Below are 66,317 nucleotides of genomic sequence, written 5' to 3' on the forward strand. Positions count from 1 at the left end.
GTGTAGCACCCTGAAAGGAAAATAACTGATTCCATGAATACAAGATAAGGCTATAAGAAAAAATGAAGGCATTCTCAGGTTCCCATATTTCCCAGACATTACACTGAATTGCCAGAACTGTGTAGGAGCAGACATCACAATGAGTGTGCAACTGGATGGCTTGGATAGCTTAAAATCTATAAATCTCTTCTGTTTTTTTGAAGCCCCCTTTGGAATATAAAAATTCCCAGATCAAGAAATTAAAGTTGTTAGTTACAACAAAGAGTGCTTATATACTTTGTCTTTGCAGGATGGAAATAAAAGAGATTTAACCCTAAGCCCCGTGAAGCCTATGTCTGTTTTTTAGGCCTCTGCTCAAAAATTGCATACCTATAACTGAGTATATTTTTGCAACCACAAGGTCTATTTGAATGCTTTTGGAGTCATAGAAAAGGGAACACTTGTGAGATTCGTTAAGATGACAGTAGTGACTGTGAAGAATAAATGAAGATGAAAAAGGTTTCATGCTTCCCTAAAAAGAAAAACACTTTCAGTATGAATATGACCATTTCTTTGGAGTGATGTTGAATTTGTGAAGATTAAGTTCAAGCGAGGTCTCCAACATAGACATTTTGGAACAGTTTGGCACCACCTGTTCCCAGAGACCCCAAACTGGCAGATCTCAGGTTTCAGTGGTTAAAATATCAGAAGAAAGCATAACTTTGTTTAACAAGGCATAATATCTTTATTGTTATACACATACCTCATCTCCAAAGACGTCGCACAAATCAGTGGGGTAACGCTATCCCTCAGTTCCTTGTTATTTCCTAAAATCCTCAAACAAGTACATCTGCCTATAACATCCCCAAATGGTACATACAGTATGACCAATTAGAAATAAAGTATTTTTTTCCACTGTCAAACATCATCATATGTGCATTACATTACCAATTACAAACAAGTTATATTCATTGTCAAAATACAGGTGTGCAAATTGTTAGAAAAATACCAACTCATACCAGATTCTGGATTGTGCTCTGTAAAAATCCTTACAAATAGTATATAATAATCTATATATAAATGTCTCCAACATGCAATGTTGCATTTCAAAAAAATATCCCATAAACAGTTCTGTTAAACCTTCTAAAATGCCAGTCTTCACCTTTTATATTGTTTATACAATATTTGGAGTAAATTTCAGTAATTAGTTTTCCAGTAGTTTTGTGGACAGTTTGCAAACTGGCTCTGCAGAATTGCCTAAATGTAACGCGCTGCTCCTTTTTTTTAATCAAGCTAACCTTCAAAAACAGAAATGCAGCAAAAAAAAAAAAAAAAAAAAAAAAAAAAAAAAAAAAACATAATTAAGCCCTTTTCATGATGACCAATGTTCACAAACACATCAGTTGTACAATGAATAAATAATGAATCTTGGTAAAGGTGGCAGTAAATGTCCACCATATAAATAACCACTAAAATTTAAAGAAACTCATGCCAGAACTGCAACAAAAACTACAAGCAGCTAGGATGAGGTGACTTAAAAAGCATGATTCAGGTGATGACAATAGATAGAATATCCTTCACACAACAGAGTTAAGACAAGGATGGCACCCCCCCACCCCCCCTCCCACTTCCTCATCTTTTTTGAGGTAAACAGTAGCACTGTTAAAGACTTCTAAAGGCATCTCTCCTTCTCCCTGGAGCGACATTCCCCATGGTCTCAACCTGAATAAACTTCCACTGTCCACAAGATCCAGTCTCATACGCATGCAAGCACTGCTGGGCCTTCTCAAGCAGCTCTGTGGACAGTGGTTTTGCATCTTTGTGGTGTGGTGAAACAGTAAAAGCAAAGAATGGAGTGAAGAAATTCAAGCCAAAGGGTGTTAGGCATGTACAATTAAACAATTTTCCTTCTGATTCCAAAATAACATAAGACATTTATTACTTCACTCTCACAGAGCTACCTGACTTAATATGAATCAAAATAAAATATGAACCAAGTTTCTCATCGCAACGCTTGCCAATTAAAGCCTTCTCTCGAAACAGGCTAATAAAATTATGCAAGTATGAAAAAGTAAAACAGAGAAAGGGATCTTTAGAATATACCCTTTTTGGCAAAATATAAGCTTTTCAAAAAAAAAAAAAAAACATATTGCACTTTCAGTAACATGGATGTGTAATGTCAAATTACAGCGCAGTTGTTAGATATGAGTAAAATTCAAATAAAAAGGGAAAATAGGTTTATTTACTCATTCTGTGAAGAGATTTCTATGATCATTTGACTGCAGGTAACCAACATTCAGAGAACGATAATGAACAAAAAACTACATTAGAACAACAAACAAACAAAAACAATAATGTTAAAATTGTACCATGCACGGGGAGTGTTTCAAAGCAGTGTATCCTGGGTTACAATGGACGGAGCTTGAGAAAGCTGCACTGATTGGGTTAACAGAGTAAGACTGGCTAGTGACCGTGCTAGCACTGACTGCTGGCAACGGTCTTGCCTAGTTTCCTCTTGCAACAGTGGCGTGAAACCCTCAAAAAAACCCCTCCAAACACCCGAGCCCCAAGCCCTCACATGCCCCCTCCCTCCCTGGCCGCTCCAGGGCTGGGCTCACATCTCTTCATCAAAACGTCAGATGGTAAAATAGAAAGGCAGCTGTTTGCTCCCGTCATCTAAAAGTGCATCTCCACACTCCTCCAGCAAGGTCCTTCAGCCCACTGCTATCGCTGCCAAGGCAGTGGAAGTGGGCTACAGAGACCTGTGCTTGGATCAGCACATGTGTGGGTTTCAACAACTTCTTTTTTATTTTTCAGACTGTATGTTTAGTTGCATTTTTAAACCTTTTTTCATTTTTCTTATTTTTTTTTAAATGTCACTAGACACGACATTTCACTTTAGCTTTTAGAGAAGCCAAAGGAGTGCTAATTCACAGGGCTGACCATAAAAGAAGGCCAATGACAGGTTGGTAGTTGTGATGCCTTCCTCCCGATTCTCTTCGGTGTCATGCTGATTCCTAAACACCTCCGGCTACCCCCGTGTCTCACTGGCGCCATTTTCACTTTTCAAGGCCGGTGATGCAACTGTACCAGTTGCCATGGTTTCACTGTAATGTAGAACAGTTTGGATTTAATTGGCCCCTTGTCACATTTCAGATAAAAATTGTACACACCATGGGTAAAAAAAATAATAAATAAATAAACATTAATCTACTGGATTAAAATTTACTTACCTAAGGAACATCATCATCATGTCAGAAAATGGACAAATATAATTGCAAGGCCAATATTCAACAGCATTACCATAGCAACAAGGACTGAGTTGGGACCCTGCCAAACAAACAATAAAAACAAACAACGTGAACAATATATTAAAGATCAGATATAAAACAGTCATGTAACAGAACATCAAATGTTATGTATTGCTAATGAGCTATATATAAAAAAAATCATAAAACATTAAATATAAAAGGCACAAAACGTATTAATGGTATACATATATATATATATATGTGTGTGTGTGTGTGTGTGTGTGTTTGTGTGTGTCACTAGCAGTTGATATTGTATCAACTAGGAGTAGCAGATATTGTATTGTACATTGTTGGAATGCCTGATTGGTCACCTTTTACAATGAGGTACAACTTGTAAGCATTGTGTTTCTGTGAAACAAACAGCACAGCCAATCCTGTGATAGTACCACCAAAAATATAACAAAATCGCCTGTAATATTCTCCTATTTGTTTTCACTCCACAGAAGCACAATCCTCACAAGTATACTTCGTTGTCAAGGTGACTAATCAGGCTTTCCAACAATGTAAAATACAACATTAAGTAGTGTCACTAAAGAGCTTTCTTACTTTTTGTGCTATGTTTTGATACCTTAGCATTGCTTAACACAGTGTCAGTTAAGTCTAACCTAAGAAATTGTTTGGTTTTCAACACTATGTAAAATCAAGAATTGCAATTTTTCCATTTAAATTTCACATGTAAAATTTTCCCTGTGTTCTATCTTTGTATAAAGCTAAGCTAATCTGGTTAGCTAAATAAATCAGCTACTGCTTACTGATCAGTAGCTATCAGCTGCCTATTAGCTTAGCAGACAAGTAACAAAAAGGAAAAACAATAAGTAATAAGGTGCTAGTGAAGCACAATTTTAATGTACCTTGGCACTGATCTCTCAAGCCTTAGGAATTTAATTGGAATAATAAAACACCACCAGAATAGTTTAGGTGGTGAAGAGCGCCAACATTTTACTATAAAATGGTTTAACTACCTTGGGGTATTTTTAAAATCATTCAGTGACTTCTTTTACTTTAGAAAATGAATGCTGTGCCATCCTGGAAGACACCTATCTCATCAGAGCATGCAAGTCATTTTCAGAATAAATGAAAGTAAATGCGACGTGATCCATCTTCTGAGGGGATAGGTGGCAAAATATTTCATAAAGCATAACAGAGCTTCTATACTTCCTTATCATAGGTTAGAGGGTCTCAGGTTTTTGCATTTTCCATACAGACTTAAAGCCAACTTTTTGGTTTTGAGGCTGGTGTGATATAAATTTAGTCATCTGTATCAATTTTTGGAAGTCCGTCTACGGTCTGACCACATTCATTCCAAAGATTTGTAATCACTCAGAGTGTCTGCTTTACATGAACCTGAACTAATATGGAGAAAAGAATGAAGAGCAGAAGGACAACATGGATGCATGTTTTGAGGAGTCACTTTGATAAGAATTGCTATTATTCACACTTCTAAAAATAAATGTAGGCCAACTACATGTCCATTCAGGGAAAAGTTTAAGGCAACAATAACAGAGTTGGACCACACAAACCATGTACCTCCTAGCTAGAAAGGGTTCACTGATACTTACTGTTTCCTCTGTGCTGTCTGCAATCTCCATGCTGGCTTTCTTAGTGTCTGCGAGGCTCTTTGGCTTTAGGGAATCCTGCTTCCTGAGTTTTGGGTCGCTCTTGCTCTCCCGTATGGAGGCTGGCTTAGGGGTGGGGGTAGGAGTGCTCACAGACTTATGTTGCGGGGGCATACGTGCCAAGGCCAGGGCACTAGGCTCTTCGTCCATATCCTCAGGTTCTGGAGGTGGAGGACCCCTCGTAGGGGCCTTGACGTAGTAACTGTGGTACTCACTGTGAAGCTGGCCATTGACTGGAATTGTAGGAGGCTGTGGTGGAGGTGCAGACGCTGGGGCAGCTTGCTGAACTTTAGAGGTTTTGGGTGGAGCCTCTATATACGCATGAGAACTTTTGGGACCATCAGTGACGGAAAACCTTTCTTCTTTACTCAGCTTTCTGCTCGACCGTTCATCCTTGCTGGCCTTGTAACTTGACTTCTCTTCTTTGCTCTTCTTGCGGGACGGTTTTTCATCTTTGCTGGTTTGGCGGGTGATGCTGTTGGGAATCAAACCTGGCTTCTTGCTGGGTTCAGGTGAGGGGGGAGGCGTAGCTGCAGGACTGGCCACGGGAGAGTGGGGAGGAGTGGTGCCTTTGCGGTAAAAATGGGGAGAATCCTTTGGGGACTCCTCTTTCTTTTCAACAGGAATCTCTTTAATCTCTACAGGTTCCTTTAGCTGTTGTCTTATGTAATCCGGTCCTGAGAAGTAAGAGATAGAGATAAGACATGTTAACATTGCAGATAATAATGGGTTTGAAAATGGGTTAATCTCAGAGATGAGTCTGAAGGATTTTAGAGATGTCTCATACTACATTATCCATGTCACTTATTAAGCTACGTTTGCACACAATAATTCAATAATTACCCATCAGAACAATTACATAAATATGAAATTCAGAGGAGACAAGGGTAGCTGACCCCATATCTGTGAAAAGGGCCTCGTTGTGGAATCTTTGGGGCCTCGGTACTCATAAGCTCCACATATTTTTCAGCTGCATGGCATTCCTAATTTGTTGCATAACACGCACAAGCAATAAAACCCACTACAAAGAGACAGAGGGGTATCTAAACATCTGTGGGATTAAGCACATCTACCAAGCTTAATTTCACACCATAGCTCAATAAGAGTTAGGGCTCCATGGGCGGGCCAGAGTAATTTCCCCTCTGTTTGGGGACAGATTCCTGCAAGTGATTCCAGGCATTTTCCAAATGGTTTTGGGACTTAAATGACCCCAAGCCTCACACTCATGTAGGGCTGAAACACTTACTGTCATAAAAATGAAAAAACTATGCCCACTTCACCTTTGCAGCCTTTTTAAATTCGAAGGTGTTTCAGCATGAGAAGCATGTTGACTCAAGATACATCACAATAAGAATTGTGTGGTTATTTTGCAGATATTTGAGCATGTGTAAAGCACTCCTCCTCTTGACAAGCGAGAGATTTATTAGATGTACTCAACCAAGGAATCTTGCCAGGTCAGCTGGAACATACTTAGACTCAGTTACCCAAATGGCCGTGGTGTTTCTTTCATTTGAACATTGATCAACTGGGCTGAGACTACAGCCTTCTAAAGAGGGACATTAAAGTAGGACATGGTACAGCTAATGAGTTAAAACACAAATACTCAAAACAAAGAATAATAAAGAGTTAGATGTGACATTTTGAAAAATATTTACACCGTGTAATGTATGTGCTGACAAGTATCTTTTTTTCCTGAGTTTAGTTGTAATACAACTCTCCTAACATGACTGTTGACTCATTGAGGTTATTAGAATACAAGCTTTTGTTTAAGCTGCAGGTTGCCAGTTCTGCTCATGTTAATCTGCTGCACATTTTCTGCTCCACTGCACTCTTGGCAAAACACACCCTCTCTTTCTCCCCTCTCTCTCTCTCTCTCTCTCTCTCACACACACACAGACATACACACAATCATACACTCATATGAAACACAATGAATCTGTGGATTGGCTGTTTACCACCCAGTCTAACTCTTCCTGACCTTAATATAAGATGAACAGAAGTAAGAAGAGGGAAGCTTCTCTGACTGAAACTTAGGGGTGTGTATCAGTTGTATGTATGTGTGTGTAAACTGAGGAGATGAAGTAAAGCTTGTGCAGTTATTATATTCTTTTGCCTTTGTTGGCTAAGGTTCAGCTTAAGATTCATAAGGAGGCAGTACATATTTATCCACATAAGAAAATAGGAAGTGCATTTGTTTTTTTTATTTTTCCATTTCAGTCTAGTTTTCATGGAGAGCTGACAGCCAAACACCAACCCAAGGCTGTTGCTGCTATATGAATTATGGCAGGTGTTGTCTGCTGCCTTGTCTGATGCACAGACAACAGGTGACATAAAGAGATGTTTTAATTGCTGCAGGCAAACTGTTGATTTAAGAGTTTTGCTTGGATCTATATGTCAAATGAGATAACAGCTTCCAGATGGTGGTAATATGGATTTGTACTGATTGGGTTCCTGGTCTTAATTAACACTCTCCACCAAAGGGGAGCTGATGTGGAGATATCGTTTGGGTTCCAGTGAAGATGTAAGTCAAATGAAGAACATTTAAGCCTCTGGCATGGCTTTTGATATCTGGCAACCATATTAGACATAGGACATGTATAAAAGATGGACATAACCACTGTAAATTTCAGCAGAACCTCAGCAGAAAGCTAAAAATCAGTCATTTAGTTATTTAAATACTTACAAAGGCCTCAACTGTTACTGGTGCTTAAGTGTAACATATTTTATTTTACTGTCAAGCTGATTTGCTCTATGAGTGGCCATTTAGGGAACTGCAGTCATTAGCTTTTTTTGTATTTGCGTAATTTTTCAGCCTCTAAGGTTGTGGCTCAGTGTTGTACTGTCCAGTATACACAGTTGTCTCTTCTGTGGCTTGTGACTGCATCATGTTTAGTTAGTTTTGAGTATCATGAGTCAATTTGTAGCTTTTCAGATTTTATTTTTCAACCTCCTACTCACACTAGCAGATGGAAAGGGGGAGCTGTTATTGTTGGGCCAGATTGCATACACTACTGCTGCATACGCACATCCTCACAGTCACACATGGACATATATACTGTACATTTGGACTCACACATGTAAATGAGCTAATGCCAACTGGCCATAGCTACTGGTTGTGTGCAAGCAATGTTTTCTTGTGCTTGATTGGCAAGTTGCAAAATGCAAAGAAAAACCTTGACTACCTCATGTTTGCATGCACTAATGTGTAATTTATGGGAATATTGCATGCAAACATGAGAAAAAAAACAGAGCTGTGATGTTACTCAGAATTAATGAAAGCCTGGAATACAGGCATGTGCAACACCTTGACTATTTCCTTTTTACGTCACTCTGATGTTGTTTTTTGTTGCACAGTTTGGGATTATTGTTCGGTTACTTTATCCAGTTTCAGTCAAGCTGTTGCAGTCAAATGCTGCCGATGATACTAGAATGGGTTAATCTACAGAAGATTTAATAGTCGACAGCGAGGTAAAAACAAGCCCAAACCATCAGCCCTCCACAATCATGCTTGATAGTTGGTTTAGGGTGTTTCAATCACCCGTGATGCTGTGCATTTTGACCAAACTTGGTTTTCATGTTTTGTCTGTTCAAACAACATTGTTCCAGAAGTCTTGTTCAGAAACAACTTTGCAGACTTAAGCTATGAGCCCATGTACTTTTTACAGCAAAGAAACTTTTTCCTGGCAAACCTTCCACACAATATACACTTGTTCAGTCTTTTCCTCTTTGTAATGTCATTAAATTTAACATTTAGCATGCTAACTGAGGCCTGCAGAGTCTGAGATGTTGCTTTTGGGTTTTTTACTGTTACTTTTTCTCTGACGATTGCATCACCTTGGAGTGAATTTGCTGAGATGCCCACTCTTTTGAAGATTGGCTGCTGTCTTAATTGTGAATAATCTTCATTACTGTAATGGACTCTAATGGAAATGCTTGAAAATGGCCTTATAAGCCTTCCAAGATTGATAGGCAGCAAAAATTGCTTTACTAAGATCATTGCTAATGCTTTTCCTCTTAGTCATACTTCAATGCTGCAGATTAGAAAAGTGCCAAAGCATCTGCTTTTATAGAGATGCTCACACTTGCCGATGTTCAATTAATTAAATGCTCTTGATTAAATTAGCTTAAATAGATAATAAATCAGTGTGATGTGTTGTTGTCCATCTTAGGTTGTATTACCTGTTCTTAAGGCCTGATATGGATGAGAGGATTTTTTTTCATGTTCAGATACATAAAACTTAAAGAGGGTGTTCTTTCTTGTCACATGACTATATTATTACATTAGTGTGAGGCTATTTCAACAAGTGGGACAGCTGGAAAATGCGTTTGCAATCTGGAAAAAAGATTAGGTAACCTGCTACTTAAACTAGTTTATATTCTGTATACTTGAAAGTCATAAGAAGTTTCTGCAGACCTTAAACTAAGGCAAAACGACTTAGTGAAAACTTACTCCATACCTGCTGTTATGAATATACAGTAACACCTGCTCATGTCTGCTTTCCAGCCCTGACAGGTCCTAGCTTTTATGATTCCACCTGGTTCAAGTGCACCTTGAATGGGTCAAACAGGGCGGAGCGGGATCCCTGATGACACCACCATCTCTTGTCCCCCCTCCTCCAACTCCCTACACCCTCCGGTCACTGGCTGAAGGAAGGGACAGCTGCTCTGTCAGTGCGGGAGTGAGGTCCTCTCAGTGCATAAGGATTTCAGCTATGCCTCCATTGGACCCCAGTGAGCACACACCGGCACCAAATATAGCCCAATTAACGTCACGCCATAGGCCACGCCTAGCAAGCCCTTACTGTTCCCCCTCCGGGGTGCTGTGTGTGAATCAATCGTAAAGGTCAGGGTCCTGTTCGCTGTGGCCTTCTCTTCCCTTTTGAAGCACACACTCCCAATCTTAGTGATAATCTGCTATGAGTCTGAAATGCTAATTACAAACAACAAGGGGTTTAGACCCCTAGTTGTTACCCTACAGGATTTATTAGAAGCCAAGTGATGGGGAGGATGTCAGGTAGCAAATCAGATTAGTTTGGAAGTCATACAAGTTCCTTTTACTGAAATTTCCTTAGTTGAAACAGCGTTGTTCCACAGCAACTCCAGCAGAGACAAGGTAACAACAGAACAGTGTTTTAACTGTTGTTTAAAAGACACTATGGCTTTTGTTTGAGAGTAACACATAATTTTGTCTGGAAGCTGCAAATAGCAGAAGCTGTTTACGTTCAAACATAGATAACCTGCTAAAAGGGCAGGATACGCATCACACAACTAGAAAGTCAGACTGTGAACCTTTTCACAAACAAGAAATTCATTACCATTAGTCAAATAAGTTTTGCTATTTGCAGGTGTCTTTCTGGCTTTCATATGGACTTGAACGACCAAAGGTTTTAAATGTTTTGGCTCTGACATCGCCCCGAACTACACATTATTATAACACTGGACACTCTCTCATTCATGATGTGACTTATAAGGCAAGGACACTCTCTACACAGACTTGTGGACCTGGAGATCACTCAGCCTGCCAGGCATGACCACCGTTTTCCACAACACAAACAGGCCGCAGGATGTCTCTGGCCCTGGCTAGCCATTTCTATGGCTTAGAGAGAGACATGCTTGAATGGGCCCCATTGTCAATCTATTTGTCACCCACTATTTTGTAGTGGCTTTTGGCAAGGGCCCAAGGTCGCTTGCTCACAGGTCTAAATATATTACACCAGATGGAAGAGGCACGGATAGTAAAGATCTTACACTGTAAATAAAAATAAACAAAAATGGTATGACATTGCTCCTCTAAATATCTAGCCTTTTTAAATATTTGTTAAACCATGCACCAGAAATAGCTGTTGTAAATGTTTTATTTTATTTTTATTTATGAAGCTATAAATTAATTGAATTTACAGTTATAATTTAGAAAAAAAAAGTATTTCCACATCTATAATCAGAATACTGGCTTGTCTTGTTAGAAGCTAAATGTTTGCCTCTGGATTATATAACTTTTCTTTTTTTATTTTTTACTTTATGATTGTCTTTTCTTTTTACAGAAAGAAAATTTCCAAAACTATTTAAAGAATTCTATATATTTTAACATTGCTTTTTTTCTGTGGGATTTTTCTAGTGGCACCACCTCTGACCAAAAATCAGCGCAAGAGTTTTTATTTAAAAATAAATAAATAGAAGGATCCCTACTATTTATGTTGTATTATATGTCTGCCAATGCCTTGTAAAACTCAACTTACCTTGTAAATAGACTAAACAGAGTTGAGTTGACACCGAATGCTGTGAACTGCTGTAAGCTGTGACAGTGTGCCACTTAAACCTTCAGGCAGAGGAAAGATGAGAAACTTTTTTAAAGTGTCTTTCACCTACACTCATATTTCTGTAAGCTATTTGCATACTGCACTGTAGCAGTGAATACCAAACATTTATTAACAATGTACCCCGTGTGGAATCATTTTTCAGCCAAGTATCCCCAATTTACATTTTAGTTCAGGGGCTACAGCCATTTTCATCTCAGATGATGACAGATTAATAACTTATAAAAAAAAAAAAAGAAAACTCCTGATTTCACCCACTGCTTGAATGCAAAGAAGCACAAATGCATTATCAAGCTCTTTTCATTTAATGGACTTTTTTTTTTTTTTTTTGTCAGTGAATCTGAGCATTATCTGTTGAGTTATAAGCTTTAATGGCAATGTTTTCCTATCTCCCAATAGTAAATAATCTAGATGATAACCTGGATCAAACCCAAAATGTAATTACTTGTAAAAAAACAAGCAAACAAAAAAAAAAAGAACAGAAACAGAAGAATGACCGCAGAATAAGCTTTGGTTATGCTCCAACAAATGAATGAGGAAGACCCAGATAGGGAGAAAAGATCAGTTCCTCTTACTACAATAGGACCAAGTTAGGAGTAGACGTCCTTGACAAGATGCTGAGTCATCTCGAGCTGCAACTAGAAGATAGCCTATTGTGGTGTTTTATAATGTTTTGGACATCACTGCAGTGAATGCATGGGTCCTCTACTGGAGCTACATTGATGCAAGAATGACCTGGAGTGCGTTCATTATTGAGCTGTCAACATGCGATACAAAAAAATCTATATCAGCTGACATCCAGCGCTCTGTTTCATTATTACTTTTTTCCTAATTGTTCCACCTCAAATAACTAATAAAAAATATAAATACTTTAAAAAATTATTTAATTTTGCTATATGTTAGCTGATAAGCGAATATTGTAAGCTAGTAAGTATTTGGTATTTTCTATTTGAAATACAAGCCCAAAGTAACCCCACATGCTAACAAATTATTTATTTATTTACTGAAGCTTTGTCTACCTGTAAATGATAGGAAAGATTTAAAGGGAAAGGAAATTGGCCACTGTAAATGCTGCATTGATCATTTTTTAAGGCCGAGTTGGCAAGGTGTCAAAATGACCCCTCTGTTCTATTGTTTCTAAAATTCCTGGATCCAGGCATAGATGTGAATCACCTCCAAAAATCCAATCAGTTGTTCCTTATTCCATTTCGGAGATTTCCTGAAAAATCAAAATTCGTCTGTTTTGCCAACAAAAACATAATTTTCATCTTGGCGAGGTAAAAAATATAACAAGTTTTTATGTGCAAAAATCAAGTATTGGTATCATAAATATGTATTTTACCAAAATCTAATCACAACTGCATTCAAATGAAAGCTTTCTCGTAGCTTAGAATTAGTTATTTATAAATACATAGGTGGCGGCGCTCCCGACTGGAGGCTGCCATGTTGCATCACCATCTTTGAATACAGTAGCCGAAAGGGGACAAACAAGCCAAGACGACCGTGGATGATGCAGCTTGCCAGTTTACATTGAAATGGAGGACTATCCATACTCTTTGCCCCACATGACCGGGAGCAAACGAGAGTGTACATCGGTGGAGCATTGCAGGCTTTCTGCTGGATAAGTAAGTTAATTCACTCTAACAGTGATGTTTATTTTGGCATTATGTTAGAAACAGGGCAGACAGTGTCCGAAATTAACTTTTTGATTCACTGGCCAAGTTGGCAGGTAGATGAAAAAATCCACCGGCCAAACGTATTTTTCACTGGCCAAATTATTAAATTATTTTACACACACATACCTCTACGCACTTTATTTTCTATAATACTATGTTGTGTTGTATCCAAACTTTGTTTAATGTTGCCGTGACTTCCAAACTGAAAGTGGAAGTCATGGCAACATTAAACAAAGGCAACAAGAAAAATGGTTTATTTGATAAAGTGTTAATGTCTGAATTCATTAACTAAAACCTGATCAGACTCCTCCCTCTCTACTCTTCATGCTTTCACACAGTCCGTGAAGTCTGGCCTCCTGCTCCTAACAGTCCTTGTGCCACAGCATTACGGCCTTGGTGGGATCATCCTCCCTGATTTTTGCTTTTTATTTGTTGTTTAAAAAATAAACTTAACAAAATTTGATAATACATTTAAAGCTTATTGATCTGATTCATCACAAATCAGTAATATTGAATATAAATAGCTAATCAATAATCATAAAGGCTTATTTATAATAATAATGAACTTAATAACTGATCAAAACAAAAATAGTAAATATCATTACTATTATATTGATAAGTTAATCATTGACAGCTGTTTGTAGTCTCGCGGAGTCACGTCAAACCCGTTATGTGGCTGTCGTCACCCTTCAGGTTGAAAACAGCTAAGCTAAGCTAACAGGCTGGTTGGGGCTGTAAGCTCTGCTGATTTATCCTCCAGTTCACCGTGCTTTCTTTTGGAAAGCTGGTCGGCTCCTGCTAAAAATCTCCACATATTTACCCTGCTTAATTAGCCTGAGCTAAACGGTAAACAACTGAAACAGTGCAGCGCATTCTTGTGTCACGTGCGAGTGTTTGCGTCAGTGCATGTTTGTGTATGTGCGCGTCGTTCATACATGCAGACAGCAGAGGAACATAAAGAAGAAATCCACCAAAAGGAAGACTGAAAAACGTGACTAATTTGGTACAAACATTTACTCGCCATTTGGCGGATAGCCCTCTGAGATTTACTCGCCAAACGAAAAATTTACTCGCATTCGGCGCCTGGCGAGTGTTAATTTTGGACCCTAGGGCAGGGTAGTCCCACAACTACTTTATCCTCCCATTTAAATCAGATCATTTACTGTTACTTGCTATATAAAATGGCTAATTTGTTAGTTAGCCTACAGTAGAAAAGCTGAGCTGCAACAGTTTTCAGTTGTTGTTACTCTTCACAGAAGTCATACCAGTAGGCAACCGTGCACTTCTTTCAGACATATTTTCCGAGAGCTTTCCCTTGTGTTTTGATTTATTTCAGCTGATTTGTCAATGGGGGTGGCGGTAGTTTTGCTCCTTCTAATCAGACAAAATAGGCCAAAGTAATACCAGTTTCTCATCTTGATTTTATCTCTAGAACCACAAGCATTCTAACGCAAAAGTATCTCTCAGATTATTTCGAATCAGTATGTAGCCCACCTCCCTTGATAAATCAGCTGAAATACATGTTATTAAACACAAAGTAATGTCACAGCACAGGATCTTCCTCTTGCAGCGCCAACATGTCCACTATCCCTGTCATCTCTCCCTCTTCCTCTCCCTCTTTCTCTCCCTTCATCAGATGATATCTGAGTCTGCAAGTCACGAAAAACGATTTCACATGATAACTTTATCTATTAGCAGTAGATTGGTACCAAATACATGGAGGGCATGCTTGTAACTTATTGGCATAAAAAAACAAAAAAAAACATTATATACCTCATCACCTGACGGAAACTCGAACTTCTGAGAAATGTTGACATTTTCATATTTATGATTCTCTGTGGCTTCCATAGTTGTAATAACACTCTTAAACGGTGAGGTTTCAGTAGAGCACTACTCGGTTGCTTGCATTACATTAGAGCACCACTAGATGGGAGTAATTCCTATACACTGGAGCTTTAAGAGCAAAGAATTCAAGCTTCCATCTAGAATACAGTGGTCTGATTTGAGCAGGCTCTGCTTTGTCCAAGCACAAACACTGTCCTCCATTGTGGTGTTACAAATCATCTGCAGTATCACTGCTTTTCGAACATGGTGCAAAACAACAAATCTGTGCACATTTGTGCACCCAGACAAAGCCTAACCCAAGCGCAGTCAGTGCATCCATCATTATTCATCCATAGGATCTAACTTTCCACTTGTTGCCCAATACATGGTTTGTATTGTTTGCCTGCAGATTCAAATGACATCCTGGGAGCAGGACTAGAATGGGACTAAAGTTTAGCTTGGAAGTTTCATGTCCATGCTGAGTCCACTCAGTGAGGGGGAATTTCTGAATACCAGGGCAGGTGAAACACCACAGAGCTGGGCATTAATTGCGCAAGTGTAAAAATTCCCATTCATCAGTCTTAGCAGGGACTGTAACTTCATCTCTGGGTCTGTCCTGTCTAAAATGACTTAAAACCATACCTGCTTGCATAGCTCGGCAAATGCTCAGACAAATTTAGCTATAGGAAAAGTATTGTATTTCACCAAAGAAGATTGAGGTCTTTCACCCCTCTCAGTGCACCTGCAGTCAAAGTGTTTCCAGTTCAGAGAGGAAAGCGTTATGAGACACTAATGTTAACACACTAATGTTTTACTACCAGGAGTATTATTTGCAGAATACACCCATGCTGTGTGTGAAAGCTTGCTCTCAAAGGTTACCTGGTTGGTAGAAGTTGGGGGAGAGCTCCCTGGCAACCGCCCTGGCAATTTCAGAGTCATGTATAGCAGAGATGGCCGCCTGGTCTGCAGCCTCGCTTTTTGTCCTGGCATGGGCTGTTCTGGAGACACAAAAACAGGAACAACAGCACTAAATAAATACCAGTGAGAACAGAATTATAACTAAAGATTGCTCTGCAAACAGGCATTAACCACACAGATACATTTACAAACATGTTTTACACCTCCTAAAAAAGAAAAGAACATTTACCACTTACCATTTACAACCCAGACCATTTACCACTTTCAGATTTGACACAATGGCTTCCTCTTTTCATCTTTTCTCGCCTCCTTTTCCATGTCTGCTCTTCTCTACCCTTATTATTGAGCTGGATCACTCATCCTATCCCTCTTGGATAATGTAACACCTCCCCTTGTGTTTCTATCTCAAATCCAAATCCCGATTTTTTCATCTGTAGCACAGCCACATTCAAGCAAGTCCTTAATCCAGTCTGAAGCACGTACTGCTGGACCACCAGTTATGCTGCCTAACAGGTACACTCATATAAACAAACATTGGCTTTGAATGAAGTAAACAGCAACAGAAAAACCTACTCTGACTGAGAAAGCATTAAGCCAATAAATAAATTGAGAAATAAATAAATATATATGTAAAAAAAAATTTTTAAGCACACAATTGAAACAGTAGATTTAAAGCATATATGCTTATCACACTTGTCTTTAAAATAAAGCACAAGTTACACCAGGTCCAAAGCATCATTAATCTTGTATCCACACCTTCTGTACAACAGCAATGCTCAAAAACCAAAAGGCAGAAAAAAGTACTATATTCTGGGATCAATGTGAGCTTAGCATTAGTGCTGAAAGGTATTATGGGAGCGTGCTATGATGAGAGACGGAGAAGCCAGGAGTAACCTGCTTAACAAACCCTTTGAAAACTCCACTCAGAGATATTCTACTCATATACACAGGCTTGAAAACGTGCAAATGCCCCAATACTCAAGCCTGACCCTCAGGAGAATCAAATAACATAAAAATATCAGTTCAAACTGGATTACTCGTGTATGTATGAATGGATAGTGAGAGTGAATGCTCAAACAACAAGAGAGTGCAGCAAGGAATGAAAGGATCCAGATGCAAAGTTCACATATTACTGTAAGTATTGACAGCTGTGCCTGCTGCCCTACTTAACCCGGCTCATAGTCTTCCTCTGTCTCTTTCTTTTACCATCCCTTCTCTCTTTCAATCAACGCCCCTGTTTTTATTCCCATCTTCCTTCTTCTGGCTATTGAGGCATGCACTCATTCGCCTGCATCCTCACTCCTGCCCCCACTCTGTGTCTTTCTGTCAGAATGACCCCAACAGACATAAGTCTCTATTTCAGAATACTTCTCTGTCCTTGGACTCTGGGCTGTCCTGTTTTTGACGAGCAGGACAGCAAGATATTAAAATTCATGAGGAGCCACAACGGACCCAGAAATAAGTATCCGCATTACTCACAGACAAAGGACACACTGAGGCTGCACAACTTCTGGAAACTACTGACCAGCAGCAGATAACGTAACAACAAAGTACGACACATCATGCTTCTGGATGAGTAATAGGATTTTTAATGATGTGGCTCGTAGCTGGTGCTGTTTAGCTTCATGATCAGGCAAACAGGTAAAAAATTGCTTTAAAGCATTCCAGTTACATCACACCACTGACATGCATGCCGTAACGTCCGCTTTGCAATACATGCTGCCAGAGGGACATATAGGCTTCTATTTCTGAAATGTGTGAAATATGCTGCCAAGTAAAAGGAAGCATGGCTGTACAGCGTGCCCATGGCACAGCCTAAGGATCATAGCTAAGTGAAGTCACGGGCAGACAGAAGAAGTGATTCAGAGTGTTCCCAGACAGGATGTCTGGTGGTGGGAGGTGACAGGCAGAAAGTGATGGGAGTAGAGGTGTGATAGAGCACTGGTACAAGAGGAGAGTGAAATAGAAGGTGAGAAAAAAATGGGAAGGGAAAACAAGGATACTTGGTTTTGTTCCTGGCTTGATTTACATATAAACTTCCACTCCTTACTGCTTGGGAAGAAATATACGCCTCTCTGTGATGTGTTAAAAAGTATTGCAGAAGAACATGGATGCTATAAAATTTAAAACAATAAATTGAAAGATGACAAAATGCATCAAATGGTAGATACTGTAATTCTCTATGGCTTTGATTTTACCAATTTATAAACCTAAAAATTTTAATGGTGGATTTGGATTGCTGTATTGTACAAAATGTTTTTTCACTCCTGGTTACATTCACTCAATAATACAACAATTATTTTCTAAAATATTCTTGTCAATTACTGGTAAGATTTAGGTCATAATATTACTTTGTTAGGATTACATAACAAAGTTGATTTAAAATGCAGACTTTTCAAAGCCAACATTACCTTAATGGATGCCATTTTGTTGGATTCCTTAATTCCTCAACATTTATGCTTTGTCACTTCCTGGTTGGCTTCTGAAATACCATCACTTAGCTACGATTAGAAAATTAAACTAATTGTTTAGGGTTATAAGCATCAGAGTTAGGACTAGAATAAAATATTTTTTCCTATTCCAGTTGAACTATCACCAGGATGGATGCTATTTTTACACTACACAATTACTACTACAATTGAACGTAATTCAAGGTTTATGCCTCTATGAGCAATCATCCTGTAGGGTTATTTTTTGTCTCCTTTATTAAAATGTATGTTTCGTAGTTCATTTGACAAAAAATCATGAAAACAAGCCTGTATGAGGTCAAATTATTACATGGCATCACAGTCTTCAAAGCAAAAATGTGGGTTATTGCAAAATACAAGCTCACTGTTGACCTTTAAAAAAGTTTCAGGTTCTATAACGTGTCAAACAGGCAGCAGCCTCACTACTTGAAGCCAGTCTGCTTCTGAATATAAAGCAACACCTGTTCATGTCAAGCTTTGGACTCTGCAAGCACTGGTCTGGGGATGGGTCCAAAGAAATCAAGGTATTTGAACCTGCTAGCATGAATGCAAAATAACACTCACACGTCCAATCTGGATACCGATTAGACAGATGGAAAACTTTGAAGCAACTCCCTGAACTGAGACTCCATTTGAGAGGATATGGATGCAGGCAGTGTGCAATCCACTGTTTATTACAGTGACAAATGAATCGTGTGAGGAGTGTTGAGTCAGTTGGGCAGTGAGTATTGACAGATGCTCTTTCTCTCTGAGGAATGTATGTTTCTGTGTGTTTGAGATGCAGGATGTTTTTGAGAAAAAGGAGAGAAAGGTAAAGATACTGGGAAAAGATGTAAAAGAGAAATAGAGAACGGCAGGATTTAGAGAGGGAATGAGATTAAAACAGTGAGACATACTGTCCTCTGAAGACTCTCGGACATTTAGAACCGCTGAGGCACGCATCTCAGCCTCTCTAATTTTACTGTAGAGTTAAATTTCAAACCACAGTTCCCATGCGGCAGGGTGCATCCTGCTTTAAAGTTTGTCATACCTTGGTCTCCTGTTGAACACAGTAAGTGTATATCTTTATTACATGTGTGTGATTTTGTGATCTGTGCGCACTAATCCTTGAGAGTAAGCTTCAGTCCATCACTCCCCAGGCTATGGTCTATTTGAGGAATTTCTTTCACATATGCTGACACAGTTCTGAACCTCATTTTGCCTATTGGTTCCCTCCACCCCCCTTTGCTTCTTCCCATATGCTCTCCATCACACTGACCCATTCCTCTTCCCCCTTAGTCTCAGCTTGGTAAATGGAGTGCTGACTGGTACGGTATATAATAAAATAGAAGATGAGTCCTGAACTTGTCTATAGTAGGCATCAGCACAACAATCCCCCTTTAAACGGCATCCCTCTTTTTAACTAGGCTCAGCCACGACAGAACTATTCCTGTGCAGCAACAACTTTATTTTTCAAATGAGCCTCCTGCTCAGAAAGCACAATTGCAATCATGCAAGCACATTAGCCTTAATCAGAAATTGCTGTTCCTCTGTATATCCTGCCAAAACAATCCCCATGTCCAAAGCAGCAGCAGCACATGCGGTCTGCACAAATTAGCACTTAGCTTACCCTATGCATATACTCATGCAAGCCTGCTATTGAATTCCCGGCTGTTGCTAATTCAGGATTACACAAGCATGACTAACACCATTAGTGGTTAGCTAAAAATCGGCTTTGAAAATATTCAGGAATTATTCCTGGGCTGGGGTATGGGCTCACATTGGCAGGGGAGGTAGTGGTGGAGCAAAAAAGCTACACCACACCAGGTTTTAAATGGGTGACAGAGTGACTGTTATTTTGAGATAAGCTAACTTTATGTTAAAGAATGAGCTAGGGTGCTCTGTAATGGCAATGGTGTAAAAGTGACACCTTAAAAATATAAATATATATATATATATTTAATATATTGGGTTCTGAGCTCAATCCCTTTCATTTTCTTTATATCCAGTTTCTCATTTTAATAAAAGTAAAGATAAGCAGACTCAAAAGCTACATAATGTTTTACGTACAGCTAGGTCTTGTTTATTACAATTAACATTTATATTTTTGGAAGAGGAGCCAGCTAATCATTCATGTGAATTGAATGTTTGCTACATCATATTTGGAAAAGATGAGTCCACCTTTTGCTAAGAATAGTAACATTTAAAAGAAATTGTGCAAAATCGACCTCAAGCTCATAAAGCTGATACTATAATTAACTGATAATTGGAGATTTAAAAAAAAAAGAACTCAAAGAATAATTTTTTTCAGTGAGCAGAGTTAAAATATACAGTAGCTCTATTATCAATATATCTGACAGATAACAGGAGAAACAAAATGAAAAGTTGTACTAATCACTGCATCAACAGAATCCTGTGAAAATCACTTCATAAAAGCACATGCTCTATAACTATGTTAAATCTCTTGGAAAATGAGCTTATTTACTTTTTTGGGCTTATCAAGATCTGTGCAGCTCTCCTTAACAGTAAAATGTGACGATAACTATGAGCAGGTAGCCTAAGATATGAAGAAAAGATTTTCACTGGGTTCAAAAGATTCGTCCTATTTTTCATTGCTTTGCTAATGTTTATTAATCCTTGATTGGCCCTTTAGCTCCTCCGTCTTTGGACAACCAGTTTTCTCAGAAATATAGAACATATCAAGACAACCTGAACATGTTATAATATGTTAGGCCAAGGTTGTGTCACCCTTAGAGAAACAATGCTAATGTAAAGCTAATTGGTAGCATTGTCTTGCTGGATGCATGAACTCCCTCATTTGAACTAACCAATGTCCACAGTCAAAGGCTGATGGAAAATGAGTGGCATAAGTACAAATTTCAACCAAAACTAATGACATTCGCCTGAGCACAGATAGCGGAAACATTTCAGTCCTGGTACTGCTAGATCTCAGCGTTGTATTTGACACAGTCGACCATAACATCTCACTAAACCGGCTGAAAAACTGGGTTGGACTTTCTGGTGCTGCAATTAATTGGTTTGAGTCCTATTTAAAAGACAGGGACTACTTTGTGTGTATCGGTAACTGTAAATCTCAGTGAACCAAAATAACCTGTGGAGTTCCCCAAGGCTCCATTCTGGAGCCACTGCTGTTCAACATCTACATGCTGCCACTCGCTCGGATTATGAAAAACAACTAAATATGTTACGACAGTTATGCTGATGACACACAAATCTACATAACCATCTCACCAGGAGACTACAGTCCAATCCAAACTCTGATCAACTGCATCGATCAAATTAAAGATTGGATGAGCCAGAACTTCTTTCAGTTAAATGAAGACAAAACTGAAATAATATTTTTGAAGAAAGATTAAAAGTCAGTACTCATCTTCAAACATCTAAGTTCAAAACTAACAACCAAGCCAGAAATCTGGGAGTAGCCATGGACTCAGACCTAAAGTTTAGCAGTTATATTAAGACAATAGTGAAGTCAGCCTATTATCACTTAAAAAACCTATTGAGGGATAAAGGACAGATGACTCAGCGGGATTTAGAAAAACCTGTCCATGCATTTATCTTTAGTATACTGGACTACTGTAATGCTGTCCTCACAGGTCTCCCTAAAAAGTCCATCAGACAGCTGCAGTTAGTCCAGAACTCTGCTGCTCGAGTCCTCACTAAGACCAGGAAAGTAGACCATATAACTCCAGTCCTCAGGTCTTTACACTGGCTTCCTGTCTGTCAAATAACTGACTTGAAAATCCTGCTGTTAGTTTACAAAGCACTGACTGGTTTAAGACCAAAATACATTCAGGATCTCCTGGTTTGTTATGAACCAACCAGATCCCTCAGGTAATCAGGGTCAAATCTACTTTCTGTTCCCAGAGTCAGAACTAAGCGTGGAGAGGCAGCATTCAGCTTTTATGCTCCTCACAGGTGCTGCCTATTATCAAAACAACTGTTAAATTCCTCACACTGGAACTTCATTACTTGTATTCTATCTATTTTATTTTAGCTTTTTTCATTCTGTTTTTATTTAATTTACTTTTTTTCTTTTAAGAAAGAAAACTTTGTTTTCAATGCAGTTGTTATTGCTTCCTTCACCCCACTGTACTGCTTTTAATGTTTTAGGTAAAGCACTTTGAATTGTCTTGTATATGAAATGTACTATACAAATTCTGCCTTGCCTTGCCCTTGCCTTAATGTTTGATTAGTAAATTTTTTTTTTACATATTCTGTGTTTTCTGTTGCTTAATAGGTGTGGTTTAGGCATGAATACTACCTGATTAGGTGTAGGAAAATATTTTTGGGTTGGACAGATAGATGGGTAGATAGAATAGATATATGTTTTTGTTAAATCAAAGTTTAGGTATCTTCTCATATAACATTTACTTTTTAAAATTTGATCACTTCCAAATTTAAAAAACTAAGACAATAACTCAAGACTTAAAAAAAGCTATTAAAAAACATTGGTTGATATCAGTGGCTAAATCCACTTATACACAATGTATAGGCATATTGTATCACTTGAGACAATAAAGAAAATGGAAATTGATTTCTGCAGTGCCAACATGTGTTCTCCACATAATGCAGCTCTGTTTGTGGCCATATTCATTTGAATAAATATGAGTGGTACTGCACTAATATTATTTTCAATGATATTCCTTCAAATACAGCAGCATAAAAAGCATTGTTATAACTACAAATATATTAAAAACAAAATCACCATCATAACTCAATTTTAAAATGTTTCTACTGTCATATTTACTCATCATTGGCTAGTCAGTCGAAAGAGACTGAAAACCTCGTTCCAAATAAAATTTCCTCTTTTATATTTACTCATTATACAGACACTGAGCTGGCAGGTAGAGACAGATTGAAATCCTGTTCCCAAACCCAGACTTCATTTCTGGGAAGAAGAATGAGTAGAATCAGTTTTGATTAAACAGGAAAAATGCCCAAACTCTGCTGACATTTGTGGCTGTGGATTACAAACAGACCTAATCTCCAACTGGTGTTCTCAGCTCAGGAACTCTGGCCTTCATCCAGAAACACATGTAACTTCTAGGTACCTGATTAAATCAGGATTTTAACGCTTAAATATGAATTAGACATGTTCCTCACCCTGCTGTAAAATTTAAATTTGCACAGCTTTAAAGACATTTAAAATCCTGTTATTTTGAGCATCCGCTCCACTCTTATTGCTAATATGAATCCTTGCATGTGTGTATTAAAAGAGTGACACAGAATCTCTTACTGAAATGATCCCTCGAGTTTTGTGAAGGGCACTGGTAGGGATTCAGACCTCAGCTCTGTGCTCTTTTTGTCAACGCTGCTAATGAAACATGGCCACAGCTGATACAGCTAATGGCACAGAGGGAAAAAGCCATGGTGGCTAAATCATCCACAACAGCAATACAGACTGTGAAGTCTTGAAGCTTGCATTTGATTTACTGCTTACTGAAACAGCAACTAGTATAGCCAAACTAACTGTAAATCAAGCAACTCAGACCTCCTTTAGATCTTTAATGTATTTATAATTATTCAATTAAAAAAAATCTAATAATAAACACCTGACTGTATAGACAAAAAAAAAAAAAAAAAAAAGACAATTTTGAGTATTCAGGCATCTGTTTTTTTACTTCACCTGTGCATCTACACCAGGGGTGGCCAAAGTCGGTCCTCGAGGGCAGCTGTTCTGCAGATTTTCCAATGTTTCCTGCTTCAACACACCTGACTCAAATGAAGTAGATCCAACAGCCTATTAAGTTTTGCACAATAACTCATTAATTTGAGTCAGGTGGTTTTGGAGCAGGGACACATAAAAAACCTGCAGGATTGTGGCCCTTGAAGACCGGAGCTGGGCACCCCCAGATCTATACTTTATTATATTGTACATCAGGAAAGTGAATTGACTACTATTGCATACATGAAATATATCTAATAGCACATTTTATATATGCGATGAAAGAATAATTGACAGTTTCATCTAATATTATAAAGAACATATTAAAAAAGCCATTAAAATTCCTATGATTTTTTAAGACCCCAAACGCATCACTTTAAAATGTCATCATATTGAGAGCAATGTATGTTTTTCTCATCATTCTACTTAAAAGAATATTTGGTTCCTATTGAAGTTGTTGCTGGCTCATTTTCCATTATTACCAATAATGAAATAACATGCTGCCAAGTTGGAGGTAATGTAATTGGCGGTGTTGGTTTGTCTGTCTGCTTGTTAGCAACGAAACTCAAAAATGTTACGGATGGATTTGAGGAAATTTTCAGGAAATGTCAGAAATAGAATAAGGAACAGGGAATTAGATTTTGGGGGTGATCTGGATCCAGGAAATTTTTTAAAGGATTCTTTACTATGGGAAGGTAGAGATAACTTTACCATTAGAGTTTCGACTTAAAAATGCCCACAATAAATAGTTAAAAAAAAAAATTACAAAGGGTTGGTGGAGGTCTGCACTCTCTGAAGGCTTGTAGTTTATTTTATTTTGTAAGTCCAAAGAGAAAATGAGTGTCTCAACCTGGCATTGTTTTACATATGTGCATGCAAACAAATAGGACCCCATGATGCAAATTACATGTGCTGTCTCTAGATAAACATGCAAACACAGACATGCAAAACCTTTTGACCTGCACATTAGAAAAATAAAATCCCTTTCATGCAAACGATTGTGTTAATTCTAATGTACTCAAACACACAACAAATCTGCATGAGAAGTTCAAAGGACAATTACTGAGATGTGCCATAATAAGACCAAATGAGAATCAGAGGATCAGTGTAAATAAGTGTAAGAGGGGCTCTTGCATAATTACATCAAAGCACCAACATAGTGTTCTCTTTTTAGTAAGAGTCAATAAATCTATTGCAAGTCTCCAACACGAAACAGACACAATGTTTGAGACTTAAAGGATGAATAAACAGCATTGAACTAACAGCTCCTCTTCACTTGGCTACTTTATAAAGTAAATCAACAAATGGCTGACAATGAGAAGACAACAGTGAGGTAGTAACCATGGTAACCACCAGAGATGCTTGAGCAAACTGTCCAACCAGGCATCTGGCCTATATCAATGAATTTGCAAATGAAAAGGAAAAAAAAAAAAGAAAAAGAAAAAACACACACACACATACACACACATACACACACACACACACACACACACACACACACACACACACACACACATTAATACACATTACATTCAACTGTTTGGATGAGCATATAGACACACATCATTAACACACAATAAAGATACTTTAAAATTTAAGAGCTGTAAATGCATTTTTACTAAATGATACAGTGAAAAGATTTCTAACTTAGCTATTAAAGCTTAACCGATAAACAAACACACACACACACACACAGCCACTCCATGATGTATCTCATTTAACTACGAGGCTAACATCCGTAGCTGAACCCATGTGAGCAAAGGTCACATTGCCTGGCAACCACTTGAGCTTAAGCAATAGTTTTAATTATGGTCTACGGTCTCTCTCTTCCAATCTTCTGCCACCATTCACCCTACTGTCTGCCCTGCACTCTCTCTGTCTTACACACACATGCTCACACAAAACCATCAATTTCCTTTTCAGCACAAGGCCAAAAACAGCGTTAGCATTAAGTTACATCTGCTCACAACTGAAAAAATTGTGCAAGCTTCACACAATCTGTTTCAAATGGTTATTTAATGGACTGATAAAAGGACACATGGAAAATAATTGTATTAATGACTCAAAAAGTCAATACTAAAAAAAAAAAAGGAAGTAAAATGTTGGTCAAGTTCTTAATGACTGAAATGACAGATGATAATAAGGTCAGACAGGTGGATGCAATATTATTGCAAAGCCATGTTTGCATGTTGTAAACACTCTGTATGCAGTCTTCACAAATAGATGATTCTGTTTTTGAAAAGCAATATCAAACAGCCAATCAGAGAGAGTGAAGAGATTTAGTGGAACTCCTCATCAATATCCAGACAACTGATTTAAGAGTTGCTTCACATAAATAAGAAAGACTGGAAAACCTTCAGCTCTTGGTGAGAAATATTAGGACTAAAACTTATCTTACATACAATTCATTATTGGTGCATTTTAAAGAAACTTTAGTTATCAATTATTGATAATATGCTTGAATATTTGGTTAGAAAATATGCAGATTAACCAGCTTTGCACTGCAGTAGTGAACAGCTTGAATCTGCAGGGCTTTTTTCTGTTAAGACATGAAAAATACTACATATAAGTCCTTATATGTAAATAATTAATTGCTATCTTGAATTTGCATAAACACACTCCATCATTTATTATGTTCAGATCTATGAATAAAGAAATCAGCCCCACCTATATTTCACCCCTTCGCCTGACTGCAGCTGCTCACCCTTGACTCTGCTCAAACACTCTTAACTCCTCAACTTGACTACGTCAGCAAAAGCTAATAATGTGTCGCTAATGTTAGATAAACCTTGTCCCCGACCACCATCTCCGTCAAGCTCCATCTTGGAAGTTGAACAGATCCCTATATTTCCTATATGTGAACCCCCGGCTATCTGAATCTGCTGTGACTCAAACAGATGGATGGATGACATGAGATGTACTGCTACACAATAAATACAATTATTTGCCATCTGAGAGTTGCCAGATGAGCTACACCCATATGCTATTTTTGACATTTTTATATTACTATGATGAGCAACAACTAAGACTAAATGAGTCAGCTGGCAAAACTATTTCAATCTCTGGTGAAATCTAGCTCTAATTTCTCTAAAAAGTGAATAACATGAAATAAAACAAAACACAATATCACACTCTACATGATCTTCCTGACCAAGTGCGGAGGTACTTTAAGCAGAACAAATTATAGTATAACTGTAAAAGATGTACAAACAATTACTTTTATCTGGACTCACCACAACAGCGTATCTCATTGAACATTTGTTTGATTAGACACCAGTATGAAATGACAGCTGAAGAGGTGCAAAGGGTTTTACACCACTGTGTGCCGATACTTGAGATCTTTGCCTAATGTTTTGTTCTGTCACTTGGAAATCCTCAGGAGGACAGCATATACACATGAACACACACAGAGGGGAAATCCTCAGAGATGTTACATGCTTAGTGAACAGAAACACTGTTTATTTCCACACGTCAGTGTGTCTAATTCAATACCTAACCCACTCCACTGAGCTTTACACCTATTAACTCCCATTACATACAGAATTAAGACAGGAAGAATAGTTTTAGATCCATTTGCTCCTTATTAATGAAGATAAGATAAACTGAACGAAGAGCAGACTGTTTAGGAAGTGGAGATGTGAGTAAAATCAGCTGTATAATAAGAGCTTTTGATTTTTTAACATTGGCAGGTGAACCAAAAGATGAGTTGCCATCTCTACAACAGCCACAAACTCCACATGACTCCCTCTTCTGCCTCCTGCCTGCAGCTGACTCATCCCAGTCTTTCTCAAGAAGCCGCAGAAATATGTGCCATTCTCAGAGAGATTACAAGCCACAGATACACAGCTCAGGCATGTAGGTGAAACCCAATGCTATCACCACTGCTGTCGACACACCCCAGAGCTCCACTCACTTTCACACTGCCTTTTACCATAGTCCTTTTCTAGAACAAAGCACTCAGTTTGCATAAAAATCCCTGCCTCGACTTACAGATACTCTATAGGCTTCCTCTTCTGCTGCTAATTTGTGTCTTTGTAGTGCTGGATATGGTACAAACACATTTTCCAAGAGGCTATGCACTGATTTCTGCCAAAAAATATCTTTTCTGCTTTCCTACTGTCTCCCACCAGGGAAGACAAATATGTTTGAAAGGGAAGTAGAGCAAAAAATAGCTTTGAACTCTCACTGAAAATGTTATTTTCTTTAGTGTATTTCAAAACAGCTGGAACTGTCGAAGGCTGCCCTTAAAACCCAATTCAACATAACTCTGATGACATCCTCAGGTTGTCTGGTTTTACACAACTGCTTTTTCCATGTTGAGTGATTTGACAGAGCTTGATAAAAAAAAAACATAATAAATAAATAAATGCTAGGGTTTGGGACAGTGTAAAATAGATAAAAACAAAATATAGGATTATAGGTAAGAATATAACCTACAAAAACGTATCCAATGTTGAGCGAAAGACAATTTATTATTGTATGATAAATATGAGCTCATCTTGAATTTGGCAGCGCTTAAAAAAATGTATGAGGGCAATAAAAAAGCAAGAAAGGTAAAGAGTATTACAAGAAAGAGGAAAATTTTGCAACTAATTCTGTTACTCCAAAACAGGTCATCATGACTGGGAATATAAAGAGCACCTTGGAGAGGCAGGGTCTCTCAGGAGGGACCCTGTCAAAGTACATCAAATGAGACTTGATTCTGTCGTGGAAATCACTGCATGGGCTCAGAAACACTTCCAGAAATCATTGTCCGTAAACATAGTTTTTGCGCCATTTATAAATGCAAGTCAAAGCTCTATTAAGGCTCTAATTAAGCTATATTGCAAAGAAGAAGCCATTTGTGGGCATTATCCAAAAATGCCACCATCTTTTGTGGGCTAAAGCGATTTAAATAGATTTAAGCGTATGGAAAACCGTTCTCTGGTCAGACAAATCAAAATGTGCAATTCTTCGTCAGTGCTGAAAAGAATATGCAGTATTTAGAGCAGCATATGTAGCCATCCAGATGACATCTTTCTCAAAAAACACCTTGCTTATTTCAGCAAGACAGTGCTTGGAAACATACAGCTTCTACTCCAACAAAATGACTTTGTAGTGGAAGAGTGCTGAACTGGCAATCCCGACCTTTCACCAACTAAAAAAAAAAGAGGAAAGAAAGAAAAAGACCAGGCATGGTGAGCCACTAATCTTATATCAGACAAAAATGGGACAACATTTCTCTCTCAAAGGTCAAATCTGTTTTTATGCTCATTTCACATTTTGCAAAGTGTCCCAATTTTTTTTCTTTTTGAACTGTTGTTTTATAAATATCAGGATATATATATCAATTAGTACAGAACTCAATAAAATCACTTCTTTCATTACCACAGTGTCACCGGTTGACGCATGTCAGACTGCTGACGATGACTTCATATAATGGTAATGTGGTGAAGTGCAGTATAAGATCACATTACATGGTGTAATTTGATTGCAGTGTAGGTCATTTGAAAGCTGCTCACCTAACTCATCATACATGTGCCGTTGCATCAGCAGCTTTATTTATAGAGCTTTCGTATGTACGATCTGGCAATGACTCTGGTCATTAATTGTAACAATATACAGTATGAAGCACACGTGGGCAGTTATTTGATGTGTGCTTGTGAGCAGTAACATCTGATTCTGCTGGTAAAATATTTTAAATGTCACATTGCCATTGGAGAAGCACTCTTGATTCATTTTGCTGGCAGTCATTCCCACTTATGGTAACTGTACTTTGTGCCTCATTGATGCTGTATATTTTTTTAATTCATAAGGAGACAAACTCATGCTTTTGGAGAATGTGGCTGCCACATTTTTTATAGCAGAAGAGATATTAGATCATGAAGACCAAAAACAGAAAAAAAGCTTAAATGCTTCTGAAGAAGTCACTGCTGATAAAGAACTTTTTTTTATATAAATGATTCTCGAGTGGTGAGTGACTGAGGTTGTGCCACACGGCAGGTGATAAACACCAATGGAAATGAACACATCACATGTAACACACACACTTTTTATATTCCCAGGATCTCCCATTCTCTTTGAATCATTTGCTCCTGTTTAAAACATGCTTGTGGGTGAACACACACACACATTTAGGAGAGATGATAGTGTGAGTGAGATGGCGGGCTGCTATATCAGTGTTAGGACGGGTATATATTCCTGGCTGGTGCTGATAAGCCAACTAATGCCTTGCCTTATTTAGGCAGCACTCACTGCTGACACACTAGCAGAGTAGCACACACTGCATGTGCTCTGTATATGTTTGTCTGACAGTCTGCGTGTTAGTGTGTGTGTTTGTGTGTGAGGTGTTCCTGAGCGGAAATAGTTGGGCTCTGAATAAGTATGCATATAGATAGAAGTGCAGAATGTGTGCTTTATGTCCTCTGCAACTTTCTATATGACTCTCAGTATTGAAATGACTATGATTTTTAAAAAATGGACAGATTTGTGATGTTTCTGAAAACATTTTCTGCTCTCTTGTCCTGACAAATGAATCAATTTTCAATCTTAAAATCCCACAAAATAACACTCAATGACATTAAAAAGCAAATCCAAATCCATTCATAATTTATTGTTGTGTACAAACAGATTGTGAACTAAAATCTATTTTTAGGGTCATAAACTCACTGCCCTCCTGTGGATAGGCTAAATAACAGTGTCTATATCAAGTTCCTTTACATTTTCTTTTATTCATCAGTTGAAATTTCTTCAAAGTGTATATCACTGTCCTATTTCTGTGGTTTTAGTCTGGATGAGTCATTAAGGCCCCCTCTAGAACATGCTCTTTTTTTAATGGGGTGGCAAACAAATCACTGCTCAGGTATTATGCAGATGTGTCCATAACGATGTCATGAAGTTCAGAAAGATAACGCCAACTCCACAAATGAGGTTTTTGAGGCAAATAAATGCCTTTGTTGCAGACTTTGTAACCCTGAAAACCTTTTACATACACAAAAAACCTTTATAGTCCAATAAAAACAGAAAGAAAGAAAAAAAAAAACTAAACTAAAAACATATGCTGACCAGTCATGGTTAGCTGTGTAGAAGCATTTTCAAGATAATACAGCACTAGATAACAACCAATTACTTATAAGCATTTTATATTTGCCAAATTTCACTAAAATATTATGGTATATATATTAATAGAACCAGAACTGACTGAAAACGCTATCGCTTGCAAACATTTTGATAATATTTAAACTTTTCTGACTGCTCAGGAGAAAATACAGTATAGGTGTCATATAAGTGTTTCCAGTTAGTTAACTTTTAACTACAGCCTGCAAAGCAAACAGTACTATCAAACAGAACACACACAGCTGGATTGCATGCAAAGACTGGCTTACAGAAAGTCTGTTTGGCTGTTTTAGCACAGTGGATATACTGTGTGCCTCATTAAATCAATATACACACATTGTTCTACTTCTATTCTTTGCAACTTTTGTAGGGTCATTTGATCTCCTGGTTTATGAGACAGCACAGAGAGTAAAGGTTTAGGCAGGAGGCTGATGGGTGAGAAAGGCCAATTCGGTACATTACACGGCATATATACTGACTTACCAAGATACTTAAACTGCTGATCTGTAACAAAAAGGATTCATGGGGGAAGCATCATGACTCTGTAAACTTTTCGGTGACACGGTCACTTATCTCTGTTCACAGGCCTCATATAACCACACCACACCACAAAAACACAAACACCCACATGGACATACTGAAAGAGCTGTGTGTCCATTTTACACAGATAAGAGCAGCACCACAACTGTGAATGAGGGACACAGAACTCCACTCCACCGCATCACACCGGCTTCCTATCGATTGGCTCATCACGAGCATGAGGTCATCAGCTCCACCCTAAAGGCTGATGGGATAGCTCCTCTGTACAGTAATTCACAGGGGAGGGGCAGACGTGTCCTTGCCAATTAATTTTTTTTATTCTGCTCTTCTTTTATTTTTGTTTGCTCCAGATTTCGTTTAAAAGCTCCAGTTCAGCAAATTTGCTGCATCTCTGGTCATATTCAATAATAATTTATACCACGGCTTTTTCATTTCAAACGGCTGTATTCTCTGTATGCTGCTGCTATCTCCCTCCCCTCCTCTGATTCCCACTGCCTCCACATTCAAAGACAGAAGGATCATGTGACTAGAACTGGATCAATATGAGCACATCTTTCACCATGCACTGTATCGTACCACAAGACTTACATAACATGCTTTCAACCTGCCATTCTGGATGTTTGTCACTCTTAGAGGAAGATGGAAAAAAAAGGATCTTAATTATAGTCACAGGCTTTTTTTTTTTTTTAAGATTTCCAGCTGCACCGGATACAGAAACACATCCTATCCAGTAATTTAATCACTTGCTTCAGAACAGGGGACCTTGTTTGCTGCCATAAACACTTTGAATGAGCTGACTGCTTTCACTGTTGTTGCTTTAGTGGTACAGGTCAGGTCATGTGCCACCTTCTTTGAACTACTGCTCTCTTTCAAACACCAAAGAGGATATCGCATGGTTCATTCTATCGAAGCATTATCCATTTCTCTCTTTTCCCTGTAGGATTAGCTCAACCTCACTGGCCTCCAGTGACCCGGATGGAGAGTTATTATATTGTGGGTCTTATCTGCAGAGCAAACAATATGCTGCAGTTTAATATCATACATGTTAAATCTGCCTTATGTAACCTGAATCGTATATCCTTGAAATCTGCAAAACAAAGCATTTTACTTTATTGTACTTTGAAAAAAAATCTAAATAATACAATAAATCCTGCTATTATGAGAGTTTGCTATTATCGCATTGCTCTAAATAACTGGGTTCAACCATGAGAATTTTAATACTGAGCATGTGCATTTTATGTTGCTGGATAAGGAAGTTGGATGGCTGCTTATATTTAGGCAGAAATGTGCAAAACGTCTAATAATTTTCATTAAAACTGACATAAATGTTGGAAAATAGCCAAAATAATTTTACTTTTTCTCTGTCTTAATCACTTTCAATGGATTGAACTTGGAGATGCCTTTTTGTATGTATAACAAGCAGCGTCAGTTTGTCATTCAGGCTGTTAGATGATCTGTTTCCTTGGCACAAAGTAAAGTGTTTAAAATACAATTAAATTAGTAGCCATGAATTGTGTACAAGTGTTCTAGACTTTTTTTCTGCTCCTTAATTCTTGTCCTTGAGGGCTGCTGTTCTGCAGGTTTTAGATGTTTCCCTGCTGCAACACACCTGATTCAAATAAAATTAATCTCCAACAGCCTAAAATGTTTCATTCATTTCATTTTAAACAACCAAACTAATTTAAACTTTTACAACTAATCAGGACAAAAGCCTGATTACACTGATTACTTGATGCATTCAGATGAAAGTCATATTGTAATTTATTAAGTCTCAGTTATTTAAATGAGTCTCTGACTCATGCTTTTTACGTTTTTAAATTGTTTTCCTACATGCAAGTTCACGTGTATCCCTTATGAGATCAAGAACAAAATCACAACATATTGAAAGCTTGTCATAGCTTGTACACATTCATTCAATAGTTTAACCATTTCCTTATTCAATGAAACCACAGGATGTCACTGCAATGCTGTGTAGCCCAGCAGGAGGGAGACTTCAAATGAAAAGGTCACATCTCATCCACCTGTTAAAGAGCAGATGCCACATCAGAGCAGCACTTGGCATAGATGGCAGGTATGGCTATACTGCTCTCACACATGAACTTACAGACACACAAATCATGCACACAACACACACGGGAGGCCTGCCCCCTAACCCTGAGAATGAAAAACACGTGCAGAGAATAGAAACAGACCCTTCACCGGGGCTGATTGCATCGGCAATGGTTAAGCCTTGACTGCTGATGATGTATAAAGGTCGGAGCTTCAGAAATGAGACGCCTTTTATACAGGATTAGGACTTCTACCAGGCTACTGCTGTGACTACTCAATATCAGGAGATGCTTGCTATGTCTTTGTTGTGTGTTTACAATGTATACTCCCACATGCACACACAGGAGCATGAATGAAAACACGCACATGCACAAAAAAACACTACAGTACCTGGAAGCAGCTATTTCCACCTTACTCCTTGCAATGGCTGCAGCCCTCTGTGCCCCCTCCACAGCCCGATCTACCTTCTCTTTGGTTTTGGGGTTCTTAAGAGGAATCAACTGCTTTCGTATTCCACGCACCAGCACATTATTTTTGTACTTCCCTTCTTCTTTGGTGCCATCTGGGAAAACTGTACACCCGTAACCGTGACGCTTGTTGTTAAGCCATTCTCCTTCATATTTCATCCCGTTGGATCTCTCTGAAACTCCAAATCCATTCCGCTTGTCATTCTTCCACTCGCCCATGTAGGTCTCAGTTGTGGTGGCATCCACATGGTCCTCCAGAGGTAGGTCCTCATCTGCCAGCTCGCCATCACCAATGGATATGGTAGAGTTGGCGTCGCTGGAGCTGATGCGGCTCATGGTGGCGTCACTTCTTGCAGAGCTGCGTTTGCTGGAGATGGAGGTCCGAGAGTCAGACTTGCGCAACTGGCGGAGGCTACCGAACAGCGAGCCACGGCGGAACAAGCCCTTCTTCTTTCCGGTGACGACCTCGCTGTCTGAGTGGAAATTAAGGACGAAGCCGCCACGACTGCCTGTCGGCGTGTCTGCAGGGGAGGAAAGGTCGTGGAGCACTGTGCCGTTACTCTGCTCGGAGCGCAGGGAGGCCATAGATGTGCGAAGTGGAGAGCGGATGACGGTAGCCATGCCGTAGGGAACACTCTGACGGACGCCATAGCCATGGCGCATCCCACCCATCCACTGGCCTTGATAGGTACCTGAGAAACAGGCAAACATAAATAAGAATGTTAAAATAGTCACAGTCACTGTAAAAAAAAAAAAAAAAAAAAAAATTCATAATGCTAAAAATATGAATGACCATATCTCCACATGATATTATCTGCTATGTTTTTTTTTTTACTTTTCCCAAGTGAAAAAATTTGAATATGAACGGAATCATGGAGATGTCCTTCTGTTCCCCATGAACTCCATAAAGCCTTGGCTGTGAGGTAATAGCTGAGGAGGTCTGGATGCAAGGAATAAAACAGTCAAATGCTCCTTTACATGGTAAAATATTGAAGGGGAGTACATGGACCAACACTGGTGACAATATCTGATTCCATTCATGCTATTAGTTGAGAAGTTCATTTTAAGTTGTAAAAGCTTTTGGGTCATACTGGGTAATATTTCCCCCTATAATGTTTTTATTTGACCATTTCCTTTACTGGACAACCTAAGATAGCCACACACTCTTTATATCAGCAATGAGTTGTTAAAACAGCACGGAAAAACAGATGAGCCTTGTGTATAAATGTGTAGAGTATGTCAGCTAATGAAATGTTTTTTCTCCTTCTCATCAGTGCTGTGACTGTTAGCATAGCTAACCCAGTCAGAGACATTTGATTAAGACACTGATACTGAGGATCACTTCGGATGATTGTGAATCACTTAGCTGGAAGCCTGTTTTCAGGCAGCCACTGACAGTAGGCAAATTCACCACCATCCGTTTGTCGCTGACGACAGGGAATTGCTATGAGTTGCATAATGAGGAGAATACTTCATTAATCCCATTTGGTGTGGCTGAGCCCAATAAGCATGTGCTGGCCTACCATAGCTTCTTCAAAGCATCATATTGCAATTTGAACCCTAATAATAAAAAAGGCTTGTTATTCCATTTCTTGAATCTCATTTAGCAACACCAAGAAATAACCTAACATAAAAAAATGATACACTGCCTGGCCAGGAATTTAGATGGATAAACAGTGTGAGATTAACAGGCTGGCACTGTGTTGCAGTTCAGTTCAGTGACCCTGCAGATCAAGTTATCAGGATGCTGTGGGCCCAGACGGCCAGATGTTGTGTAGATCCTCTAGGATCAGCTGATTTCCCGGGCCCAGCAATTTGTACCCATCATATGTGAGGCATTTACTCTGCACCATAAGGCCTCAGTTAGAGGAGATGATGCTCACAAATCACCCAGAGACTTGATGTTTTATAACAAGAAAGGACCATATGTAGCGCAATAGGCCTTCTGAAGCATTGGCAGGCATTAACCTTTTTTTTTTTCAAGACAGCTTGAGATGTTGTCTCCCTGATCAGATGCAAATGTTGACATAAACACAACACAGGAGCATATTAAGAGTGAGTTGAAGCTACAGTCAGGGAGAGGTTTCACTAAGCTCTCACATTCAGAAAGTCAGACTGTTGGACCTGTTTGTGAATTAAAATGGCTGAAAGCTTAAATGATGGATCAATTTCAGCTCTGTGCAAATGTTTACATGAAGTTATATGGAATCTGAACATCTTGTTTCCATCAAAGCTGTCTCCTTTAAGAAAACAAAACAAAAAATAAGTGTCTAGGTTTTACAGGCATTAAATGAATGGATATGTTGTTAGTACAAAATCACTTCTCCATAACTTCCACTGTGGTGGAGTTTTACTCCAGGAGCAACCGGTAGTTGCCAAATGAAATGTGGCTCAGAAAAAGAGAGGGACCATTATCCCAAACAGTATCCCTAAAAGTTATTGCCATCCAGAATTAAAGGCAGTTTTTGAGGCGGAAACGACGGTGCACTTGATCACAGAGCGCAGTGCGCAATCTTAGTTTGCAACTCATCTCATATCAGATGAAGATCCACGCACTGATGTATTAACATTAGCATCCCTGGGTTTGTGTCTGAGCATCCTACACATCAGCTACATAACACATCATCAGTTAAAGCGACACACACGTTAAACAAGCACATCCTTAAAATCTGTTGTCTTACCTCCATCGCCATAGGTTTCGACCCCATATCCATCCTGCAGCCCGTTGCTCCAGGTACCCTCGTATCTAGCAGGTGTGTTGTGGCTCTGTCGGACCCCGTATCGACCCTTAAAACCATGACTCCACTCTCCTCGGTAGATCCACTTTCCTTTATTCTCCACACCGAGCCCGTGACGCTTCCCTTGGGACCAGTAGCCTTTGTAGGTATTCCCGCTGGGCCAGGTGTACACCCCTACTATCTCAAAGCCGTGCGACCAGGACCCGGCGTATTCGCCTTGGCCCTTGGGTCCGGTGCAGATGCCGTGTCCGTGGGCTTTGCCATCCTCCCACCCCCCGCAGTAAGTGCCACCGTCGTCGAAGTCAAACCTTCCGCCCGTCATTCAGATAAAGGCTGGAAATAAAGCAGATCGTGCGCTGCTGCAGACTCAGGCGTCTCCAGGACCGAAGCTGGGTGATCCAGGACCGGTGGTGTAATGAACGGGCAAGCCAGCAGGATGATGACTAGAGAAGCAGAAAATAGGAGGGTGAGGACAGTGGACTGGTACTTCCAGACACCGACATGTAATTCAAAAGACATGCGTAATGGCAAGAGTAAAGGTATGAATGGTGGGCGTCATTTACCGGAGGCGCACTCCGGATTCTCCGTTGTGTGTTGTTCGTCTCCCCCCTCTCACCCACTGACCACAGAGGGAGAGAGAGAGAGGTATGGAGACCCTGCTGAAGAAAGGCACCGGGCCAGTTGCAACGTCACGCCACAGGGACCTCCCACTCTGCTCTCTCCCTGCCCCCCACCCCCCTAAATAAAAAAAAAAAAAAAAACTTGAAGCATCAACCCAACCAAAAATAAGGAACATCTATATTTATGCCAAACTCAGTTTCACATTTAAAAGACGCGCCTCATTCCCCACAGGTGTAAATTCCGACAGTAGCTGCATTACTGCCAGAATTATATCTGTCTGTCATTGTCAATAATGGGATTATACTAAATTAATCTCATCGCTTGTATTATGAAATAAGATTCCAGGGCTTTTTTTTTGGATGATAACTTATAACTTGATTTGGTTAAGCCTTGAAATGTACACTTAAAATTATGGTATTAAGGAATCTTAAGGAGCATTGGTGCATAATTTAAATCAACATGAATTGACATCTCCTTACTGGACAGTAATGACCTTTAACTTGAGTACTTGATGAGCTCGAAACCAGAGGCCAGAAAATGAAAGAAAGGTTGAACAGCGACATCTGCTGTCCAGATGCATTTATTGCAATGAAGAGTGGGGGCATTGTTGAACTGTTATGAAAAAACATCTTTAAATCTTGCACTTTAAGACTGAATTGTGCAGATTACCTGCAATGTAACCTAGATTATTTATTGTAAAGGTTTTTTCCAAAGATCATGGTCACATTTTTTTGTGAATTTAACGTGAGGGACATAAAACATAACATAAAATTATAAAAATATAATTGTGACACAAAGGACATACAATGGTTTAAAGCTGTTAAAAAGCCAGCTAAACTTAGTGCAGAAATTAATAAAATTTGTGTTTGGTTGATTATTTTTCCCTTTTGATAATACCGATTGGTACTGTATTATACAGTCATGAAAAACCTGATTCATTTTTACAATGAGGTTTTATTTGTAAGAGTTTTGCTGCTGTGAAATGAACAAGATAGATAAATGTAGGGGTAGTGGCCCCAAAACATATGCAGAATTCCTCTGCAATACTTTCACGTTATTCACACTTGTTTTGAAATTCAAGTACTGCCAGGTGTGTGCCAGTCACAGGTGTGACTGATAAATAGACATAACAAAATGAGTTTCAGGAGTCAATGGCGTTGCTATCCCCAGAATCAGAGACCTAACTCCATCCTCCAGGATGAAAACAGTCCCCCCACAGAGCCAGGATCATCACAGAGTTCTTCTATAATCTAAGAGTGGAGGATCGAATGACCTGCTGTGAGTTCAGACCTCAAACCAATTAAACGCTTGTAGGATCTGCTTGGGCATGCTTCATGCGATATAGTGACCAATACAACCAGGTTGACCTAGAACAATTCCTGCTTGAGGTATGGGATGTCCTCCCACAGCAAAATATGACCAAGCATGATGCATGATGTGTCAAGCTGTTGTGACTATGTATGGATTTTCACACACTACTGAAACTGACAGTTTAAAAAGAAAAAATAAGTAAAAATGTGTTGTTTTACATTATTATTGTGAGCATCATTCAATCCACCAATACTCAAAACAAGAGAGGATACCAATAGGAGAATATTACAGGGAATTATGGCACATTTTTGGGGGGGCAACACATTTAACTGTTTTGCTCATTCCCCAGAACCACGAGTAATACCTCGCTGTAAAGGTGACTAATCAGGCTTTTGGTATTATAAAAGGGGAGGAATAATCAGACAGCAATTTGTATCAAACAGCGATATCTTTGCATTTTGTTATACGTTTTTATAGTACAGTATATTAACTGTCCTTAATCTGTAACTAATAGACGGTTGAAAAAAAATCAATTTAATCTGTTTCATGCTTAACTGAAAATATGAATCGCATGCAGAGGAGTGTAACTTAAATCGCATTTAAGTTACACTCCGCGCCAGTGGGGGGAGCAACTATGTCACCAGTGATGCTGCGCGCTCCCGTCGCTCGTTCCTATATCCTAACAGCTGAAATGGCGTCTGAAGACGGCTCTGAGATCAAAGATGAGAAAGCAGCTCTTATAGAGACGAGCTCTGAGCAAGATGAAAATCAGCAACGTGTCACGGTTGCTGAAAAACGAGAATCAAAACTAACGCTTTATCACTGGACTCAGTCTTTCAATTCTCAGAAGGTGAGTTAGTGTTACTACGTTTCAGCACCACAGGTCAGTGGACAGCTCCCAATTAATTTATAAAAGTACACAGTGGGTCTCATCTCTTTGGATGGTTTTAGATCTACACAACATCTTCTCTTAAACTATAGTTGATCTCTACTGACAGCTCCACGCAATTTTTCAGGTACGTCTGGCAATTGCAGAGAAAGGTTTGCACTGTGAGGAGTATGACGTGAGCCTACCACTTAGTGAGCACAACGAGCCGTGGTTCATGCGTCTGAATCCTAACGGCGAGGTGCCGGTCCTGGCCCACAATGACAACGTCATCTGTGATCCAACACAGATAATGGACTACCTGGAGCAGAACTTTAATGATGGTGAGAATAAATGTGGTGGAAGTGGTTGTTGGTGTGTTTTTGACAAGCAACTCCTATTTACATCATTGGGCTATTTTTCTTCAGTGCATTCTTGTTTTATCATGTTCGTTGTGGTTTTTATTTTATTTCACTTTACTGCATGCATATTGATTTTATTTGTGTTTAATTTTTGTCTTTGTTTGCATTGACCCATGGTAGCTATATTCTAAGAATCTGCATCCAGTTGACTTTAGTGGAGAGAATTCTGGTAAGCATAAGCATGGAGTTACTTGAGTTGATACCTGAAAGTGTTAAAATGCTCACTCATACATGACATCCTTATTTTTTTCTCCTTCAGTCTAGTGTGTTGTATATGTACTCACATGTATGACTTGAACTCAGTGTTTTTTGGAGATAGGAAAGTATAGGAACACACAGCAGCAAATTACATAAGTATTTTCTTATTTTCATAACTTTCTTATTCCCAGAGGACATTCCCAAGCTGGTTCCTGAAGAGGGCAGTAGGTACTTTCTCAGAGTGCAGCACTACAGAGAGCTGTTGGACTCATTACCGATGGATGCCTACACACATGGCTGTATCCTCCACCCAGAGATCACTGTGGACTCCCACATACCAGCATATGCTGCCACGTCTATACGAAGTAAGATAGTCTGAGATGAACAGCAGTATAAGTTTGACGTTTTACCGAAGCTTCCACTCGCTCCACTCTGCTTCTACTGAATGCAGCTGAAAACCTCTGATTCTTATCCACATGTTTTATACTTCAGTTCAACTCAATTCAACTGAATTAAATTTTAATGCAATTAAAAAAACTTTATTTGTCCCAAATACCCATACATATACAATACACACAACACATATACATATCTACATGCATACGTATACACAAGCACACATATACACATGCATATACAAAACTAGACCTAAAATCTAGTTCATGCACTGTTTTGTATCAAATGCTTCTTTGTCTTTTTTTCTGTCTGTTGACAGCACAGATTGGAAATACACAGTCTGCCCTGGAGAAACTTGCTGAGCAGAACCCAGAGCTTAAAGATGCATATATAGCAAAACAGAGACGCTTGAAAGTAAGTTACCCAAGTTAGCAGAATGCCTAATGAACAAAGATGTTTTTGGGAATTACAGCAGAAGTTATAGCCTCCAAATTCTATAGCAGCCCATTGTCCATTTTAACCACATTCTGACTGAATAATCTGGACTTTAGATGGGTCTGTCGCCCTTGCTGCACTCTGATATAAAGATGCGAGCAGTGTCCAAAATCATCTCCCTGTTCAGTCATCCACTTCTTCCTATATAATAGGTGTTGATCGTTTACTCAGCAGAGCAGTAAATTAAGCAGTGAGACAGCAGAAAGTAGTATTGATGGCATGGTCAATCATTTTTCTGTGGAACTGCTGAGGGCACAAAAAGAAAAAAAGGAGAATACTCTAAACATATGGCTAATAGAGTAGAATTAACAACATAAAATTTAACATTAAAATGGAAAAGGTAAGGGGCATCATATGAATAATAGGCATTGAGGCATTTAAGGAAAATTAGATGACACAGTGCTAAATATTGGCATGACACGACTGATGGGTGCTACTCTTAAAGAATGAAATCTGATCACTGAAGAAAAAGTGCTAACTAGCTAGCTAGAGCTGGCAGCTATGGCTAAGTGTACTTGAAGCTAATCCTATACTTTTCATTCCTCACAAGATGCTCTATGTTGATTTTTTTTAACAGCATCTTAAACAATCAGTTTTGATATTTCATAAAACTGAGCCAGTAACTAAACTAAATCAGGACAAATCAAAACTGCTGCTTTGTTAGCTAATTTAGCATTTACTGTCAGGATCACTCTCAGCTTTTGATTACGTTTGCTTTTTATGATTCGATTTATGCATTGCACTTAGCAGTTTCATGTGATATATGTAAAGAACATTTTTTCTGTCCTATAGTATGCTATATAACCATTTGTTGGTTGAAAATCTTTGCTAAGTTACAAATCCCATAGTCTACAACAAATGGTTTACTTCTCTCCAGTTGCAGATGCTGCTGCTGTGGGAAACATTGAAATGACATGAGATTTATCAGAATGCTTTTAGGCAGGGGCATCACCATATCCCATCATTGTCAACAACAGTAAAAAGAAAACAAATTAAATTTAACATTGTATTGGTAATAATAAATATAATATTGTAAGTAATCCATTGTTAGTCTCTTCCAACATAGGGAAGGGGAGCTGCAGTGCACAGCATGAGAGAAATAATGTCACATTTAAAATTTGAAGTCCAGAATGTTCCTCAATTGTCAATGTGCTTAATGAATTCTTCTATGCACCTTTCTCTGTAGTCTAAGTTGTTTGACCATGACAACATGAAGTACCTAAAGAAGCTCCTGGATGAACTGGAAAGTGTGATGGACCAGGTGGAAACAGAGTTACAGAGGAGGGTGGAGGAAACACCAGGTATACACAACAGCTTTTCACTTAGCAACCACTGTTGTGTAGATTTTGATATTTGATAAAAAATAAACAAGACATAGTTTTTATTCTACCTATATTGTTCTCTGTTTACACCTTGTAGAGGAAGGCAGTCCATCCTGGCTGTGCGGTGACTTCTTTAGCATGGCCGACGTCTCCTTAGCAGTCACTTTACATCGCCTAAAGTTCCTCGGCCTCTCCCGTCGCTACTGGGGCAACGGTAACCGTGTCAACGTGGAAACATACTATGAGAAGGTGGTGGAGCGCCCAGCCTTCAGGAGAGTACTGGGCCACGTCAACAACATCCTCATCTCTGCCGTTCTTCCTGTAGCATTTCGTGTGGCCAGGAAGAATGCCCCAGTTATTGTCGGTACCACGTTATTGATCGGGATTCTGGGAGGAGCTACATATCTCGCTTTCCTCTACATGAAGAAGAGGCTGACTTCCTTCAGCTGAGAGAGGTTGAGATAGCTTCAGACTGAACTAAATTGTTTATGACTAATAAACATCAGTAAATGTGTAACTGAAAAAAACATTTTCTGCTTTGCTTATTGCACACAATGCACTTTTACCCATCTTTAGTGACTACTGCTTTATAAAACAAAAAAACTAACTTGAAGAGCTTATGTTTTTGCATGGTTTTGCATTCTCTGTAATCCTATACATACCAAAGCTGGTGAATCAATCTTTAATCAACATAGAATTTACATGATATGCTTTGTTAGGAAGTGTAATTGTATGCCATCCTATATGTTTGCAAACATGGGTGGCCCAGAATAGATAATAGAGATCAGATGGTTTCTTTCATTTAAAGTACTATGAAGGTTCTCTTGGCTATCTAAATGGGAAGGTTGTTTTTACAGTCCATGTGGCTGCACGTGAATTCCTGCATGGGAAACCTCAAAGTACAATGATTTGAACCTGCAATAATAACATAACAGTGACACAGATTTAAACAAATACAAGTCGACTTGCCCACTTTAGCAATGAAAACAGTTGCTGTCTGAATGAATAGGAAACCACGTCTAAGGTTTACTGGATATGTTGAATGGATTAAATGCCAAAATGGTTCATTTAGACATCTTGATATGTGCTTAAATTGTTGTCAAGTGTCTAATATGTTTTGCCTGCTTGCCATTGTTGTTTATTGATATTTGTATGCTAGGGAATTAAAACAAGTACACTTGAAGCCCACAGTGTTCTTTCTGTGACAAAGTTTGACAGAAGGGAACTTACTGATCTACCACACAGTTTAACTGCTTTAAAAAGTGGTTTTACAAATCACAAAAGCTTTGTAGATGTCTCCAGTCAACACATATCTTTCTCCACAGTATTTCGATGAACGTGCCATGTAGCAATAGTTGATTATTTCTACAGCATAATTTATACAAGCCATCATGCCCAACATCTGTCTGAACTTAAACTGCCACTGGCATAATAGCATTAGAAACTCACAAGCCTCGTTTAACGAGATATCACATATCATACAGGTTTTAAAAAAGAAAAACTAAAGAAGAGCCACTCAAATTTCCCAGATCTTGGATCTAAATCAACATTTAAAATAATCTGTTTTCCCAGTTAGAGCCTCCAGGCAAACACTGACATTTAACATATGCTGAGCTTTGATTTAAATTCCTTCTCACGTGAGCTCAGTCTCACATAAAACAGACACAGGCCCTTTTCAACAAAGTCTGGCCTTTGTTTTTCTTGTCCGAGGGGGCTGGGTGGTGCAGCTGTCAAAGAAATCCTTCACACGTGTTAGAGCCACATGAGAGTCTAGATGTCAAAAAACCATTATGTCATACTAGCAATATGAGCTTTGGAAAATCATACTCTTGCAAATGCAACTGAAATGATGTAATTGTTAAATTTTTTTTAATTTTATTTCGTTTTTGCTGCAGAGCTATGTCACAGAGGTTCCAAAATAAGGGGCATGGACCAAAATCATGGATAGAGCAGGGATACATAAGAATTCCACTTAATTACAGGAAATATATTGATATAAATAATATAAATAATTAAATAAGTAAATTTGTCCATTTGTAGATCCATGCAAACAAGGATGCTTTAAGAAACATAATATATTGAAATATCATCAGAAATATTAAACCAAACCAGTGCTTATGATGGCAGTTGTCAGACTATATGTAATAGTAATAACTGTCATTGATGCTGCATTGTTGGTTAGCAACAAAGCAGACAAACTAACCCCACCTTTGCAATAGGATTAAAGCTTGAAACAACTTTTTCTTAAAAATAAATAGGTGCATATAAATTCCAATAGAGGGCAGTATTTCCTCAAAAAATCTTTTCACTGCCAAAACTAAGAGAGAACAACATCTAGTCCATAACACACAGGTAATTGAGTCATGCTCAGTAAACTTTGTGTTTATGAAACAACCATTGTTTACATCCTGGAGTAATATTGATCTAATTTAAAAGTTTTACTTATCACAAGGTCAAAATGAGACATTTAATTCAGAGCTTTTTGTATGGCTGCTACAAACTGTAGGGGACTTGTTAATATTGTGACTTAGATGTGTTAGGGCACTGAGGTTTCCTTTTAAAGGAATAGCTCAACATTTGACCTGATGTTATTACATTTGAAGCCACAAGTCATTAATCCAGCCGACCTCTTGTTGTGGTTGAATATGCTCACACGTTACTCAGTTTATTTTCATTTTGCCATTCACTTTCTCAAAGTCTAGTGGGTTGTTAATAAGAATTGAGTACACATTCACACAATTTCTCTATTCACATAAAAGAGAAGAGTAGTTAAATTATAACTGTATAATTCAACAAGCTATCGAAGATCTCCGAGCTTCATAAGGCAAAATATTTGGAGTGTTAAAAATGGTGAGTCAAATGTGTATTGGAGTTGAGTTTGAAGCTAGAATAAGAACTTCTGTCAAGTACTTCTTTTGGGAGTAAAGGAGATACAATTCTACTCTTATTATACCACAATGAAGTCCTACTACAACAAAAATAACTGCTGGCACATAAAAAATCTCATTTGGCATCAAACAAGTTGCGTGAAACATGAGTGAATCTGTGCTGAAGCCTCTCTCACAACTTTTCACATTTAAAAACACCATGTTTAGGAAAGGTGTGACTTCTAAAAGGTTTGGGTGGGAAAATTAAGCATTTAATATGCTTAAAGTGATGTCATGGGACATAGAAGAACAATGTCATACAGCCATACCCTAAAGGCTTCCATTCCTTTGCACTTAAAAGTAACGTAAGCTGAAGTAACAAAACAGTGCAGAACAAATAAACAAATAAACAAACAAACAAACACCTCATTTGAAATGTATTGATGCTTTTAATGTTCTTATGGCCACCTAATTGTTTATAAAGATGGATGTTTTCTGGCTTAGGCTGGAGCAGTGTCAAAGGTTTTGGGTGAAAATAAAGAAACACCGTGCTGTGGCTGACGTAGCTGATGATGTGGCGTTACACATCTGTACCAAGGCTTCTGTTGCACAACAGTATGTAGGCCAACTAAGAGATTATTTACTTTCCCATGTAGAGCATCTTTAAACCTTTTCGTTGTGTCTTTTAAATGGTGACTGGCATCCAGTCAGACCACTAAAACAGAGCTGTATGCAGTCTCTTCTCTGCCTTTAAAATAAACAAAATCAATGTGTCTCAAGGCATCCTCAACTCCCTCCTTTTCACCGTACTCCCTGCCTTCCAAGAACTGGCTTTTCTCTGAACACAGTTCCTCTCCTTTTGCTTCTCCTGGCAGAATATCTACGTCAAAAGTGCTGGGTGAAGTGGTGCAGGTGTCTGTTTTGGAAACAGGGAGTTGCATGGAAACCCCCAGCAGACACAATGCAGACATAGGAAATAAGAGAGATGGAGACATGCAGTACAGTGTGTTTGGGTAGTTGAGTGATGCTTGGAAATGAGTTTCTTGGTGGTGCAATGGGGAAGGGAAGGATCAGGGGATAAAGCTGAAAAATCTGAAATTATATGGACCAAAGTGCATTTTAAGAAGTACAGAATGACCCTCTGCTTTGCAAGTGGAACAGCTCAAGCTGCGGTTGTTGCAATCAAGAGCAATATAACGCAATCTTCTGCCTTGTGAGCTAAAATGTCCTGCTGAACCACCATCTTGTATAAAAAGAAACCCTCCAAAATCTGCAATATAGCTAGCAAACCTTGCTTTACAATACAATTATTCAGTTAGAGCAGCAGTGCATTGAAAGTGTGTGCTGAAAATGAGGCAGGTGGACTGTGTAGGGGTGAAGTGTGAGTTGCGTTGGATGTTCACAGACAGGCAGGCTGGGTAAACAATAACCCACGCAGCAGTCACCTGACAGCCAACTTGATGTGGCTTTTGCTCAGTCTACTGAGTGAGTGGGATCATGGAAACTTCCATGGAAGCTTTTCAGTATGAGGCTTTGAGCTGCTGTAGCAACAGCTTTAAGGACAATGGGGTTCTGCTGAAATGTAAGAGGTAGGAGAAATACAGCAATTTAAACCACAGGAGCACCTCAGAAATCAGAATAGATTAGCATTGTTATTGTCTAATTAGTATCAGGAATCTTTACATCTGCAAAACTAAGTGTCTAGTCTGACTGGTCAAGACAAACGGAGAAGATGTTGCAGATTACATATTGACACTGCAGACACCAGGCTGACATGTCAAGACAGACTACCTCAGTGAATGGGCAGCAGCTGTTGTACTCTTTCACTACTGTCCACTCAGCACTGTTGCATCAGTTGGTTTGCACTGCCACATTTCTCCTCTTACGGTTACTTCGGACACGCTGGGTAAAACCACAGAGGGAAGATGTCCAAAATCTGTTGGCACCATCAAAGGTGTTCTGAGAAAAATCGCCGGCCATTTCCAGAAAGCAACCATTGCCACCTTTCAGAGTGTCTGCGTTGTGCTGTTTGCTGAGTCGACAGAGGTGGGATCTCATGGTGTTGACACTACTGTTAAAATGACCCCCCGTTGGCTCATGCTTCTCAGCTTTATGATGAAATCCTGTGCCACCCATTCATCCCCACATGTGCTCCTCAAATATTTAACCTTGGCCTATATAAACAGTGCAACAGAGAAGAGATGATACCCAACACCGTTTAGAGTGGACCTGCTGCATTATAAATCTCTGCTCAATTGGCCAGATGTGGCCAAGTTAAACATAGCATCAAGTTTTTATATCATGTTAATGAAATTTGGATGTATGAAGAGTTTCCCACCTCCACTGAAATTAACCAGGGATTGCAGAGGGGAACTAAGATACATAAATTCTTCCTCTTTTTATTTTCCTCAAAAAATAATGCTAATCCCTGTCTGTAAGGAAAGGCAAAGCTTAGCCAGGTGCAGCAAGGTTTTTATAATCAAATGCACTTGATAAGCATCAGATGCTTTGGCAGTTTGTTAGTCTGGAGGGTTTAGGTAGGTGTTAACACAATGCCAAGGAGGAAAGACATCAGAAACTATGTGCTGCTGCCTGTCATCTGGGAAAGGTCATAACGATAATTTCTAAAATGATAGATTTCATCATTCTGCAGTGAGAAAGATTATCCACAGGTGGGGAATTTGCAAGAAAATTACCCACTCACCCAGGAGTGGACGTCTTAGTAAATTCATTCCACTGTCAGACCCAACAATATTCAGAGAAACTGAATCATATCAGTGGACTAAATCGTATCAGAAACAAAACGGTCGGCACATTTTCATGAGGTTTTTTTTTTTTTGCTTATTTACGTCAAATTTATTGTCCCGTCATGTCATTTTCACTTATCCTAGTTATAGGCCTCTCGGCTTGCACCTTGGAGGACTTTGAAATAGTATTTCAAAGCTGTCAAACACGGGGAGAAAAGAGGGAGAGACTTCATGGTTCTGCAGCCGCTTTAGTGACACAACAGTCTAAGTGGACCCAGTCTCTGACACAGACTTAATCCTAATACAGGAACACCCAGTAATGATCATTATGATCGGGAAAATCTGTCTCTGTGAAGTTACTGGGGAGGTGAAACTGAATGATGTTTTGGTTTTTATGTCTCAGAAGCAGAGGTTAAAGTTTAAGGTGTAATTGTAAAAGTTTTAAATCCAATGAGGCCAATCTGATACATAACTGCTGAGTGTGCAAGATGGACTCAATTATAAAAGAAAAAATAGCCGGCTGATTTGTTGATTTCTTTTGTATTTATTTATTTCTAGTGCTGAGCAAACAGCAGTTCTATTCAATTGCAGGTCATTTAGTGAAAGCCAATTATACACTCATATGCAAAAACATTCTCTTGCTGTTGCCCAAAGAATGGTCTTTGTTTAATTTATCTGGCAAATGTGGGTTTTCTGCTCCAGCGATGTTATCACTCTATTTGAAAGTGATTGTTATTCTTATGCTCAGTTCTGCTGTTGTGATTGTTATGAAGTTTTACTTTTTACAACATAGAATTGCCATAAATATTGCAGCCCAGTCAGGATCTGAATTGATCAAAATCAGCTGAGTCATGTGGTTTGTGCTCCACAAGCAGCTTGTCCTCTCTGACCAAGTAAAAGAAATTGCTAAACACGATAATACAATCTGACTATTATTTGTTACAAAAATGTTTGTAGTTTTCTGTGAAATGCTACAAAAAAAAAAAAAAAAAAAAAAAATTATTGTTTGTGTGTATGCTCATATGTGTTGACGTCTGATTCTAAGGCATTGTTGTCTATGTGGCGTCTGCAAGCAAATAAAAATGTTGGGTTAACTTTGATCATATGCCCTTTGAACTGCTTGTATAGTTCCTTAAATGTACACTTATCTTCAGAGAGACATTCTGTTTACAGAGATGGGTCAAAGCTGGAGTACTCTCATTGGTGTGTCACAAATTCCATGTCTCTGTTACAAACCAACATGCTATTTCCAAGACAGAAAATAAGCTTTACTGATGCTGAATAAATTTCAAAAACCTCCTACAATTAATGCAAATTCTGTTGCTGTGGTTTTGCCAGCTGTATAAAAAGGCATTTTGTGCTGAAAACTTTAAATCTAGTGCTGAACTAAGTCAGCAGTAAGTGTTATTCAGGTCCTTCTCAGCATTTGCATCAAATGTTCCATGCATGACTGTTTCTTGCCCCAAAGTGCAAAGTACATCCATAAATTTCAACATGTTCTGCTTCCAAAATGGTTGGGCTGTTGGGTAAAATATGGATAACATAACAGAATCCAATGTTTGCAAATAATATAAACCTTTCACTTCATCTAAAATTACACAAATACAACGATACAACATATGGTAAATATTATATATGTAAAAACTAATGCAAATTTTGAATCAAATAAAAAATTTAAAAAAAAATCTATTTAAAAAAAATACAGAAACTGCAGGGAAAAAATACAAAACTTGTAAAGTGTGAAAAAAACAACAAAAAACAAACAAAACAAAACAAAAAAATAAATAAATAACCAAAACCCCCTACACACACACACACACAAACATAATGTGAAAAGCATATATTGCTCCAGTTCCTTTATATATAGCGTTGGTGTGGCCTTGTGTCGTGTACACTGAAGCCCTCTCGTACCAGCAACAGTTCTGTTACCATACACTAATAACAAGCCAGATAGTTCCTCCCATATTTATCCAATTTGATGTATCTTTAAAAAAAAAATAGGGGGCAGATTGAATTAAAGAGAATTTATCTCCATCTTCTTTCTTTATTTCAACTTAGATGCCAGGAAAATGTGTTGCTGTTTTACATTTCTGGAAACTAGAAATAAGTTTCATGTCTACAATCTGCGTGTATGTATTATATTTTCCCTTTTTATTAATACATCACATTCTATGCTAACTTTTATAGTTCTTTTACTATTTTTAGGACTCAAAGCACAAAAACTTTTGGGTCACACACGTGAATGTCAGTGTTAGAAACCAACAAAGGGCCTTATTAGGAGGTAAATGGGGGTTGTGGATGGATATAACAAATGTTCCCTCACCTGACAGACATGTGCTAGACTCCAGCGGGAAACTGTTCTTGTTTATGTTCTGCTGTATATGACTATTTCCCTTTTTTTCATCATTTTAATGGTTTAAAAATACAGCAAAGTAACATTACACATATTTTTGTGGTGACCTGGTTGCTTTAAGAGTTATGTTATGGTTCTGTTACTAATTAACATAAGTGGATATGACACATCCCACTGAATTTTTCTTATTATCATGTATAAAACTGAGCTTTTGATGTGGTCTCTGTTTACTATTTTCAAATAAAGGCTTTAAATGATTTTCAGGTCATTAGTTCAAACTGTATCCCAGCCGCTTTGCAAAAACAAAACCAACAAAAACGTTTTAATCAACCTTAAAATGAAAGTCGCTATGCATGCATAAATTTAGTTTTTAAATGATTTTGAACTTAGACTTTTACAAATTTAACAAAGACACGAAAATGTATGTGGATTACTGCTGAAAAGTGAGCTGGATAACAGGTGAAACTATATATGGTATTCTAAGCAGGCAGTGGAAAGCAGATTATGCATTGGCAGGATTTTTGTGGCCTCCTTGCCAAGCACAATACTCGACATAATGAGAAACACTTGTTTCAAAATGAACAATCCACCAAAGCCACACAGAATTCAAAAGCAAGCAAGAGAGCTCACGTTTTACTGTATATCATTAACCCTGATTATATTTGGTGGATTTGGCTTACAGCCATCAAAATATTCCCATACAAGCTATAATATAAAGTTCTAAGTTCTGTCCGTTTTAGAAATGCCTGAGAGGTGTAGCCCATGAGTGGAGAAAACTGCAGAGGAGACCAAACATTTAAAAGGAAATGAAGAAAGAAGACTTCAGTACAAGCCATATTCATAACTGCTTCCCAGGAAACTGGACTCTTTATTGCTGTCTTATAGTGACAACTCTCTTCTGGATTCCCCTAACATGAGAAAAAGCTGCAGAAAGAACAAATTAATTAACAGCCTGTCAATGTTATCCAAGCACAAAATGAACACCAATATGACGAAGTCTAATTTTTCATCCTAGGCACTGCTTCTTGATGACAAATGGAAGTAATGTCTGAAGCAAGTTCAGTCCGTGTATTTGCATAGCCAAAGGCCAGAGATTAAGAAAATGATACAATCCTGATTCCTCAACAGAAAGAAAGAAATCCAAATACAGACCTTCTGTGTTTGTTTATTGTAGAACCATTTTCATTCTGTTGACTTACACAAAAAAAGAGACATAGAAATGCTGCCTCAAGTGAAAATAAAACAGGCTTTAAAGTTTTTTGTTTGGCCGTGCATCTCACCAGCATTTCACTGCTACAAAGGGAGGTATTAAATGGCTGAGGGTTTTATTGACACGGCTGTATCCATGGAGGATTAGTGGTCTGTTTTCTCTGAGTAGCCTGAACCCATTAACACCAGCCAAGTGAAGAAAGGCTTTTTTTTTTTTTTTTTCTTTCATTGCTTGGAGTTCTCAATCTTGAAATTACAGCTTGGGAATTCACTTGATAACTATAACACTACATCAGAAATGTAAGTTGTGAAGTGGTATTTTAAGGCCAAAAATAAATAAACAAAATAAATAAAATAAAATAAAAAAGAGGGAGAAGAAGAAGCAGAAAGGGATGAGCTACAACTTATATCACATTGCAAGTTTATAGTAGTAACTGTGATAATTACATGGTATCAGGTGTGTACTAAAAGCATTCAGTTCAGAGAAGCTGACAAGTATTTATCTGCTACTGCTTACAGATTGTATGAAATTAGAACTACTACAGAGGCTTCAAAGAAAACATGCATTTTGAACTGTCAAGTCAACATCATCATGTTTCCATTTAGACTGAAAAGGTGAGGTGAGGGCAAACATCACACTTACCTCTCATTTGGCTCCCATAGGCAGGGAGGGAAAAACTGGGGATTTTTACTATGGTGAATCTGTGAATTACAAGGCACACATGTGCTAGAACCAAACAATTACTTTGGGAAACCTTAGTATTTTGGAGAGCACTGATCACGATCAATGAAGTTAGCTTCAGATTCACAGCTTCCAATTTGCTATATTTATAAAGGGTGATTCCACTAATTTTTTCTAGACCACATTAGACCAGGTCCTGTGAAAAAACCTGGACTGAAATACCCAACATAGCATCTAGATTCATGAAAACACACTTTTGATTTGTGAAACCTTTATTCTATTTGTGAAAATGCAAATTAGGCTAACTTTATTATGTTTTTGGTATCTGGACCACATTAGACAAGATCATGTGAAACACAACTACTACACCTAGGCTCAGTTCAGCAGCGTCCTCACTTAGCTGCGTTGGGAGACCCTTCTCCCCCCCGCCACGTGTTTCTTATGCTGTGAATGTCTGAATTATGTGCTTTCATGTACCAAGGTGTGTTTTTTTGTATCTCTACACTGGGCCCGTCAAGGCCTAATGTAGGGATGCCTTTTTTTCTAGCCTCATCCCGTTACTCTCTCTCATGTTATCTTTTCCATCTGTAAAAATGGCATGCTCCGTGGCGGGTGCTGCCTCAGCCTGCCTGATCCTGTTGTTGTTGTCTACTCTTGAGCGGGTTTGTACTAGAAAAAATTTTGTTGTATCTGTTGCATTGACAATAAAGTTTAATTCTTTCATTTATTCAGCATATAAATGAGTAAGTGAATAATAATAACTAAATAATAAACCTTTTCAATGGGGCTGTTGTGTCAGTAATCTTTATCTTGAATTATATACTATTATGTAATGCTGATGATCTTATCCTGTTCCTTAAAATGACCTGATTCCAACAACCTAAACATGTAAATGCTGTCTTAACAAGGTAGTGATGAAGGTATACTTTTACATGATAAAGCTTTGATACTTTCTTTGGCTCACTTGTCAATATCAGCCTGAAAATCTTAAACCTTACATCTTAGGGAAAAAAAGAAACAACAAAATTGATAAAAGAGTAAATTATGCCAATATTATGCTACCAATATGTTTTTTTTTAAAAGAAAATTAATGAAATTAATTAATTTTCTGAGCTAATGTGGTCTAGGTTGCTACAAATTCAGTGGAATCACCCTTTACAAATTCAAATTGCAGGAGATAAAAAGGAGCCTAGAATTTACTCAAAGTGAAGTAGATAGTTTTTAAGTCACTTTAACACCTGTGACTATGGATACAATTAAACACCTCCAGTCCAACACAGAGGCCCTGCAAGTTAATATTAAAAATACATTAAAAATTAAGCAAAAAATACTACTAGATTGAAAAAAAAAAAAACTTGGGAATATATGATTAACTCACAAGATCTCAGTGGAGTTGGATATCTTTTTTGCAACTGGACAGCCTGGATTTTGGCACCTTCCAAAAAGCTCTGAGTAGGAAGTCTACAAGCAGCCATGTCCTCCTCAGTATGAAGACATGCCATAACTGTCCTTTCAGTCTTCCAATCTGGTTCAGCCACAGTAGTGTTCAAGCTCTAGAAGTAAGGTTGATATCCATGTGTCAGCATTAGAATGTTTCTGTAAGTCATTTTCAACACCTGATCTTCTTTTGATCACCAAATGCATCGTGTACAGGAGATTGTCAGCTGTATAAGTATTTATCATCTTTATTGCTTGATGTCCACTAGTTGCAGACGAGTAAAGCTGGCACAGGTATGCTACTGCAACTCGTTTAATTAAGAAAAACTCTCGATGGATGTCCAATTACAGAAGCAGGCCAATCTCATGACCTGTTCTTTACAAACACAGAAGCAGCGTTGAACAATTGAAACTGCATTTTCAAGCCAATTAAGAAAAAATGGAAAAAGAACTGCTTTAAATATTTGTGAACTAATTTGCCTGGGACTACAGTTGTTGGACCTGTAGCCTCTGAGTGACCTACCACAGCTCTGTACTCTCTTACCTGAAGTCTTTTATGAGAAAGTTCAAATAGACAACATGTGTTATCATCTAGTTTAAAAACATATTTTAATTTTTCTTCTTTAAACTCTACAGATTCAACAGATTCAACATAGGCCCGTAAGGTTTTTAGCCTTGTTATTTGTAATGGGCCTCTGTTGTCAGTTAAGCTTAACACCAGCAACAGTTAAAAATATTACTGTTGTACTAGTGTTGTAGTTTTTGATCAGGATCTGAGCTAATGTGGTCTAGGTTGCTACAAATTCAGTGGAATCACCCTTTACAAATTCAAATTGCAGGAGATAAAAAGGAGCCTAGAATTTACTCAAAGGGAAGTAGATGGTTTTTAAGTCACTTTAACACCTGTGACTATGGATACAATTAAACACCTCCAGTCCAACACAGAGGCCCTGGAAGTTGATATTAAACACTGGATGGCCAAAGCTAAATACCTAGAAAACCAATCAAGGAGAAACAACATTGTTACAGATGTTGTTTGTTACATCCCCGAGTCACCTGGTGAAAGTTGGTCTGATTCCAATAAATTTAGAGAAATTCTAACTGGAAAAATGAAAATTGATCAAAGACACATTGAAATTGAACAAGCACACTGCATGTTGTTGGCTGGCAGTGTTAAGAAAAGATAAAGACCTTTGGTAATAAAGCTAGATAAATAGTCAATCGTCTCTAAAGCCAAACTCTCAACTCAAAAGGCAGAAATATTTACATTAATGAGGACTACTCCGATGCTGTGCGCCTAAAGCGTAATGATCTGGGACCGAAGATGAGAGCAGAGAAAGTGGAAACATAGCTTATCTAAAGTATGACAAGCTAGTAAATTACAGCCCAGGATAGCAATTAAGCCCTTGACTTTGGACACCAGTAGATCATGATCAACACCCAGTGTGCAAAAGGCAAAAATAAATAAGGCTCTCATGTCACACACAGAGTTGGTGGCACAAATATGGCAGCTGCCATGTATTGAAACACAAATGATACATTGTTCCCTAGAGAAGTGTTTTGGTTGAGGAGGCGCATGTGGAGCATGTGTAAGTATAAGTGTAAGTTAGCTGAGTGCAGACCCAGAAGTTACATTTTAGGGAGGTATTACTAAATTTAATTTGATTTATGCAGGTTACAATTATAGGAAGAGCCAAAAGGAACTCAGTATTTGAAGTGTTGGATTACCATGGTCCATGATTACAATGGTTGTATAGCAAACTGAGTCATACAGCCTGAATGTTTTTATGCTGTATTGTAAAAAGTCATATTACATCACTCTTATTGTAACATCACTGACAAGTGCACATAAAGGGGCAATATACTCAAACTGCATCTCTACAAAACAAATGGAAAAAAGCAATAGGAATGAAAAATGTTCACAGTGTATTCCAAACTGCCACTTTAATCAGAACCCCTAACAGCCCATAACCCTTATCCAGGAAAATATACCGTAATGAGTATAACATTAAAAACATAAAAGTGTCACAAGAGTCAATCCTCCACTTTGTATAGTTCTTTGTACATCACAAAAGAACAGGAGCCAAGATAAACTTTGTCTTATTTCCATTTGTATCTAACACCTATCTAGACCTTTACAGAGGAGACTGTAAGGGGCACAAACAGAAACACATGGTGCATGACTTTTAAAACAATTAAATATAGTATGGTATATGAACTGTGTTCACTCAAACTTTTTATGTTTAATTTGCCCATATAGGCCAACGCTTAAATTCGCCAAAGCACATCTATGATTAACATCATTGGGTGAATGTAATGTATAGAAATTAGGATTAAATTAAATTCATGGTAATGGTGATCACTTTATTCAAAGTGAAAAGTTTAAGGATTACATTTTTGGTTTTATATTTAGTAGCATTGTTGTGAGGACACTATTTTTGGTGCTACTATAATAAGAACCATTTTCTCTAATATAAAACTGCTCTTTAACAAACTTATTCTGTTGTCCTGCTCTCCTCTGAGTCAGACACCTTTTAAAACAAAACTAAGTAATTCTGCTGGTATGCCGCTGCATGCTGGATGAAAGTCTGTCAGTTTTCTATACCTGCTTACTTGAGGGTCATGGGTGGAGCTGGAGGAGCTACAAGTCAGAGGCTGGATACCTCAATTGGCAGGGCATCCGTCTCCCATGACTAATATTAACACCTTCCAGTTGGGTTATTTGGCAAGACCCTGACCACTGCTGCCTAACAACCTTCAGATGTAAGTTTTGGAGGAAAGCGTTTGCTAAATGACTATAAAAAAGGCAGTCCATGTCTAAATGTTTTTCTTTAAGGAAGATCTTGCTTATTTCAGCAATACAATGCCAAAACACATTTTATATGCAAGCAATTGTGATGTTCTGTATTTACAAATCCCAAGATCCCAGACCACCAGGGGGCCTCCCTCACATGTCCATGTTAATGTAAAACGCATAAATAGATAAATAACTGAGAAAAACACAAATGCAGTATATCATTGAGTGATTTGAATAAAGATGGTAATAGACACATAAACATTTTTTTAACTATTTAATCATGATTGTGAACCTTATTATTAATATTTACATGCCAATGATAATAATAATACTATCCATCCATCCATCCATGGGTTGTGGGGGCACCTGCCTAAGCAGGGAAACCCAGACTTCCCTCTCCCCGGCCACATTCACCAGCTCATCTGGAGGGATCCCGAGGCGTTCCCAGGCCAGCCGAGAGATGTAGTCCGTCAAGCGTGTTCTGGGTCTTCCTCGGGCCTCTTTCCAGTGGGAAGTGCCCAGGACACCTCACCAGGGAGGCATCCAGGAGGCATCCCAACCAGATGCCCGAGCCACCTCATCTGGCTCCTCTCGATGTGGAGGAGCAGCAGCTCTACTCTGAGCCCCTCCAGGATGACCAAGCTTCTCACCCTATCTCTAAGGGAGAGCCATCCTGCAGAGAAAACTCATTTTGGCCGCTTGTATTCGCGATCTTGTTCTTTCAGTCACTACCCACAGCTCGTGACTATAGGTGAGGGTAGTGTTACGGCCCTCCACAAGATCCAGGGGTATAGGCCGATAACAAAAAGAAGGCTGGACAAAACCGTATAATATAACCAAGGTTTATTCACATTCGGGTTCATATAAACAACCAAACAACCAAAATCCAAAGAAAATACAACCAAGGGTGTCCTAAATATAGGTTATGTAACTCCAGCCAAAATAAAAAGAACAACAGAAAGAAAAGAGGTATTACATTTACTATTATACTATGTACAAAAAGGAAACTTAACCCATGGCTACTCACAAAAAGGTGAGAGCGTCTAACAACCAAAACAAACAACCAAAAAGCTACTCACAAAAGGTGAGATAACGATAACTTAAGGTGACTCACACAAAACAGGTGAGAGAGTCTCTGCTCAATATCAACACAAAAGCACAATGGTGCACACAATTTCACAAGACAGGAATAAAGCTCTCAAAACACACTCTAAAGTTCAGCGATCACTTTCCAATACCCAGCCTGGCAAACTGTGCGCCCACGGGAACACAGCTGCCCTGATTGCTGGGGCCGTCTCCCATTTGAAGGTCTGGCTGCACCGCCGGATTGGTTGGGGAACCGGTGGGCGGGACAGAGTCATCATCCCAGCTGGTGCAACGTAGAGGTGGACGCGCCGACGTCAGAGGGAGGGGAGGTTCCAGCTGGAGCGGCGTCAAACCCATCAGGAAACTCCAGACAGCCTTACACCCATGGACCGTAGACCAGGGGTCGTAACAGTAGGAACGTAGATCAACCGGTAAATCGAGAGCTTTGCCTTTTGGCTCAGCTCCTTCTGCACCACGATAGACTGATGCAGAGTCCGCATCACTGCAGATGCAGCACCAATCTGCCTGTCGATCTCCCGCTCCATCCTTTCCTCACTCGTGAACAAGACCTCGAGATACGTGAACTCCTCCACTTGGGGCAGGACCCTATTGCAGACCCCGAGAGAGCACTCCACCCTTTTCCAGCTGAGGACCATGGTCTCGGACTTGGAGGTGCTGATTCTCATCCCAGCCGCTTCACACTTGGCTGCAAATCGCTCCAGTGAGAGCTGAAGATCACGGCCCAATGAAGCCAACAGAACCACATCATCAGCAAAGACCAGAGACCCAATCCTGAGGCCACCGAACCGGATCCCCTCAACACTTCGGCTGCACCTAGAAATTCTGTCCATAAAAGTTATGAACAGAATAGGTGACAAAGGGCAGCCTTGGCGGAGTCCAACCCGCACTGGAAATAAAATAAAATAATACTAGTTTAAACAATTTCGCCTTCCTCTGTTGTATGGCACATGCACAGGTTTTTGTGCAGTAGAGTGCTGTAGAATCATTGAGGTTCACAAATGAAAGAAGTCAAGGACAAGTGGGTTTCAAAATATTTAGGTATTTTATGTGAAAAATAGCATTTTTGTAGACTTGAAACTTGTAAGGCTCAGTCTGGCACTAAACATGTCCACGTCCTAACCTTTCCTGCTCGAAGCAGAAATACAGGCTGGAGGAACAGCACTTTTCAAAAATGTTGGTTGATTTGTCAGCAGGAATACAGACACATTACCAACAGTATTTCATTAAACTGTGTTAGGAGTTGGAAGGATGTGTATTCATAACATTCACAGAAATTAAAATAAAAAAAACTTGCAGCATTTCTTTTTATTGTTTTCAGTTAAACATTGTGTGTTGTGTAATTTGTAAATTACCACAGTATATTATTATTTGTCTTAAACTGGTTTTGAATGAAAAACATATTCTTGTGCACCAGGATGAGTCCACAGGCAGACAGAGGAGTACCAGACAAATAGTGTTTGTCCACTATGACAACACCCTCACACGCACTTTACAATTTCACTTTCAAGTTCAGTCATGCAGGCAAACACAGTGTTTGACCACTGCATGTCCCTGCCCTGCCCTGCCCTGTCCATACCAAATCCACTACAGACCAGACTCATCTCAAAGTAAGCTGTGACCACTGTTCCTCCTTCCAGACACCACAGGTCCCACGCTCGGCAACTCACCCAATGGACACCTGTGGCAAAGAAAATGTAAACGTCAAGGCAAAGGGCTAGGGCACAAGACAAATAATGAAAAATAAATAAATAAATACTGGCATAAATCCTAACATGCTTAAAATAAAACAAAACAAAACACCTAGACACCTGAATGGTATTTGTCTGAAACATGGAGATCTACATTTTCCTGAGAAAAGTAAAACTGTATATGGGTAAAATGACGTGAGGGAGGGATTGTGTATCAGGCAATTAAATTTTTGCTTGGCCTTATTTGGTCCACAATGTGGGTAACCAATATTTCGATTTTGGTTTGGATGATGCATTCTGCTGGATTGTCTTATTTCCATCTTACTCAGTGTGAGAGTGGATTAATGTGGTAAAAAGTAACAACCTGCTTGCTTGTATTTATATCATGGCTGTAAAACTCAGAGGAATTGCATGTTGAGTACATACTGCCAAAGCCCTTGACAAAATAATGGATTCCACAAATTAAAAAAGAAAAAGATTGTGCCACGTCATGATGTAAAAAAGCTTGGGTGTGATTACTGTCCTGTTTGGATGCCCTCAAAATGAACAAATAATGTACACAAGAATTGAATTTTGATTTTGGAATAAAAAGTGTTTTTCTGCAGATCACCAATGTTTCTAGCTGCTTCTGTAACATTAACATACTATAATTTAAAGTCTTATTCCTAAATCTAGTCATGCAACCAAATTTGTCTAAGTCAAATTTCCAAAAGCTGTGTGCTAATCCCCATTTATGAGGTCATGATATTTGGTGCTTTTCAGTTATTGACTTTAAAAAAACAAAAGATTTTCTTTGGCTGCATGTAGTCAACAAGTGGAGAGAGACAGAGAAGTGGGCAGAGAGGAGGATGACATATAGTTTCAGGCCATGAGTCAGAACTCAAACTCGGTTCAGTGAGGTTCTTAAGCCTTGGATGAGGGTGTTTGGTCATACACTGGAGCTACTTCACTCGTTTTAATTTTTTTCAAATTAAATTATTAAAAATGGTAATTATAATATATTTTATTGTAAGTGCCTTTTGGTTCTAACATTTATCATTGGTAGGCAAGCCTGTATGTGTGTTACTGAACACTAATTTTCTCAGTTATCTAATAATCTATTTGTAGGGAAGTTTGATAACCAAATGTTCCCTTTTTGTTTTATATACCTATTACAAACTTTGCCAAAAGCAATAGCAGAAAGGATCTAAATGCATGTGAAATTGGAACTCCCAAAAAGTTTTTCAGAAGCAGGACAGGCTAATTTATTATCTTGAAACTTGATAGTAGATGGAGATAGCTGTGCTGCTGCCTGCAGGTTTGTGGTGGGGTGCTCGGGACTTTTCGGGCAGAATTGCACGAGAGCGTTACCTATTTATGGTGCCCCGCCACTGCATGTCGTCAATCTTCATGAAATTCGCTACACATGTTCTAAATCATGGGGCGAACAAAAAATCCTCTTGGAGCAGTGCTGTAAAAACAACAGGAAGTTGGCCATTTTGGGTCAAAGTCGCCATTTTGGCATTTTACTGACCTCGCATTTGAACAAACTCCTCCTAGAGATATTATCATATTGACACAAAAATGGCTCAGGATGTTCAGAAGGCATGTGTGATCAAAAGTTATGCAAAACTTTCTCAAAGGAGTAAGGGCGTAGAGGGGGCGTGGCCTCAAAGTTTGATGTCTCGCCATGAAAGACGAAATTGAAATAACTCCCACATAAAACAACATTTCTGAACCAAAATGGCCACGTATGATGCTAGTCCCATCCTCAAGACATCTACGTGGTCATTATTGGATTATGAATAGGCCACGCCCCCTGGCGACAGGAAGTCATGTTTTTTACTCGAAGACCCACTTCTCTGACGTTTTGAACACAACCGGGGTCAAACGGGGGTCAGACACCTGAAAACAAGTTGGTGATGATTTCCGGTGAAAACTGTTGCTCTACGCTGCAAGGCCAGACCGTGGCGCCATGGCGAACTTTGATAAGACGCCATGACATCATAAATAAGTATAACTCCCTCATTTTTCAACCAATCACCATCAAACTCACAGGGAATACGCATGGTCCGGTCCCGAACACACCCATATGACCACTTCCGGTCTAGCCCTAAGCCCCGCCCACTTTCAACAGGAAGTGCTTTTTTCAGTTGCCAGAGTCCTTCTCCTCAGGCATGAACTCCAGACACTTCAAAGTGCTTCACAACAGGTCAAACCCTTTCATGATACCACAATAAAAATCTCAAGTCCCTTCACCAAACGTAACCATGGCGAATATTGGTCCGACGCCACCAAACAGGAAGTACTTGTAACTCACCCGGTGTACCATTGATCTCCACCAAACTCGGCAGGAACGATCGTAGTCAGACGTGGAACTGAGCCAAATTGACGTATGCTGGAATAGTGACATAGTGGCTCTATAGCACCCCCTACAATATTTCAATCGACCAGCCCCTACCACTACGTGGACCGACATGCATGAAATTCACCACATTGATTTACCATGCCAGGATGTACAAAATTGTCCATTAGACCTATAGGCTAATTTCAACAGGAAGTTGGGCATTTTGAAAAAAGTGTCATTTTTAGGGTCATTTTTGGCTGTTTCTTGCCATTGCATTTGAACAAACTCCTCCTACAGATTGTATCGTATTTACCTCAAAATCACTCTGAAGCTTACAGAGGCATGTGTGATCAAAAGTTATGCAAAACTTTCTCAAAGGAGAAAGGGCATGGCGGGGGCGTGGCCTCAAACTTTGATATCTTGCCATGAAAGACGAAACTGATATAACTTACATATAAAACAACCGATCTTGACCGAAATGGCCACCTATGATGTCATTTCCATGCTGACAACATCTACATGTCCAGATGTTGTCAACGCCATAGCCCCGCCCCCTGGAAACAGGAAGAACACACTTTTTACCAGTGAAAACCTTAAAAACCTACTCAAACTCATCAATATCATTCTTGGAGATCTCATCAGTGAAAATATTACAATCTACTTACACCATCATGACTAAAATGGCTGCCTGTGAGGTTTCAGTCCCTCGCCATCAAACAGAAAGTGGCTATAACTGTGGACTCAGTTGACCAAAGGATGTGATATTTGGCAGTTGTCATTAAAGTCCCAACCTCAACATGTTAGTACATGATCAAATACTATAGCGCCACCTACTGGCCAAGTTGATATCTACAGATCTTAAAACCATGCTTTTCTTTAGATTTATTTCCCACTATTGCTCAGAACATGGTCATGAACACTTCTCATGTCACTATTGGGCCCATTAATGTACCTGGTGATCCTCTGAGGGAGACAATGACCTTCCACAGAAGAAAAACTGGGTACGAGTGGGCATACGGCTGCAAGCGAGAGTGAGCCGGAGCGGCGCCAGAGGTGCGAGGGCCTTCATCGCTGCTTGCAGCTTTAATTGAATATTCTTTTGCATTACTATATTCTTATGCAAACATTTCAACTAGACAAAAAAAATGTGGAAAATGGTCCAATATATAATTGTAATTGATGGAAGAATCTGAACATTTAGGACTTAAAGCTCATGAGGGGGAAATTTGAGGGCACATTATATTAGTGGGATGATAGTGAAGTGAGACTATGTTCTACGTTCAACGTTTACAGACAGAAACTGTCTGTGAACAGAAACTCATTAGAAAGTAGGTCATGCAGTAAGACACTGACAAAGCAGACAAGTTCTGCAGTACCAAATAATGCTTAAAGAGGAATAAAGTAAATGTGTTAGAGTGGTCAAGTCTTTGTTCCAAAATAAATGTTTTTGGAAGCAAACGGGTCATGTGAGGAAATCCACCAACATCATAGGGTTAAAGTTGTTTTATAGAGGAATGAGCTCAAATTCCTCCAAGCTGATGTGCAGCACTGAACTGCAATTACTCAAAACATTTGGCTATAGTTATTTTTCCTCTGAGGGGGACACACCAGATACAGAAATATAAGCCTCATGTGTTTATTACAATCATGGACAAGCACTGTTTAAATATTTATCTTTTTTTGGTCATATTTTAGGACTAAGAGAAAAGAAAACTCCCTGTAAATGCTGAAGAGCTTCACTCATCTTGACATGCCTGTAAATGCAAGAGAGACGACTGCATCCTCTAAAAAGTGGACTGAAAAGATTACTTTAAAAGGGAGCGCCGCTGAGTTTTGCAGATATGCATATAATCTGGTTGAGATAGGCACACACCCAGCCAAGTCTGTAGATTTCTCACTTAAGCTGCAGCATTTTTCCCCCTCCTGCTCTTATAGACATTGTCTAACTTTTGCTAAAATCATAAAACCTTCCACATGTAATTACAACTGCTGTTATGCATATTAATTTTTCATGCTGTTTTAATATTTATTTAGTTCTTTCTAAAAAAGAAAACTATGAAATAAATACTGAATGAGGGATTGCATTGAGTATCTAAATCAAGTGGAACAGAAGGTCGCTCATATGTGACGTCAACACTTTGGCTCTGTATATTGGAACTCTGTAGGACCTGAAAAGGCTCAAGCGCATGCCATTCGAAGAGTACAAAGTCAGTTCACTGACCCACTCATATTGGCATGTGCACACAAATACACATATCTATGTGCTATGTAGTTTTTATTTTAACTCCCTGAAGAAATTTCTGCCAGCAATCCCCAAAGGCCTTTTCAACACTGCACATCACATGCCCCTGTGTGTGTGTCTGTGTGTGAACTCTTTCGTGAGCAGCATGCATTTTACTACACCAGCCTTTGTGCCAGGCTACGTCATTGTTCTGACGGCTTTCAGCAATAAAAAAAGTAGAAATTTGGGCTGCAGACATGGACACCTGGGTTCACTACAAGTCCATTCCTAGACACTGCAACACAGATGTTAATGTTTTCAAAATTATTCTTTTGTAAGCACACCATACTATAAACATTTTATATGGACAAAAGTATATATATTCTTTTATGTTGACTGGTATAACTATGTGACATACTCTGCTGGAAGTAACAGCAAGCTGAGGTGAGTAGTTTTACACCCCATCACATTCATTCAGTTTGTTTTCTTTCTTTCTTTTTTTTTTTTTTTTTTGAGTCATTTCCCCGAAGCTGACGGAGAAGAATAAAAAGAGTAAGCTGCAAACTGGACAAAAAGGATATAAATCTTGGGATGCAATATTCTTAGCTAAACATTGGTTAACCCACTGTTTTATTACTATTCAGTGATACTGTACTTGCAAATATATTTCGCTCCGAAGCCTGGTGATATGTCTATCTTGCGTGGTGCACGGCTGGGGATGTGAAGGAAAGCAGAGAAGAAGGGAATGTTGTTTTGGGGGTCTTAATAGTATGTTCTTTGAGTGCCTTTTACGTCACTACCACCCACTGCTTTTCCTCCACATATGACTGAGTTCCAGGAATGTGTTTCCTTAGCCTGTTCTTGATGACATGGGTCACGTCATTGACACTGCACATGCTGAGGGGAGATGAACCAACAACTCAAAGCTTGAAGCAGTTGAGAGATTGTGTTCCCTTAAATTTTTAATTGATGTTTTTTTTTTTTTTTTTTTTTTACACAATGGCAGCTATATAAGCCCAATTCATTAAATTCTAACAACCATATTTTAATACTTTCTGTGTTCCCTATGTACCAGTTAAAATCTTATTTTGTTGTAGAGCCATAGGCAGCATATTTTGTTTATTTTCTTTGTCTCAGACATGAACTATACCACACTGTTTGTGGTCATAAATCAAAACATGATCATACACACAAAGCAGGGTTAGTAGCTTTTTTTTAAAGAATACTGTTATTGTATCGACTGAGAAATTTTGAGACCATACCTACTGGTATTTATTCTAAACATAAATGCCAGTCTCTTTCTTAATGAAAGTGGGTTGCATATTTATATCTCTACACAACATTCTGCATGCCTCAACACAACACAGTGAGGAAAAAAACAGTTTGTTCAGCTAGAGGCTTCTTCGGGTCCACTGGAACACAGATGGGTGCAGACGGTCATTCCTGTCAGCAGCCATTACCTTCCAAAACAAAACACTGACCGTCAATTTTTTTAAATAAAAAAACAAAACAAAACAAACAAAAAAACAACAACAACAACAAAAAAAAATTAAACCTAATTCACCATTGGAATTTCAGCCTTCAATTGCCCTTACAGGTATGAGAGGGGTCTCTTCACTTGGAAGATAGTATATAATTTATACTTATTTGTCAAGCTATCCACTCTCCATATGCCAAATATGCCACATTCTGTAACAGTGTGGAAAAACTCAGAATGAGGGTGTCTACAAAACCTTAAAACCTATAAAATTTTGTAGGCTTCATCCTCAATTTAACGTTCGTTACAACACATTAGTTTTACTCATAAAGAAAATGACATTTTCCCATAAAAAAACATTAAGTCTGTGCCCAAAAAAATCTTGGTTATGTGGCAAACGCAAAGTAAAGAAATCTTTTTTGGATAATCCATTTCACACCCAGTAGTTCTTGGTTTAAAGGATCTCTATAGTATGTCCAGCTGGAGAGGATTTGAGGTAAATCATGAGCTCAGAATCTTCCAGTTAAAACAGTGAAACAGCCTGTGGATTCTCACTTAGATGCTACTTGGATGCAACTGAATGCTAAACTGAGATATTTATGTACATTTGGCCTGTGTTTACATACTGTGGTGTCTGCACATTTCAGATTTCGCACCACATTTAAAGGACTGTTATTATTTTCTTTTTGAAAGAACATAACCAACAGCTTCTTTTAGGTGTTTGTTAACAAGTAAAATAGTCCACTTTGAGAGTGTGACAACTGAATTGTACTTCATTTTTTTCTTAAGTCTGCATTTTGAGAACTGACATAAGCTAAGCGAATTTGACAGTGGGTTTATGCCCTGTAACTTATTATGAGAACTGACGCTGTTACAACCATTTATCAAGGTGACAGTGAGAGTACAAAAAAGCATATCAGCCAACTATTAAGTTTGTTTTCCAAGTTTATTACCTCTGTCCCACTCAAGTTAGCAAGTTCTGAAGTCAAGCTAAGCTTGTATGGGGCTAATTGCTCAAGATGCCCACTCTGACTTGTTGGCTCCTGGGTCTTACTGAAGCAGAATTCACCTGGATGTGATGGGTTAATGTGCGACACATGTAATGCTTGGAAT

At 38.7% G+C, this 66,317-nt stretch overlaps 2 protein-coding genes across 4 annotated transcripts; one reads left to right on the forward strand and one right to left on the reverse strand.

Annotated features, from left to right (window-relative positions):
* Nucleotides 1–704: 704 nt before the first annotated feature.
* Nucleotides 705–37,311, reverse strand: jph1a (junctophilin 1a). Of its 3 annotated transcripts, XM_041968817.1 has the most exons (7): nucleotides 37,227–37,311; nucleotides 36,607–37,106; nucleotides 33,849–34,617; nucleotides 15,600–15,718; nucleotides 4,850–5,583; nucleotides 3,213–3,309; nucleotides 705–3,086 (listed from the first exon to the last, which is right to left on the reverse strand). In XM_041968817.1, exons 2-6 carry the CDS (start codon nucleotides 36,983–36,985, stop codon nucleotides 3,229–3,231), a joined length of 2,082 nt encoding a protein of 693 aa, XP_041824751.1. In that variant the 5' UTR covers nucleotides 36,986–37,106; nucleotides 37,227–37,311; the 3' UTR covers nucleotides 705–3,086; nucleotides 3,213–3,228. The 3 variants fall into 3 exon arrangements, with proteins under 3 accessions (XP_041824751.1, XP_041824750.1, XP_041824752.1); XM_041968816.1 differs by having other exon boundaries at nucleotides 36,607–37,264; XM_041968818.1 differs by lacking the exons at nucleotides 705–3,086; nucleotides 3,213–3,309; nucleotides 4,850–5,583; nucleotides 15,600–15,718 and adding an exon at nucleotides 33,027–33,430 and having other exon boundaries at nucleotides 36,607–37,264.
* A 1,800-nt stretch (nucleotides 37,312–39,111) lies between these two features.
* gdap1 (ganglioside induced differentiation associated protein 1) lies at nucleotides 39,112–43,476 on the forward strand. The gene is made up of 6 exons (XM_041967493.1): nucleotides 39,112–39,445; nucleotides 39,612–39,804; nucleotides 40,272–40,445; nucleotides 40,796–40,890; nucleotides 42,158–42,272; nucleotides 42,391–43,476. The coding sequence occupies exons 1-6, from the start codon at nucleotides 39,230–39,232 to the stop codon at nucleotides 42,741–42,743; spliced, it is 1,146 nt and encodes a 381-aa protein (XP_041823427.1). The 5' UTR covers nucleotides 39,112–39,229; the 3' UTR covers nucleotides 42,744–43,476.
* Nucleotides 43,477–66,317: the final 22,841 nt, after the last annotated feature.

This window comes from Melanotaenia boesemani, chromosome 18 (assembly GCF_017639745.1).
Source record: "Melanotaenia boesemani isolate fMelBoe1 chromosome 18, fMelBoe1.pri, whole genome shotgun sequence".
NCBI lineage: Eukaryota > Metazoa > Chordata > Actinopteri > Atheriniformes > Melanotaeniidae > Melanotaenia > Melanotaenia boesemani.

What these genes read in the sequence shown, in the direction of transcription:
- jph1a (XM_041968817.1), bottom strand. Translation starts at nt 36,985, where the DNA reads ATGACGGGCGGAAGGTTTGACTTCGACGACGGTGGCACTTACTGCGGG. An exon ending in CGAAACCTATGGCGATGGAG is followed by an intron (nt 34,618 to 36,606) that starts GTAAGACAACAG and finishes CCTGTTTCTCAG; the next exon opens with GTACCTATCAAGGCCAGTGG. An exon ending in CCCCAACTTCTACCAACCAG is followed by an intron (nt 5,584 to 15,599) that starts GTAACCTTTGAG and finishes CTTACTTCTCAG; the next exon opens with GACCGGATTACATAAGACAA.
- gdap1 (XM_041967493.1), top strand. Translation starts at nt 39,230, where the DNA reads ATGTCACCAGTGATGCTGCGCGCTCCCGTCGCTCGTTCCTATATCCTA. An exon ending in CAAAACAGAGACGCTTGAAA is followed by an intron (nt 40,891 to 42,157) that starts GTAAGTTACCCA and finishes CTTTCTCTGTAG; the next exon opens with TCTAAGTTGTTTGACCATGA. An exon ending in GAGGGTGGAGGAAACACCAG is followed by an intron (nt 42,273 to 42,390) that starts GTATACACAACA and finishes TACACCTTGTAG; the next exon opens with AGGAAGGCAGTCCATCCTGG.